General features: G+C 37.4%; 3 protein-coding genes, 1 long non-coding RNA gene and 1 pseudogene across 7 annotated transcripts; 3 read left to right on the forward strand and 2 right to left on the reverse strand.

The window, feature by feature from the left end:
* The first annotated feature begins 1,846 nt into the window (after positions 1-1,846).
* Positions 1,847-3,721, forward strand: LOC104601720 (putative UDP-glucosyl transferase 73B6). The gene has a single exon (XM_010265153.3). The coding sequence runs from the start codon at positions 2,034-2,036 to the stop codon at positions 3,522-3,524; it is 1,491 nt and encodes a 496-aa protein (XP_010263455.1). The 5' UTR covers positions 1,847-2,033; the 3' UTR covers positions 3,525-3,721.
* Positions 3,722-7,628: 3,907 nt separating this feature from the next.
* Positions 7,629-14,820, reverse strand: LOC104601719 (SUMO-conjugating enzyme SCE1-like). Its single transcript, XM_010265152.3, has 5 exons — positions 14,540-14,820; positions 14,330-14,413; positions 8,226-8,378; positions 8,019-8,132; positions 7,629-7,898 (listed from the first exon to the last, which is right to left on the reverse strand). Exons 1-5 carry the CDS (start codon positions 14,606-14,608, stop codon positions 7,836-7,838), a joined length of 483 nt encoding a protein of 160 aa, XP_010263454.1. The 5' UTR covers positions 14,609-14,820; the 3' UTR covers positions 7,629-7,835.
* Positions 14,821-21,488: 6,668 nt separating this feature from the next.
* Positions 21,489-25,299, forward strand: LOC148803744 (uncharacterized). Of its 4 annotated transcripts, none has more exons than XR_016082354.1 (5): positions 21,489-21,701; positions 22,249-22,451; positions 24,471-24,616; positions 24,694-24,798; positions 24,896-25,299. It is a non-coding gene; the product is annotated as an uncharacterized LOC148803744 (long non-coding RNA). The 4 variants fall into 4 exon arrangements; XR_016082357.1 differs by having other exon boundaries at positions 24,697-24,798; XR_016082358.1 differs by having other exon boundaries at positions 24,471-24,589.
* A 5,643-nt stretch (positions 25,300-30,942) lies between these two features.
* Positions 30,943-32,771, forward strand: LOC104601718 (epidermis-specific secreted glycoprotein EP1-like). Its single transcript, XM_010265151.3, has one exon. The coding sequence runs from the start codon at positions 31,223-31,225 to the stop codon at positions 32,564-32,566; it is 1,344 nt and encodes a 447-aa protein (XP_010263453.1). The 5' UTR covers positions 30,943-31,222; the 3' UTR covers positions 32,567-32,771.
* Positions 32,772-58,224: 25,453 nt separating this feature from the next.
* LOC148803745 (secreted RxLR effector protein 161 pseudogene) lies at positions 58,225-58,905 on the reverse strand (annotated as a pseudogene).
* Between the last annotated feature and the right edge of the window lie 13,184 nt (positions 58,906-72,089).

The raw sequence follows: 72,089 nt of genomic DNA on the forward strand, positions 1-72,089 counted from the left end.
ACATTTAGATTGAATAATCCAGAAAACCATAATTTATATTCTTTGTACATAATTTTGTGATGAATTTTGTAAAAATATATAATTATTAATACTATGAATATTATTAAATTAATTATAATTATTTTTTGTCTTTTTAATAAATATTTTAAACTTATTATGTAATTTTGTTAGAATATTTAAATAATTCTTCAAACTTTCTTTAGATAGATGTAGATAAAAAGTGGGGGAGAACGGGGGGAAAGAGAGAGAGATTTTAGGAAGATTTTTTGGGGAAAATAGAATTTATAATAACATGATAATTAAAGCTGTAGGGGATTTCTAATTTTAGATTTTTTTAGGAAAGTAGAATTTCTAATATTAGATTATATAGATGTCGGGGATTTTAGATGGAATTGCATGATAATTAAAGCTAAAGGCAGTTTGTCAGGTTATACAAACTTGTTGTTATTGGTTACGTGGTTACGTAACAAGTTGTACACGTCTTTCTAAATCTAAATTATAAGGAGTGGTTTTTGTTTGGTCATCTAGAAAGAGACATTGTTTCTAGAAGAAACATAGCTGAAGGTAACCTGATTAAATAGTATGAGAGCTCCAGGCTTCCAGAAAGACATGAATTTCCATGGTCACATGGCATGACAGTCCGATTGAAATTTTAAAAACAAGTCGACCCAGTACTCGTAGAGTAAACAAGTTTGATGATGATTGACGCCGCCTCTCAGCCTCTAAAATAGCATCTTTAGATATAACCATGCACACATCTTTCCATCAAGTTTGATTGATTCATCCATATATCCTTCACGACAATTTTGGTTTGCCATGTCAAGAAAATAGCATCTTTAGATCTAACCACATAAACAAGGCATCAGAATTTGGCTTGATTTGGAGGGGAACATTTGAGGTGAGTTGAATATATATTTACAGATAATACTCAGTATATATAAATATAGATATAGATCATTCATGAATTAAAGGCCATCAATTAAGCACTTGCTTTTGTGTAGCTTGAAATTAATAGATTTCAGAGAAAGGTATAGAACTTGCATAAATTGAAATGAGAAGGGTCACACCAGCTTTATAGACTTATAAAAATAAAACTTAGGCTGCATTTAGCATTTTTTATTTTAAGAATTTATCTCCGTGTCAAAAACTTAAGCTATGTTTGGTTTGAAGGAAAAGGTAAGAAAAAGATTTAGAAACCTATACAAAGTTTATAATGATTTCTTTACTTTTCCTTTTCTTTCCCTACTTTTTCTTCAAACCAACTATAGATTTAATGCTTATATAGGTGTATTTTTAACTAAGAAACAGAAAAATCCTGAAATGCCGAATGCAGCCTTAAATTCCAACTTTGTCATAACCTCTCATCTCTCATCTTCATCTTCTCACAACATATTCGCATCTTAGCCAGACATCACTCTTTTTATCTCATTACAATATCCCTTAATAGCATAATTGGATTTAATTCTCAAATGGAAATTAATTGGAACCGAAAATGACACAAGGCGGTGAAGCGACATTTAACTTTCCTCTCGTACACGGACTGCTAGTGTTAAATCAAGACAAGTAGTCCAATATTGGACTAGATAATGTCAAATAATTGTGGGATCCACATAATTAATGACAGTGTCAAATTGCAATCAACGTAAATTTTGAGTTCAGACATGTACTGGGCAATGGAAAGATTCCTTCACCGTTTGAAGGGTTCAACTTCTGGTTAGAAAACTGCAGTATCAACAGGGCAAGGACATAATATACGACAAGGGAATCACAGCAAATCCTGACTGAAAGTCTGAAACGAAAAGATAAGCATCTCTGATGAGAACCATGACGTAAGAGATTATGTATGAAGCTACAACAGATGAGCCAACGCAACAAATTAGACCGCATTATCATTTGTATATATATGATTTATATGTAAAAACAATCGTTTTTCTAGAATCTACTCTAGTGTCTCCATTCTCAACCTCTGTAAAAGTTTTTGCTCCGACCGATCAGTTCCGGAGAAAAGTTGAGTGGATCCTCCAAAAACTTTCATGGGTCCAGAAGATCGTCAACTTCATGTCTTCCTCTTCCCTTTTATGGCTCATGGCCATATGATCCCTTTTATGGACATGGCTAGACAATTCGCGCTGCGTGGGGTGAAGGTCACCATCGTCACCACCCCCTTGAACGCCATCCTTCTTTCCAAGACCGTCGATCGTGATAGAGAGTTGGGTATTGAAATCGATATTCACTCAATCCCATTCCCTACCAAAGAGGCAGGGTTACCAGAAGGATGCGAAAATGTTAATTCCATAACCACGCCTGAACTGAGTTCCAACTTCTTCAAAGCTCTAAACATGCTTCAACAACCGTTCCAGAAGCTCCTTGAAGAACACCACCCCGATTGTATTGTTGCAGACATGTTCTTCCCTTGGACCACTGATTTCGCCGGCAAACTTGGAATTCCAAGGCTGGTCTTTCACGGTAGCTGCTTCTTCTCTTCCTGCGTCCCTGATAGCATCAGCCGTTATGCACCCCACAACAACGTTTCATCGGAAACAGAGACCTTTGTCGTGCCGGGTCTTCCAGACCCCATAGAGATGACCAAGTCACAGTTGCCTGATCACATGAAAATCCAGAACGACTTCACAAGGGCTATGGAGCAAATAAAGGAGGCCGAGGTAAAGAGCTACGGCGTCGTGATGAACAGCTTCTACGAGTTGGAGCCAGCTTACGCAGAACACTACAGGAAAGTCATGGGAAGGAGGGCATGGCATATAGGACCGCTTTCACTTTACAACAGGGAAAAAATAGGTAAGGCGGCTCAGAGTCGGAGGGGAAACACAGCCTCAATCGATGAAAATGAGTGCTTGACTTGGCTCGACTCAAAGGAGCCCGATTCGGTTCTCTACGTGTGTTTCGGGAGTGGGCCTAGCTTCAGTACTGATCAACTAGTGGAGATTGCAATGGGTCTCGAAGCTTCTGGCCATGCATTTATTTGGGTGGTGAGGAAGGATGAGACGTCTGCAGGGTCTGTGGCAGAAGTGGAGCCATGGTTGCCTCAAGGGTTCGAGGATAGGGTTGGAAGCAAGGGACTGATAATAAGGGGATGGGCACCTCAGGTTTTGATTCTTCAGCATCACGCCATCGGAGGGTTCGTCACTCACTGCGGCTGGAATTCCTTACTGGAAAGCGTGTGCGTGGGGGTGCCCCTGATAACTTGGCCCGTTACTGCGGAGCAGTTCTACAATGAGAAGCTTGTAACCCAGGTGCTGAGGATAGGAGTCCCGGTGGGTGTCCAGCATTGGAATTCATGGTTGGGAAAAAGAGAACATCTAGTGAAGAGGGAGGAGATAAAGAAAGCGGTGACTCGGTTGATGGACGGTGGAGATGAAGCAGCGCAGATGAAAGGTCGAGTAAAGGAGCTCAAAGAGATGGCGAAAAGGGCTATTGACCAGAATGGATCTTCTGATACCGATTTCACATCTCTGATTAACGAGTTAAAGCTGCATCGAGATATGGGTGACAAGTTTGATCTTTGATGTCCCTAGCTACTGCCTAATACACTGTCGATCGTGGTTTCTTCTTTTTCTTTTTCTTTTTCCTTTTCCTTTTTTTTTTTAAGGATACTTAGGATCGCATTTTCCTAGTTATCTCAAGTCTCAACGCAAAGAAACGCCTTGATACGAAAAACTTGTGTACTTCCTCCTCTGTAATCGATATCTCTTTCTTTGCTTTATCATAGCTTTTCATATTTGTCGCTTTTCTGGTGGTGGATTCAGCACCCACCACCAGCAGCAGCAGATGGGTTGACAGTGTCATTATATGGACAGCATGTTGCCTCGGAGAGGTCTTTTAAATTTCCGAATAGTGTTATTCAGGATCTCGATAAAAAAGCAAGGGATTTCTTACGCACAAATATCAAAGAAAAGAAACAGCTCCATCTCATTAATTGAAACCGGGTATGCCCTTTTAAGCATTGGGGTGGACTTGGCCTGAAGAATATAACAAATACCTTGGAGAAAAAACTTTTGGGAAACTAAGCTAAGATATTCTTGATTCCCATGATTCGATTAAGAGAGGTATAAGAATGATTATTGGCAAAAGCAATGACACAAAATTCTGGTTTGATAAGTAGTGAGATGAGGCTCCCCTTATCAATTTGGTTAATAAAACATAAATCAATAATTTAGACCTCCGTGCTAATGATGTCATCAATCACGATACCAGAATTTCGAAGGATGACTTGATTAAGAACCTGATGCCTTTTAAGTGCGTGGGAAAAAAATTAAAACTATTTTCATTCCTTTGGGTGATCATGAGGATAGGCTAGTATGGAGGCCTAACCCAAATGGAAGCTTTTCAATCAAATCGGCATATGATGAGGCTTGCTCGATGCATGGTAACCCTACTAGGGTGATAAAGGAAACCAATAAGGTTTGGAGTCTAAAAATTGTTCCCAAGATTAAAGTCTTTTCATACTTCTTGCTCGACAACAAACTTCCTTCTAGGGTAGTTCTTAGAAAAAGAGGTTTTGATATTGACGGCTGTTGTGGGTTTTGGTGGATGAAGAGGATTTTGTTCATATTTTCCTTAAGTGCCATTTTACTAGACAAATATGGCTCATCACGAGAGATACTATTCCGGATCCTTCGGAGAACAGCAATTTGGTGATTGAATGGTGGACTTCTTTGAATGGTAATGTTGAGTGTCCTAAGAGTCCATTTGTGAAAGAAAAAATTGTTGTTTTAATGCGTGGCATATTTGGAAGGACCGAAATAACAAGACTTTCAATAATAAAGCAATTCCCCCTCCCATAATCATTGAGAGAGCTAAAAACTCTTTTATGGAATCAATTTCAAGTTTTGATTGAGACTCAATGATTGGACCTAGTAAATAGATCATCCCTGTCAAGTGGGTAAATCTAAAAGAGGATGTTATCAAAATAAACTTTGATGCTTCTTGCATTAACAACTGATACACCACTGCTTGTGTGGTCAGAAACCACCTTAGCTAGATTTTGGATTTCAAAGCCTTTGGAATAGGAGTTATGACTATTAATCTAGCTGAAGCGTGGGCTGCCTGGGAAGCTCACAATCTCGTTCTCAATTTCAACGGAGACTCCATCATCATTGAGGGTGATTCAAAGTTGGTTATTGATAGTTTGAAGAACCAAATGGACCCTCCATGGAAACTAAGAAGGATCATTGAAGGCTGTAAGTCTTTGATCAAGAGGATGGATGGCGATATTGAATACGGGCACATCTATCGGAAAGGGAATCGGGTTGCTGATGGATGGTGTTAATTGTGCTCATTTCAACCTTTCTTCTCTTGCTTCTTTGCCCTTCTCCTTAAAGTGTATTTCTTGTGCTGACATTTGGGGATGTGCTACCCCCCCGCTGTGTGTAGCCCCTTATCATTTGCATTGATAATATGAGGGTAGCCAACCTGGACGGTTTTATAGGTGCCATTTCATGAATATTGCAATACAAGAGATATGTTGCAAAGAGCACCTACAAAAAGTGAATTGGAGAACACAAGAATGATTCTGATTTCTGGGACGTTTTATTTTCTAGGATTATTAGGTATTAAAATCATTCAAAAATCAAAAACACAAAAATATATCCTCTATTTAAATCACGCCGATTCTTAAACCAGAATGTTCCCCCAATTTCACTCTCCAATCTGGATTATGCTTTTGCATGAGAGGCCCACTGGAAAAATGTGAAAATCAATTTATTTTACTAATTCTTATAAGGCAGTTTCATAAGGACAGAGGTCAGTATATCTGCATCAGCATTAAACCATACAAAGGGTCAACCATGAACCAACCACTCGTAAGTCATAAGTCATAACACACCCACACCCACCAGGCCCCAAATTCAAGCTTTAAAATGACCTCATTTGCATAAATACTCTGCAACATCACCTTTTAATAAGAACTGAAAGAAAATTTACTTAAACTTCTATCCTTTTATATAATGGCTTGAAACACTTCCAGCTTTGTAGAAATAAGCCTTAAACATCCCCTAGCATAGATTCCCAGTAGAAAGTTTGAAACATTTGTCAATGTTAATAAGCTTGCATTTAATCAATTCGGCTGTGTTCGATTTGAAGCTTGGGTGAGGAAAGGTAGGGATAGGTGTAAATTGGGCCGTGCCATACGTGGCCCAACACAATAGATTGTGGGCCATGCCAAGCCTGGGGTTTCAAGTCCATGAGCCGAAAAAAATTCATAAAAAATAAAATTTTAAGATCTTTTTTATGTTAATATTTTTATTATTTTGTCATTTAAAAAAAAAAAAAACACGGGCTTAACCTGATCCGCAGCCCAGCCTAGCCCAAGTCTCATCCCACGGCATAGCACAGACCTGTTCAGGCTCAGACAATGAACCGTTTCGGGCCGATCCCCCGAAATATCCCAAGAGAGAAGCACAGCCCAATTTACACCTCTAGGTAGAAAACCTTAGAGCCAAAGAAAAGAAAAAGGTAACAGATATCCAAGCAAGTCTGAAGTCTGGAAAACAAACATAAGTGAAGAAAGATGTCCAAACTCCAAAGTCTATTTCGAAAAGCAGATTAAGTTTCAAACTTTCATCCAATCTCAAAAAGTATAGTAAAAATCACCTAAAATAGCATCACCGTCTAGTTCAGCTTGGACGGATTCTACTCACCTGGATCCCACATATGTCGGGAAGAATATCTGTATAGAGAGATGCTTTTAAGTTCCAAATGAGTTCGATATCATGCGATTGGGGAATAAGATTTTCCCGTTTTGAACAGTTAAGTTTTATTATAAATTGATAAAAGCAAAATCATTCAGGTTAGCAAAGACGCCCTTGATTATAGCACCTTGCAATTTCGACTAGTTGATGGTTTCGGTTCCTAGAAGTTAGAAGACTTGAACATTAACACATTGTTTAAACTTGGGACGCATCTCCATCATACTTCTGCCATCATGAGAGGAAACCAAATTTGCCTAGATGTATAAATCTAACCTAAACTGCATGGGCAGGAAGGACTGATCTGCTCTAAATTGCAGGTTAAAGCCAACCTAATTCCAAGGCAAATCTTCAAACGAGCGTTCTTTTGAGTTTTGACGACACCCCATAACTTCAGGGTCTGTTTGGTTTGTAATCGGAATTGGAATCAAAATCCTCAAAAACCGGAATTGGAATGGTCCATTCCCATAATCTTTTGGTTCAGACAGAAATAAGAATAAGAATTAAAATCAGCAGAAATAGAATTTCATTCCCAAGGGAGGGGCAAGGAATAGCCATTCCCTCAAATGGGGGAATGCCATTCCAGAAGAAATAGGAATGGAATTCCGGTTCCGCCCAACCAAACAGTTGGAATCAGAATAACCCATTCCGATTCCGATTCCAGACCCCTATTCCCGTGAACCAAACGGGGCCTCAAAATTCCGTGGCTTTTAAAATTTTAAAAGGGTAAAAAAATCAAATATAGGGCTATTTAAGTTCACAATCAATTTACTTTCAACTAATCATTGCCTTTTATTTATGGGAATCTTATAACATTAGTCTGTCCATCAGAACACAAACCATAATAACACTACTACACAGCCAGACCACATATACATCCATCAGGTGAAAGGAGAGTTCACAAACCATAATAACCATTGCAAGGACATGAGAACTCTACTAAAATTAATAGCAATGAAGCATCCTTTTTCCCTTTTTCTTTGTTAAGTTCATCTATTGTCAATAAAGTTTGTCCACTACCATAAGCGTTTCACATACCCCAAAAAAGCGTATATTATGCAATCTTTAAATACATAAGAGAGACCAACAAATGTACCAATTATCTTTAACCAGCATAGTTCAGCAGCAACATTAGACAAGAGGCGGATATTGCTTCGCCTGCTGTCGGACCCTTCTCTTATACTCAGCTGGTTCCTGCAAAAATTAGTATCACATTGTCACTTGCCAATTAGAAACAGGAGCAGCACACTTGTGCTGCTTCCGGTGAAAATTGACACAACTGGTAAGAACCCTCGTTTATTGGTGGCAACATACCTGAATGAACAGTTGATATCCATCTGTTTGTGCAGGATCTGCGGGGTTTGGCTGGTCCAGCAAATCCTGTATGCCCACAAGAATTTGCTTCACTGTGATAGCTGGTCTCCACCCCTACACATAATACAAAGATGTTCAAAGTAGCCAACCGACTGGTACTATATAATCAGCAATCATAATTAATATTGTATGGTTTTGGTTACTTACACTGTCTTCATTGAGAATTGATAGGCACACAGTTCCCGAAGGGTAGACATTGGGGTGAAAGAAACCTTGAGGGAACTTGCACTTTGGTGGTTTACTAGGGTAGTCTTCACTGAAATGGAGTGTAATCGGGAAGTAGCCACCCTCCCAGTCAGTCTGCACAGGTGAAGTTGTTGATGGCCCTCAGAAGTCAGAACCAAATCAAAATTATAGTTACAGGAATTAATGAAAAGAAATGAAAAGGTATTTTCTTTTTTTATATGTAAAAAGAAAAGGAAGATGTTTCCAGTAATTTCACAAGTAGGAAATTGAAGAGATATCAAGTGACAAATATATCCACTAAATATCTCAAGCATGTTCTACTGCTTTAGTGTATACGCTTCATATGAAAGAATAATTAAAGGAAATGTTCCAGATCAATGGAGAAAAGAAATAGAACTGGAGCAACAATATTACTAGTGGAAACAAGTAGGTAAATTGCTGACATTTGTATATAAGAGACTAAGAGAGCAGACTCTATTAAACCCAAATATTTGTTCAGGAGACAAGCAGCAAAATCATTACATTAGTGGAAGTAAACTAATAGAAGAATAAGGTCCATCATCCTCATAGAATAGGTTAATGTTTCTGTTATTCTATTCTCGTTGGACAAAGGAGAATAGAACTATTTATATTGTGCTCCCAGATCTACAACATCTATAACAAAATTTGTAACTTCTACAATTTCGTGTAATCTATCACGCTCATCCATGTACCCCATCTGACTGACAAGCTAGACCTAGCATCAACATAATGCAGGTCTCCCTCCTAAAAGAAATATCTAAAAAACAATTATAAACCATGAGCAGCAGAGAAGGTTAAATTAGTAGACCATGAACCCAAGGTAGGTTTATCTTGGGGACAGAATCCACAAGAAATTGGTCAAACCAAGAAGTCAAAACAACTAATGTTGGCTGAGTTGAACCAAGAAATAGACCAGTCTTGCCTTAGAACTTGGGAAAAATATTGAAGTTGTCAACAGCCCCACCCAAACTGTGTCGGTTATGAAAACTGTGGTACCAAGTAGATCCTACAGATTCACATAACTTTCACAAATCTATGTTTTGGAAACTACACTTGGAGAATGCATGTCCCCCCCCCCAGGGCTCTCTCTGTTCTCTAATACATATAATAAGTATCTTTACCATGTTCTCATACCTTCCTCCCACCAAAAGAAGAGAATGCATCCCTTCACAAAACTGCACCCGATGCTGGCATGGAAAAGGGGAGAAAGAAACCATAGAAAAAATTATCCTTTTCTTTTTGAGGGAAAAAAATCAAGACCAACTGCTGAACAAAAAACAAAATAAATCAAGACGAACTTTTGTAGCATTCTTTTACCAAAAAAAAATGGCAATTCGATTGGAAGTTGGAACAAGTTTAATTAGCCTAAAGAGTCAAAATAGTTAAAAAGAAACTCTTTTAAAGGTAAGATATGTATAATTGCAATGCCAAAAAGGGGAACAATCCCAGAAATTACAATGGAAGCCCCCATAAGAAGAGGGGGCTCCCAGACAACACAGCATAATCAAAAAGCCAGACAGGGTTAAAAAGAATCTTATTACAAGCTTTTACATTTAAAAAAAAAAAAAAAGGAATCTTATCCCTACTATCTTTCATAAGGGGTGGACAGGGTAGTTCAACTTCCATCTGGTCATGGTTAATTGGAATAAGGTGTGCATACCAAGGAAAAAGCCAAAATGGTGGTCTATGGCTGAACCCATTGAAGACAGTTGATACTGCCACTTGGCAAATGGTTTTGAATGTTCAATGAGGATACAGGGAGTCCATAGAGGTGAGTCATAATTGCTAGGTATGGCAACTAGGAATCTTGAATTGGTACCTGGAATTGGATAGCTTATCTTTTGAATGCATGGTTTGGAAAGGAATTGAAAAGTCATACCAACAATATGTTGAAGTGAACAAGTATAGAATTAGGGATGGCTCGAGGATGAGCTTTTGGAAAGATCCTTGGTGTAATGATCGTCCACTCATGGAAAAGTTCACATTTGTTTATGGCTGCCAGAGACACAGAGGAATCAGTGGCTGACTTCTATGGGTTACAAAATAATGAAGCCATTTGGACTCTACAGATTAGAAGGGATTTGAATGATGAGAAGTTGAACCCATGACTGAACAGCTGCAGAAAAGTGAGACCATGTCAGTCATGGGATGAAAAGTGAATCCATTCTCACACCAAGATAGAAGAATGCAGTCATGGGATAAATTAGGGTTGACTCAGTATGGTCTTTCTTTAAAAAGATGAACTCCCCTACAAACAGGTACATTTCCTAATGCAAGGATAAAATCTCCAGTCCCAAAGGTGGTTTTCATAACATGGATAGCAGCAGCAGAGAAATGTGTAATGGTTCCTAGCCTCATATGGAGAGGTCTGACATTGGACAGAAGCAACTGAGTACCATGTGCAGATGGTACATGTTGAAGGCCCTTTGTAAACAGTTGATTTTTTATGAATAACAGAAATTTTATTAATAAAAACATAGAAGTACAAACAGAGAATTTATGTTCATCTCATTACAAAACCCATAGCTCATTACAACCCTTTGAAATCTTTAAAGAATTCCCTACCCAAAATTTACAAAATGGCCCGAAAAAAGATGTTCTCTATTAACCTTTCAAGTAGTATGACCAATTTAAATTAGAGTGCTAATCTGTTACAATTTACGAATTTATACTCAATGTTTTTGATGAATGTTAAACATTATTCACCATCCATAACTGATCTTAATCTCCTCTCTCCTGGAAATTCACGCCACTAAAGCTTCACTACAAGGATTAAAATATCAATACACCTGATACTCTAAGTTGCATATCGGTGTGCATTGACATAACCAATTCTCACTATTCTTTTTTTTCCTATTACGTTTTTATTTAACAATCATTAGAGGGTTCCAACCAAGTATTTTAAAGTTTAAATGTTTAAAAATGCCTTTGTATTGGTGTATCCATGCGTATCTGGATGCACCAAGATGGACGTATCGTATCAATATTTTAATCCTTGCTTCACCATTAAAGCTCTAGGTTATCTCTTCCTTTTCCTTTTTCCTAAACTTGTCTGTAAAATAAGGACTTCCCCCAACTGCTCTAATAACTGTCCATTTCTGCCAATTTTTGAGGAAAACTACTAGACTTCTAATTTGGCAACACCAGCAACGCACACAAAGCCAACACAGCGAAACATCTTACTAAGTTGCTGACATATGGATCACTTTTCAGTTTCCTAAATCCTAATACTGTGGTACTGAAACCTTCTTCCTTTGATTAGACCCAAAGATTTACAACTAACCTTTTGAAATGTATTTGCATCACTTTGTCTTTCACATTGGCTCATCCTAAACAGTACAAACATGAAACACAGCCCTTATTATCTAATGAAATTATTACAGACTAATAAATATTACACACACATACATGATTTTGACAGTCAGAATGGTCTTATCTAATCCTTATTTGTCATTGTAAACATAATGGTGTTAACCCTATACCAGAAAATGATTATGAAAGTCTCCTTCCTTGAAAATATCCAGCAACCTATGTGAACCCCACTTCTCCATTCCACTTAGTGTCATATCCATTGTTAAATTATAGGCCTTCAAAATCATTTCTCACTACTCCAACTCATTTCATTTTGTCATGTGCCTATTTCTTCTAGACCCTTCAGCTCACTTCTTCTCACTAGTGCTGTAGATGGTCTCCTCTAATGTGACTAAACCATCTTAATAAACCTTCCCTCATTTTATTATCTACTTGGGCCACTCCTTAGTTCCTATAAATATGTTTATTCCTGATCATATCCTTTCTAGTTTTCCCATTCATCCATCTCAACATTCACATTTCTGCTACACTATTTTCTAGACATGTTTTTTGACTGCCACAATCTAAGCACCATATACCTCAAATGAGGTACTGAGAAATAATTGGCTTCCCCATATATATTGTTAGTCAGCAATTGATCTCCCAAGTGTACAATCACATACTATTCCAACTTCCAACCATTATTTTAGTGAGACTCAAGAGTCTTCCAAAGTTGGCATAACAAAAGAGAGAGGATAGACAACTAATGTTAAACAAATTGGATGCACACACTTGATGGGTCAATTCTTGATTCTCATAGATCACTCTGAACATCGATTTCTTTCAAAGAAAAATCATATACGTCACTTGTCTTACATCTGATCTTATTCTTTTTAATTGATGATAAACAAAAGGAAAGCATTAAAATAATGAAAATGATATCCTACCCCACTAATGAGGGGATTGGAAGAGCATGAAGATGGAAGGCCTCACCTGAGGCACCTACATACAGATTAACCAATGGAGCAACCAAACAGAAGGAAACAGGGGGAAATCAAAAGAAACAAGTATCCCTTGGGCAGGGTCCCAACAAAACAATCCTCCAACTCCTCCCTCAGCAGCTCACCTGCAGAAGATAGTGGCCCAATGTTTGCATCCAACCAAAGAGAAGTTCACCATAGATAACAGATAATATGTACCCTTTCTAATGAGATGACAATGAGTCCCAAGGTGCATTTGCTGCCTGTCAAAGCCATTCTAATAATAAGTTGAGAACCACCTTCCAGTTCAAGGTGATCTACATCTAATGGAAACACCAGCCTAAGACTCTGAACCAATGGCTCGGTTTCAGCTCAAAAGTACCCCATGCCAAGGGCTCCTAAAAGTGCCTTCAAACCCCAAAAGTCAATAATTAGCAGCATGTTACTCAAATTACAACAGTGAAATAGCTCTAAATTTTGCCACTAATTACAAGCCAATATGGAACCTTAGAAATCAGTACAAACATACCACAAGTGCAAGTTATCTAAATATAACTTACAATGTAGACTCTCCAGTCTCCACACAATGCCCTTCCTATAACTAACCACTACTTCCCCTTCAGTTTCTATACTCTTCCAAAATAACAAAATAAGCTTCTTTGTTGTCTTTTAACCCTACCAGTGTGAGCTTGTCTTACACCACCGGTCCAAATCCCAGATAAAGGAGGAGGATTGTATCAGGTTGGTAGCTGGGATAAAACTTCTGCCAAACTCTTATGGTCATGGATACTGAATTGTGTTTGGAATGGTAAAGTGAAACAGGATTCATGTAGCCAACTGCATATAGTTGGGATAAGGCTTAAATGATGATAATGATGATGATCTCCTTTGCTATTTTTATTGCTGAAATCGGGTCAGTTTTCTAATATAACAAAATTATAAAATATATTATTTGAAGATCAATTTAAACATCATATGGAATGTAGACAAGGCAATGGACATGATAAAAAAGGCATTTTTCTGCATCTAGAGAAGAATATAAAAATAATGCTTCTGAAAGTAGCTTCTAATGCCAGGTTCACAGGAATTCATCTCCTTACCGAGGAGATAGTGATTCCTTGCACTACCCAACCACAAAGAGACACAGAAAACAATTCCATGTCAGAGAAAAACTATTACTCACTACATTGAAGTCAGTACTGACAAATTTGTACTCCAACAAGATTGGGTGACCACAGTTGATTTCCTAGGATCAAGGAGTAAAGGTAGTCAACATGCACACAAACACATATGCACATAGTACTACCAACAATATGCATAGAAACATGGGCGTCTACAATTTACATAAGTGCAGACATATGTAAAGTTTAGTTACCATGACATTATAGACGACAATAATAAAAACAGAAGGCCCCAACTATACTGTTAACATTTAGTTTATAGAACCCCCAATACGAGTAGAATATTTAATAAAACATTGTATAGTGTTCGATTTAAACCCTAAACATCCAATGATCCAAAATTAGGTTATGGTCCATCACCACTACCAAAGAGAGAGGGAGAGTCACGCGCAAAAAGTAAACTCCGATAATGATCACAGTCAACTGATCATTGTGAGGTACTAAAACATATTGATTAACATTAGAAACAACACAACAATAATTGGAAAACAAGTAAAAAATGACTAAAAAATGAAACCACATAATCGAAGATAAAGAGAGAGGAAAACAAGAATTCCAGATGAAAGGTTCACAGAGGAAGAAGACGACTTACCCCAGGCTTACCAGGGATTGTACAGTTCCACACCATCAAATTAACAGAACCATCTGGCAGAGTCTCTGGCTTAGCAACGAAACCCTAGAAAGAAATTCATAAACAAAAAAAAAAGAAAAAAAGTTAAATAAAATCAACAAGGCAAATGAAGCAGAGAGGGAAAGCAAAATAAAAAAGAACCAAAGTCCTCGACGAGAGAGATGTACGGACATGAGGATGATTCTTACGCCAGGCTTTTCGCTCCTCGGCGAGACGTCCACGAGCAATACCTCCCGACATGTTGTTGTCTTCTTGTCACTCTCGCAGTCTCTCTTTGCACTTCTCTGTGTTCTCTTTGTTTTTTTCGTGATAGGAGGGATGAAATGGGAAAACCTCTGCGTCTCCTGAGACCAAACCACTCGTCTTGTGATTCTGCCACTAGCCGGTAGCCCAGCCACCACCCTCTTTACCTCTTTATTATTTCCTCCGTGGGGAAATTACAAGATACCACCAGTCATGACTCATGAGCGTGGAAACATATACAACTATATTCCATGTTTTCATATATTTTTTTAAAACGAAAAACAATAATTTTACAATTTCCTCTGATTAAAAGTCAACTGCATCTTGAGCGTGAGAATCACGCAACTATCTGGTCCCACACCAGATGAACGGTTAGTGTTCCTTGTACGGCTTTACGGTTTCTGGAATCAAAGCACAAACGAATCCCGTGCCGCCCGAAGTACGAGATACAAGAGCGAATCTTTTCCTTTTCGCGAATTCGTGTGGATTCCACCCAAATTAACGCCCACAAGGATTCAATCTCACTTAACGCATCTCACACTGACCTCATGTCCCCATCCTATTATTATGTATTGGGAACATCTCCCATGAATAATAAAACACGGTGGGATGAAGCTGTGCGGTTCTTGTGAGGTGCGTTGTGTAAGTAATAGATCCCGTCTCGCGTATACTATCCAGTCTTGGTTGGTGGCATTTTTTTCAACAACCTCTAGCTTAAAGGCGTAAAGTTTCTTCTTTTCTACTTTTGATTTCAAATTTTCTTTTTTTTTTAATAATAAAAGCATTTAAAAAGCAAAAATATAAAAAAAAAAAAAAATGGATTCCTTATTAATACAATGGGTATGACATTATTTGATATAGAAAGTTTTATCTTGGACCCTACATTGCTTTCCTTTTCTTTTCGGCTCAGCATAAAGTAGTTTCCCTTCTCATATTTCCCAAAAGAAATGGGGCGCGGCATGACATGGGCTTAGCACTTTATTGGATTACTAAACTTTGTTCAAATGCTTTTTTTTCTTCATTGATGAATAATTTCCCCCACAAGGCCCCAAGATAAGTTATCTTCCTAAGCTCGTAATGTGAAAAAAAAAATGGAGGCAATTGCAGACGGACAGAATAAATATCACAGAGAGGATTTTATGTTAATGGGTTGGAGTGAGCATCATTATTGAGAAATTATATGGGAGAATTTGCCATGAGCCGAGCTGTTTTGGTAATTGTGTAATGGGTTTAAGTGCAACTCAGCTAAGGATTTATTTATTTATTTATTGGGTAAATTGCTAAAACCTTTCTCAAGTTTCTGATCATTGCTGAAACCTCCCCTGAAGTTTGGCAATTGCATCACCTCCCTTTAATGTTTTAACGCAGTTACAAGTAGATGGTCAGAATCCTCCAACAACGGGCATAAAATGTCCAAAATACCTATGCAGTTATTATTATCAAAATGCTTAATTTCCAAATTTTTTCCTCATATCAATCGCTACACCAAACCTTTGTAATCTCTTCTCCAAAAATGATTTATTTTTCAAATTTGCTCTTCATATCAAATTATCAATCACTCAAAGGTAAGGCTATAACTTTAAAATCTCTCTTTTTTTGTTGTTCATAATACTTGTATTGTTTTTTTTTTCTTTAAAAACCATGCTCAATAGTAACTGCATTGGTATCTTGGACATTTTTGTGCCTCGTTAGAGGATTATAACATAGAGGATTTACTTGCAACTATGTCATAAAAGCTCAGGTGAGGTGATTGCAATTACCAAACTTTGGGGGAGGTTTATGATAGCAAAAGACATAATACGAAACTCAAAAGAGGTTTGACACCCCGTGAATTTTGATTGGTAGCACCTGTTTGGTCATCTCTTTTATTATGCCAGTTGATGGCTATGAGTTTTTATGATATCATATCTTTTTGCTATTATAGTCAAACCCATTTATTTCACACAATGGGGGCAGCCGACAACCCATCCCCAGGGTCCATAAGGCCATAACCTATCAGGCTACCAATTGAGCCACTATTAGTTGGTAGCGAATGAGATTGAGGTATTGGAATTCACATAGGGGTGCAAGTCAGGTGGGTTGGGACGGGTTTATCGTTAACCCGAGCCTAACCCTAGAATTTGGGTTTAAGGCTCAAGCCTAAGGTCAAACCCGATCTTCTCAACCCAAGCCTAGACGCACTGTAATTTGATGCACTTGGGTTGGGCTTGGGCCTAGACTATGAGACAAAGATTATTTCTGATTTGATCTTATCTATCGAGGGTCCATTTCAGCGTCACAAACATTTTTGTTTTCACATCAAAAGTACTTTTCCAATATTTATGTTAGGTTCTCGAGTTGGTCAATGAACCCACTCTAAAATTATATATATACATATATATATATATATATATATTATCTATAATATCTATAAAAGTGCAAATAGAGGCATCTTGGCTTCTCGAATTTTTATTGGATAGCTTTATCCCTATATCTTCAGGTTTTTGGAGGGCATACATGTAACTATAATTTAATAAAATGTTGCACATTAATTGGCATGATTAAAGAATGAATATAATTGGCTTTTGATTTTGTCTAAAAAATAGCCAATTAATAAATATAGTTGGCGTTACTTTTTTCTTTATAATTGATATAATTAATTGAGGCTGGTCGCTTTAGCATATGAAGCTAGGAAGAAACACTTAATCAGTTTTTACACCCTAAACTCTAATACAGCTACTAACCCTCCTAGAGAGAGAACCTCCTCCCTACTCAGGAAAACATGGCAATGCTTCATCTCTACACTTCTCCAACACTGGCACAAAGTACCGACCCACCAACCGCTTTGCCTTCAGCTTCAAGCCACATTGTCTCGAACGTGTTGTCGCTGCAATTGGCAACTACAAATGATTAGGTGCAAAGCAGCGGATGTCTGTACCTATTACCTTTTGTAATTTGGACACTTGGAGTGAATAATAGAATGAAGCTTGTTATTTTAGTTCTACAACCTCTATTAAAGGTGTTTATGAGTTTTGAGAGAGAAATAGATTGATTGAAGATTATTAGTTTTGTTCTTACAAAAAAAATTCCCCCTTACAACTCACATGGAACAGACTATATCCATATAGGATTTTAAAATCAAAGAGAGAGGACAAAACTTAATAAAATCATTGCAAGGTTGACCTTCTGACACTGTTTACCCCTTCATCTTAAGACCCGAAACTGGAATCGAATCCAATTATCCGATCGAAGGCATTTTGATCCTAAACCTCATTCTATGTCAAATCAGAAATCCTAAAACATAGATATGTATATCCCATAAATCCAAATCCAACGGCACCAAGATCACCCCGTTTACCCTTTCATCCTAAGACACGAAGCCAAAATCAATTTTGGTCGTCCAATTGAAATCATTTTGATCCTGAACCTCAGTTTATGTCAAATCAGAAATTTGACACCATAAATACATAGAGCCTAAAAATCCAAATCCAACGACACCCATATCACTGAAATCCGACACCATTTACCTCTTCATCTTAAGACCTGAAGCCAGATTTGATTCCAATCGTTCGATCAGAGTCATTTTCACCCTAAACCTCATTTCACGTCAAATCAGAAATCCAAAATCATAGGTACAGATCCCAAAAATCCAAATCCAGCTACACTAAGATCACCCGAATCTGACATTATTCACCCCTTCATCCTAAGACTCGAAGCAAGAACCGATTTCAATCATCTGATTGAAGTCATTTTGATCTTAAACTTCATTTCACATCAAATCATAAATCCAAGACCATATGCACATGGACCCCAAAAATCCAAATCCAATGACACCAAAATCATCCGAATCCAACACCGTCTACTCCTTCATCTTAAGACCCGAAGTCGGAACCGATTTCAATCATTCGGTTGGAGTTATTTTGATACTGAACCTCATTTCGCATCAAATCATAAATCTAAAACTATAGGTAGGGAGAGCCCAAAAATCTAAATCCAGCACTAATTACCCCTTCATCTTAAGACCCAAAGCTGAAACTGATTCTAATCGTCCGATCAGTATCATTTTGATCCTAAACCTCATTTTATGTCAAATTAGAAATCTGACACCATAGTTACATAAAGCCCAAATCCAAATAACATATATATACATCTATATACATATATATATATATATTATTTGGATAAGTGTGAATAGGTGTCTTTGATTTTTGAAATTTTTATTGGACCACAAATGCCCCTCTCTAAACTTAGAATTGGAAAACAATACAAGTCAAAATTTTTATTTTACATCTTCATTTAATGCTTTTATACTATTATTAAAAGTGTGAATAATGGTGTGGAGCTTTTGTATTAGAATACCCTTATTTTTTATTTTAATTCCTGTGTGATTGTGAGGGCACAAAATGTAATTCAAACTAAATTTCTTCTCATTAAATTCCATCTCATTAAGTTGTATTATTAACTCCTATTCCTTTATTGAATCCTATATTTAAGATATTATTTTCACAAAATAAAAAAATATAAATTTTGTCAATTAGATTTACATGCAATGCTTTTAACGATATAAATACATGTTTTTTTTTAATTTATCCCAAAATGGAACTATTTTTCCATCATGGTGGTGAGTAAGCAATTCAGCCATCTAAGTCAAGTGGGCTAATCCATGAAAAAAATAGAAACTTAATAGAAAACATTTGGACACATATCTAATATTTATATTAATCATATTAAAAGTTAGACATGATAAACAATAATTGTTTTTAACTTTTTATTGATGATATAAATAAAATTCAAAAATCAAAATTAACTAACTGGTGAAATTATTTTCTTATTTGATGGTAGATCAATTCAACACTTCAGATCAAATGTATTAACTTGTGAAGTTATAATTAAATAATAAAATTTTATTTTAAAAAGATAAAACACAAAAGTATACAAAAAATATATACATTATATAGAAAACATCTAGGTATATCTCTATATTAATAAACTATAATAAGTGTGACAAATAAGAATAATTTTATACACAAAAATTTTAAAAATTATAAAAATTTTAAAAGCATATTATACACTATCATCATTATAAAATTTGTCATGTGCAAAGCACGTGAACAAATACTAGTACTTATAGAAGTGTGAATGAGGAGGTATTGGCTTCTGAAAATTTTCTTTACTGAAATACCCCTCTTTTTGAATTTAGTTCATCTCCATTAAAAGGGCGGTTAATGTAATTAAAAGAATACCATTAAGTACATTCAATTACCTCTCGTTAAGTCTCACATTTAAGTCATTAAATAAATCACATTCTCTCTCATTGAATCCAACATTTATACTTTTGTTTATCATCATTAAATTCCACTAATAAATCCATACACAATAATTATTAATAGAACGAAATTTTATATTTTTAAAATAAACATAGAAATGAAAACATATTTTTCATCTAGGTGATGGGTAAATAGTTCAACCATTTGGGTCAAATGGATAATTTTATGATGTCATAAATAAATAATACAAATTTAGAAATATAAAAAATACTTTTGTTTATCATCATTAAATTCCACTAATAAATCCATACACAATACTTATTAATAGAATGAAATTTTATATTTTTAAAATAAACCTAGAAATAAAATCATATTTTCCATCTAAGTCATGGGTAAGTACTTCAACCATATAATACAAATTTAAAAATATAATAAATACAAAAGTATAGAAAAAAATAAAATTTTGAAAAAAATTGACACATTTCTATTATTATATATTTGTCATATTAAAAAATAACTATATAAAATAGGCATAATTTTATTAATGATGGACATCAAATATACAACTTAACACCGATGGAAAATTAAACCGTCTTCCTATCTAGGGGTGGGTTAGTGGTTCAACCTTTCATGTCAAATAGGTTAGCCCATGATGTATATTTTAAAATAATTTTTTTAAATATAATAGTACAAAAAATATGAAACAATTTTAGGCACATATATAATATTATATATTAATAATGTAAACAAAAATAAGTATGATAAATAATAATTATTTTATCAATGATATAAAGGGAGAATGACCAATCAGCCCAGATCAGAATTTTATAGGCCCATAGTACAGGGGGAATGCATCTTGACCGTGAATTGATGCCAAATTCACGGGCAGGATGTAGTTTATAGGGGGGCTGGAATTCAGAATTCTGCATCAGGTGTATCCGTACTTCTCCGATGATATAAATGAAATGCAAAATTTAAAACCAGTTTGAAAATGAAACCATTTCCATATCTAGATGGTAGGTAGGCCAATGATCTAACATTTTGTGTCAAATGGGTCAATCTATGATGTCATAACTAAGTAACAAATATTAAATACATACATACATACATACATACATACATACATACATACATACATACATACATACATACATACACAATTTTCTTGCCTTTTTTCCTTTCTCAACGGGGTCTCACCAAATTAGTGTGACCCCGATTACTGATTTTTGGGAACCCCGTCCTTGGTGTTTGCTTTCCTTTCCCATGTTTTCATTTAAAATAAACACACGAAAAAAAGAATATTCTTCAAATATGCTTCCTTTCCCATCCGTTTCTCAGAACCAAACACACCATAGGAGATGGATATTACGAAACATTTTTCATCTTTTAATAGAAAAAAATTCAAATTGAATATGGAAATTGAGAATAAATAAGATAAAATTCCACAAAAGGGGATTCGGTTTCTAAAACCAATGCCTTCTTTTGTGGGAAGTGGAGGAGAGAATATAGGGGAATTATGAGTGGGACTCTAGTAAAGAGGAGTGGTGCCACATGGCCACATGGGGAGAGGTTGAGAAGAGGAAAGGAGGAAGAGTTAATGAGGAAGGTGGTTGAGAGTGGGAGGAGCTAGGGGTGTTGAGATGGCAAATTGAGAGTGGTGGGAAGGGGGAGAGGAGAGAGTCAAGGAGAACGCAGGGTTAGGGTAAGCTAACAAGGAGAGGCATGGTGTCATGGACCATTTTGCCCCTTCCCACCACTATATCCGCCTGCTGTTATAACTCAAGCCTAGAAGTTTTTGTTCATCGTCTTCCTCCTCCCGACACTCAGATACAGAACTTGGCAGGGTAAGTCTTCTTCTCATCTTCTCATATTCTCTCTTTCTCTCTCTCTCTCTCCCTTCCTCTATATCCGCCTGCTGTTATAACTCAAGCCAACAGCCAACAACGATGCTCTGTCACTACTGTCGTTGCAATGCTGCAAATCCAAACTTAGCCACCACCAATCTCTCTCTCTCCCTCCCTCTCTCTTTATCTCTCTCCCTGCATCATCCGAACCAGTCCCCTCATTGCCCTACTCTATCTCTCGTCTTCCCTGCAATTCGAATCAATAGCGACGCTAGAAACCAACCCCCATTAGTTCTTCTCTCTGGCTCATTTTCCATTGGTCCCTTGTGATTTTTTTTTTTAATTTCCCACCTTTTCCTTTATCCTGTAATAACACAGTCGCCCATTCATTATTAACACCTCCTTGTTCTCCAGCTTCCTCAGTTATGCTTGTCGCTACAACCCAAATGAGCAACAACTATCGAATTTTTTTATCTCCCTAGTAACTCGATCATTTACCATCAAGAATTGATTCTAATGTGTTCTTGTCACTGTTGGTGTTGTTTAGAGGAGGGACACAAGATTCAGGAATTTGGTGGAGTCAAGGCGCTAGTTCAAGATTCTAGTGGCAGTTTTGCTATAGAGGAGAAGAAGAAGAAGAAGAAGGGGAGAGAAAAGAAGGGGCAACCACCGAACAGATTCAATGGTTACCATGCTTGATAGTGATGATGGGGAAGAAGAAGAAATAGGATGAGAGAAAAATCAGAATTGGTGAGGGTAATTTGGTCCATAAAAGTTAACTTTTTCCCCGCTCAGTGTTTTTGTAATTTGTTTGTAAACATATTTGATTTTGTCGATTGAACCAACTTTATTATTTTTTGTAAAAAGCCCTTATTATTATTGTTGTTGTTATTATTAAATTTTGTATTTCATTTTTAGCATAAATAAAAATATTTTTTAACATTTATTTTTATTTAATATAACGAATATACAACATTCAAAATGTTCCCAAATGTTTTCCACAAAATTCTATACTTTTTCATTTTTTGTGTTCTATCTTTTTGTTTAAATATTTAGTATTCAATTATGACATCATGAGTTTCTTTGAAAAGTTGGATCTTTGACCCACCATTTACATAATAAAATAGCTTTGCTTTCTAATCAGTTTTAAATTATATATTTCATCTATATTATATAAATAATTACTTATCACACTTGATTTTTGTTTGACACAATTAATATATAATTTTTTATATATTCTTTTGATTACTTGTATTTTTTTTTTTATTTTTAAAATATTTATTATTTAACAAATATATCACCGATTAATCTATTTGACCTAAAGTACTAACCCACCACTCAAAAAGAAAAATAGTTTGATTTCTAGTTTAACATTAACTTTTGTATTGCATTTCCATCATTGATAAAATTATATCTTATGTATAATGCTAATTTTTGTGCAATATAATGAATGCATGATATTAGAGATGTACCCAATATTTTATTTTTTATATAACATTAGATATGTGCCCAAAATATTCTCTATTTTTTATTTTAGTGATTCTTTGTATTTTCTATTTTAAAAATTTTATTATTTGACTATGACATCATTTTATTTCTCTGTTGATTTTAAATTTGACATTCCATTTTCATCGTTAATAAAAATCCTTCTTACATTTCATGCTTATTTTTTTGTTTAGTATAATGAATATACAATGTTAAAGATATGACCAATTTTTTTTTGTATTATATATTTTATTTACTTATTATTTATATATATTTTTATACTATTAAAATTAATATTTTATATTTAACTAGTAGAATTTAATGGTAAGAAAAATATATCTTAAATATAGGATTTAATGAGAGAATATACCTTAGATATGAGATTTAATGAGAGAGAATAGGAAAATAGTTTTATTTCCAATTGGTTTTAAATTTTACAATCCATTTCCATCATTAATAAAAACATTTATTATTTTTCATACTTATTATTGTTTAATATGTTGAATATATGATGTTAAAAATGTTTCCAATTTTTTTAATTTCAATAACTTTTTACATTTTATTTATTATTAAATTTTATTATTTAATTATGACAACATGGATTGGCCTATTTGACCCAAATGGTTTAATTTCTTACCACTTAGACTAAAATACTATATTTTCTATGTAGATTTTAAAGTATAAGTTTTTATGTTATTGAAATTATTAGTTTAATATGTATGAATTTAATTAATAGAACTTAATGATGAGAAGAAACAAAAATACCTTAAATATATGATTAAGTGAAGGTGAATGCAAGTTAATACCTTAAATGTTGGATTTAATAAGAGGGAATTGAATGAATTAAATATCTTAAAACTACCTCTTTTCAATTCATTTAATATCAGTAATAAATTACCCTAATTGCCCTCATTTTTCATCAATAAATTTAAATATTGAGGGGTAAATTTTGTCCTCAAAAAATTCCAGAAATGTTCTTGAGACTATTCGTTCTTTTTAAAGTAGTATAAATATAAATATGAAGAAACTTAACTTGCATCAAGGAACAATTGTTATGTACTAAAAATGAACTTCCTAGCTTGTAAAATTTGAAATAAAATAAACTCTTACAACCTGGAAAATGCGACCACTAGTCTCTACAGAAGCATGACCACCTATTTTTTAAAAGGTTTTCTCCAAGATTCTCTGGAGAAATTGACAAAAATTAGAGTTCAAGCCTCTTTATGCTTGATTTTTCACACGAAAAATGTCATGTCTGCTTATTTACTTGGTATACAACTACAGGAAGAGAGGGACTCTGGTTGCTAGCTGAAGTAGAAAGCCTTGCTGCTACTTCTGATGGACAAAAACAGAATACACAAAATGACATTCATGCCCATAAACTAAAAGCACTCGAGACCCAGGTGATAATTCAAGCTCCTGAAAAACTGGTGAGTATGTTATCATGATCTTGTTCAAAATTTTGAAACAGCTGACAATTTATATACTTGACATTTTGGATCTCAAGAAGAAAGAAGAAAGTCAAGTTGAGGTTTTAAAGCAAAAACAAAGGAGTGATTAAGCAGCTACAAAGCAATTGCAAGATGAAATACAATTTATCAAGGCACAGAAGGTTGACTCTAATTTTAACCTCCAGTCATCCTGTCCTCTTGTATTATAGCTTATCATGTGATTGTGTTGTTTGCTAATTGGTTATGAAATTATTGTAGGTTCAACCACAAGAGAAGATAAAACAAGAGGTTGAACAATTTTGACATCAATCTACGGGCAGGATTCAGTCTACTCCTAGAAATCTTAGCTCCACCCTGGTGGACTGAACTATACAGCAAAAGATACTTGGTCCCTCATGTTTGCTCTTAGAGAAGCTAATGCTCTAGAGGCCCTCTTTAACCGCTCGTTCAGGTAGATCCCTAGATCAACTAATGCCTTAGCTGAGTTTCTGTTTCCATTCAAACTTGTTCTATTTTCTGTTCCCTGCAGGGGTTTTGCTTAACATTAATAAAATCAGTTTATGATCATTATTGATAAAAAAATATTATTTTCTCTAAATTTAACATTTTCACTGGACTTCTACTACAAGTTTCTGTGACAAGTGCCTTACTCTCAACAATTGTGAAATCACAATAGAACTTTTTAGTGTAATAGTTCCACTTCTAAACCTAACCACATGAGGAATTTGGTATCCATGACATTTCATGTAAAGAATTGTGTTTACACGAGAGAATGTGCTGATAACAAAACATCATCTATCAAAATTAAATTTCGTTTCCAAGGGAGTTTCTTTTCAAGATATAGAACATCTTTGGTCATCTTATCCTATTCAACATGTTTTTAGCCATACCAATACCTTGCATGCAAAGATTTTTGGACTGCCATATTTCTTTGGTTTCACCAAAGAAAAGTGTAACAGGGCAAATAGAGAACCCACTAAGTGACAGTTGGTAAGAGGGCAAGTGGGCCCGATTGTACAAGTAGAAACATAACGACCTAACAAATCTTAATGAATTCTAGGTAAGTTGGCACAGGAGGAGGCCGAACGTCCAACTTGGGTGATAGGAAAGCAAACTGGTCCTAACCTATAGCCTTAGTTAAGAGATCAACCAATTGAAGCTTGGATGGGATGTGAGCTGTAGTGATGGCGCATGACTGAAGATGAGTACGAATAGTTAAGTGGCAATCTATCCTTATGTACTTTGTTTGCTCATGAAACATTAGCTTAGTAGCAATATGAAGAGCAGCCTGGTTATCACAACAGAGCTGCATGGGGCTGAGGATGTTGAAGCCCAAGGTCAGCAAATAAATGTTTGGGTCATAGCAATGGTGAAACAGTTGATTGTTTCTTGGACTTCCACGACAAAGGTGAATTTCCCAAGGTAACAATGTATCCAATAGTAGAACGGCATGTAGATGGACAATTAACCCAATTTGAATCATAGTAGGCCTGAAGCACAAGAACAGATGATGAAGGGAAAATTACTCCAGGTCAGGAGAAGACTTGAGATACCGGAGAATGTTCATAGAAGTATCTAAGTGACGCTGCCGTGGATCACTTAGGAATTGAATAAGGATGTGAACTGAGTACATGATGTCCGATATGTGATAGTCAAATATATGAGGTGTCCAACTAATCTCTTATACTGGTCAGGCTGAGTGATTGGTGGTTTATTATCAGGTCCAAAGTATTGTTCCATAGGAAAAGAATTTGGGCGACAACCAAGCATGCCGACCTCCTTAAGAATGTTGAGAGTATAATTTCGTTGGCTTAGAAAAATGCCTAAAGTAGACTGAGAAATCTCAATGCCCAAAAAATATCGAAGAGGTCCCAAATCTTTGATGGAAAAACAATTGCTAAGACAACATCTAATAGAATCAATGTCACTAGAATCATTTCCGGCAATGATCAAGTCATCTACATAGGCGAAAACAATAAGAATACTAGAAGACCTTATAAGAGTGAAATGAGCATCATTTGTAGAAGATTGAGAGAATCCAAATTGCTTAAAGTCATGGGCCAAAGTTCCAAACCAATTACATAAAGCTTATTTGAGCCCATATATAGATTTGTTGAGTTTACAAACATGCTTGTCACCATCAGAAAGGAGGCCTAGAGAAGGCCACACATAGACTTCTTCATGAAGAGCACCATGGAGAAAAAACATTGTTTACATCCATCTGATGTAAATATCAATGTTGTGTTGCAACTAAAACCAAGAGGCATTGAATAATAACAAGTTTGGCTACCGGTGCATATGTCTCAGTGTAGTCCACGCCCTTAGTTTGTGTGTAACCCTTAGCTACAAGATGCGGTTATGACACTCTATACTAGCATTTGGATTGGTCTTAATCTTATAGACCCACTTACATCCAATTGGAGTTTTACCGGGGAAGATCTGTCGAAGTCCATGTCTTAGTGGACTCAAGGGAAGCTAATTTTGTTGCCTTGTCCTCACGCCAACAGGAGGGTTGTTGGGTTTGTTGGTAGGTAGTGGGTTTAGAAGGAGCTATATGGTCAATTTGACTTAATGCTAGGTTGGGGTGAGAGAGGTAGTTACAGATAGGATGTTGTGTTTAATAAATCAAATTTGGCCCACTATTTTAACCGATCTTTATGGTAGAACACACACAAGGCCTTTTAGTTTTGGTGGTGATCAATGCACCATAGCAGGCCTGGGCTTAAGGACAGTTGTATCAGTATTAGGGGTGCAACTTGGGCCGTTGAGCAGGCAAAGCCCAAAAATTTACATGGGTTGGGGCTTGGATTTTTGATCCTTGGGCTGAGCTCGGGCCCAAGAAGTCATGTCTTTTAATTTTTTGGGTTGGGCCTGGGCCTAGCCCTTAGGTAGCTTGAACTCGGCTTGAACCCAACCAAACTTTATACGTTCATACATACATATGTATATATATGTAATTTTGCATATATATTTACCTATATACATACATATTTACATATATATATATATATATATATATATATATATATATATGTATGTATACATATTTGCACAAATGCATACTTACATGTATAATTTTAGAGCAGATTCATTAATCAACCCGAGTGCATAAAAAATTACAATGTAAGTTGGGCTCGGGTTAAGAAGATTGGGCTTGACCTCGGGCTCGGTCCGTGCTTTGGCCTTAAGCCCAAATTTTAGGGTTGAGTCTAGGTTGACCATAAACCCAGCCCAACCCACCTGACTTGCACCCCTAATCAGTATTATGGGCAACCTCTTGCAATAGAGATGGGCCTGTAACATGAGTCTATTTATTCTGATTGTATCATGGACAAAAATTGTTGAACCATTATCTGAAATCTGAGTATTAGTCTAAGCCTGAAGTGGGCCCATAGTGGAACTATAGAAGATGACCGATCATCTGTTGGTGTTGTGTCATGTAATGTGGCTGATTCAAAGGGGATGAATGGTCATCTCTAAGTAGAAGAGGCACCATAACTGTAGAAGTATTCTCAAAACCGATGAGAGGAAGTTGATCCTAAAAAAGCACATCATCACGAGATACAAATATCTGAGCCATGTTCAAATTGTAAACACAGTAATCCTTCTGGCCTTGTAGATAACCAACAAAAATGCAACATTCAGAACGGGAGTTGAATTTTACCCCTGAACATTAGTCACAAGTAGTACTGACATTTGAAACTCATGATGATCTACTCTAAAGGTGGAGGACTACCTTTTATGGTATTCTTCAAGGGAGGTTTATCTGATTACTATCAATGGTAAAGTGGAAAACCATGAAGAAAAGTATTTTTGGGGTATGCAACAACATTTAATATCTCACTACCTTTCTCATGAGATCAACTTCACCGAAAAACCTGGAGAGATCTGATTCCTATCAAATTTAAGAGAAAATGTTATTTTTAATTAGAAGAAAATTTTGGGTTTACTTGGAAATTTGTCACACTTAAAACCTACTGCCTACTCAAAGATAAATGGCCATGTTTACTTGATTAAGAGAATGTATCTGATTTCTCTGATCTTTAATGGATAGATAGATGCATACTTTGGGATACTGGGAAAATTTAGTGAAAGTTAAGTTCACCTCCCGCTCAGAAGGTGAGAGATTATCTTCTTGAAATATCTTAGTGGACTTTGGACACTTTTATTTCTCTCAAAATTCTCAACTTTCTATGTAGTTATGGAAAAAAAGGGCAAGATGGTTTAAAACATGGGGATTTTTAGGGTTATAAATTCATTCTTTTATATTTTGAAAATATTGGTTGTGCATTATTCTCCAGATGATTTCCTGACTCTCTATCTCAAGCTTGCCTAGGCACTATTGTGTGCTTGAAAATCTTGTTGGTTCCTAAGGCCATGTTTGGTTCAATTCTCATTTTTTCTCATTCTTATCTAAGATAAAATTTTAAAATGGACAAGAATGGGTAAAAATAGGCAGAATGAGAAAATAATACTATGAATCAAACACTTTTTTTCCTAATAAATGAATTCTTTTCAGATTGACAAGTGTCTTATGTTTATCATTTTCATTCTTCAAAAAAAGAAAAAAAAGTTGTGCCAGTATTCTTAAACTGCCAGGTTAGGTCTCCAACAGTCAATGTTTACCAGTTGGCATAGATGTTTTGTAAAAGTGCTTCATAAAAGTAGTTTCATAAATGTGCTTTTATAAAATGTAATTTCATAAAAGTGTTTTTATAAAAGTAATTTCGTAAAAATGCTTTTATAAAAACACTTAGTAAAAATGCTTTCGTAAAAATACTTCTATAACAATGCTTTTATAAAAATACTTTCATAAAAACGTTTTTATAAAAATAATTTCATAAAAATACTTTTATAAAAACACTTTAATAAAAGTGCTTTCATAAAAATACTTATCTACCAATGAAAGAGTATGGACCAGTAAGCACACATTGACTTGCATTGATGTGAACCCATTTGCAAGAGATAAGGTCAGTCAGATACAGCCAGCCATTTTCATTTAAGTGGGACCACCTTCTCTACCAACCCATAATGTTGACTGGTCTCTTCCTATCTATTCTTTTGCTTCCCATGTTACCATCAAACAATTTCTTGCCCAAATCAGCTTGCTTCTAAACCATATGTCTATATATATATATATCTATACTACATTAATTACCATCTCTTTAATCATCACTTAAACCACCCATTACATCCAGCTTGAAGTCTTGAATCCCCATTCGATCCCCAATTAACTGAATGTGCCCACCTCCGACTACTTGATCAATTTGAATCAATAGAGTTGGCCAGTTGGGTATTAAGAATCAATTAATCACATACATAGCCAAAGTCATGTAATTAACAGAACCAAACAAGTGATGAATGGGACCACCTTCTCTACCAACCCATAATGTTGACTGGTCTCTTCCTATCTATTCTTTTGCTTCCCATGTTACCATCAAACAATTTCTTGCCCAAATCAGCTTGCTTCTAAACCACATGTCTATATATATATATATATATCTATACTACATTAATTACTATCTCTTTAATCATCACTTAAACCACCCATTACATCCAGCTTGAAGTCTTGAATCCCCATTCGATCCCCAATTAACTGAATGTGCCCACCTCCGACTACTTGATCAATTTGAATCAATAGAGTTGGCCAGTTGGGTATTAAGAATCAATTAATCACATACATAGCCAAAGTCATGTAATTAACAGAACCAAACAAGTGATGAATCAGCTCAGCCATCCATCTTTTTCAAATTACAATAAACCCGAAAACGCGATAACGTTGCTTCTTTATTTGTCGAGTACTGACTGTACGTAGGACCCAAGTTTTAATGTAGATATTTTGGGAGACATTTATTTATAATCAACAATGGGGGGTTTAGGCGCAAGGTGCCAACCGGCTGGTTGGTGCAGCTTGTAGCCGAGAGATAAAAGATGGGGAATTAGGCTTCACCAACCGAGAACGGATAAATCATAAATGTTCTGTCGGAGACAGATTCGTCTCCTTCCTTAGCCATTGATTGCACAACTTATCTTTATTGCTGACTGCAGAGCTTATTTAGCAAGAATTAATAGAGATTAGAGCTTACTTAGCATCTCATTGTTTAGCCAAATCAGAATGGATTATTAGTTCAACTTGATGGCTGGCTAGCTGTATTACAATTTACATGTTTACATGCCGTGTCCTGTCTCCTGTGGGGTCTATCATAATTCATAACGCCCCACGCCCACGCCCACGCCCACGCCCACGCCAGCCTGTAGAGTTCACATTAAAGCGCTCGCAACTTGTTGGTTCCTTCATTTTCTTTGGGTATTTCTATTCCTTCTTGACGCCTTGAGAAGCCAGACAGGCTTATCAGTCAATTACAGCTTTTCTTAATGCCCATTTTCTTTCCTTCTCTTTCAAATTTGTTGTGCCTACCGGATCCGGTCCCCTCATAACTCATAAGCGCAGCCGACGGCGGCCCGTCACAAGAGGCTTGTATAGTTTGAGTCTTTATTGGCCTATATATGTATATTCCTTGGTCCTCCTCTAACAACAGTAGTGCAAATTGAGCAACAAAGAAAAGCAAGGATAAACGAGCGAGAATGCTGTTTTCATCAGCGTCAGTTTCAGTCCCACCTCTCTCCATCCTCTTCCTCCTCATCTTTCCCTTCTTATTACTTCAAGTTCAAGCCACTGTTCCCCCATCAAAGACCTTCAAGTATGTCAACCAAGGCGAATTTGGTGAGTACGTAGTAGAATATGACGCAAGCTATCGTGTATTAGATGTCTTCACGTTTCCTTTTCAACTTTGCTTCTACAACACCACCCCTGATGCTTTCACCCTTGCTCTCCGAATGGGTACTCGTCATTCTGAGTCCATCATGCGTTGGGTCTGGGAAGCCAATCGTGGCAACCCTGTACGCGAAAACGCTACTCTTACATTTGGCCGCGACGGCAATCTCGTCCTGGCCGATGCCGATGGCCGGGTGGCCTGGCAGACTGCCACCGCTAACAAAGGTATTGTTGGCTTCAAGCTACTCCCAAGTGGCAACATAGTCCTACACGATAAGCAAGGTAGGTTTGTATGGCAAAGCTTCGACCACCCAACTGATACACTTCTGGTAGGCCAGGAGCTACGACCTGGTGGACCCACCAAGATTGTTAGCCGTGTGTCTAGTGTTGATGGATCCCAAGGACCATACAGCTTTGTGCTGGAGCAGAACAGAGTTGCTCTGTATCTCAAGAGTAACAACTCCCCAAAGCCGTTGCTTTACTACTACTCTGAGTTGGGGAGCGGGCAACCGGGGCAAGAGCCCCTGGCCTATGTAAAGTTCAACAGTGAACCTACAACAGAGGAAGCTTATGCTTTTCATTTGAAATTTGATTATGCCATGATCAACTCCTCCTCAGTGTCGAGTCGTATCTGGGCCAGACCAAAATACAATGCCACCTACTCAATGCTTCGAGTGGAATCGGATGGTAATCTTAAGATCTACACCTACAGTGACAAGGTCGACTGGGGTGCTTGGGAAGTAACATTCACCCTCTTTGACAGAGATGGGAGCATGAGCGAGTGTAAGCTGCCTACCAGATGTGGATCACTCGGAGTCTGTGACGATGATCAATGTGTAGCTTGTCCTACGCCTCTTGGCTTGACATGGTGGAGCAAAAGTTGTGCACCCCCCGCTCTTCCTCCCTGCAAATCCAGAGCCAATGTAAATAATTATTACAAAATTGTGGGTGTTGAGCATTTCCTGAACGAGTACACCGAGGGAGATGGTCCAATGAAGCTGGCTGAGTGTAGGGACAAGTGTAACAAGGACTGTGGGTGCTTAGGTTTCTTCTACAGGGAAGAATCCTCCAAATGCTTGCTGGCTCCTGAACTTGGCACTCTCACTAAAGTGTCCAATACATCTCATGTAGCTTTCATTAAGTTCTCTAAGTAGATATCTTAGTGACATGATTAATTAGTTCCTCTCATGCAGATCGATGTAGTCTTGCTTTAAATTTGAACTGAGAAGTTTGTATGTCCGTAGTAAATAGAGTGCAGTTCTGGTCAATTCAGGCTGCTGGTGGAAGAGCTGCCTATTAAATAAGTGTATTTGCGAAGCTATTAATAAAGTAGAAGCAGATATTTTGAAACTTTCATAAGCTCTGCTAGCTCTCTTGTTGCTCAACCTGTTCACAGATAAGATTATTGATAATTTTCTCCCTGTAAAAGTTCTATTTCAGCAAACTTCTGATGATGCTATCAGCCTATCATGTGAAAAGTGAAAACTATTTAGAAATGGGAAATTCAAAAAAGAAGTCCAATTACCTTGTCAATATATATATGCTCAGACCATATTAGCCTCAGCATCTTATAACTTCCCCACCGCAATCTATTGACCATTTGTTATCCATATGGGTTTCTCACTTTAGGCTCAGTTTGGAAGGAGTATAAATACAAATAAGTAGAGTGCAAAATCTTGTATTTTGTATTATTTTATATATATTTACACTGTACATATTTGCATTTGTACTCCTTCCAAATTGAGCATTAATTTCTCTTTCTAGAAGCCATACATGGCAAGTTATCAAATTTGGGAAGATACAAATGTTTGAAAATAACCCGATGGGGAGAAATGCTTGAAACCAAATCTGTCCAATCAAAATTCAAACGTAAATTTGGTACCATGAAGTCAAAATGCCATACATGACAGACTGACTCTAAACGGGAGCACCAAAAATGTCATCCCAAACGCCCCCAAAACAAACCAAAAGAACGTTAAATTCTCCAGGGCAGTAACGTGATCATATTTGGAGCTTCATCGTTTATGTATCCTATTGGTGGTTGGGTAAATGGGTACCTCATCACTCATTAGATCCGGACATAGTAAACCCAGTATCAACCCAATTATTAATTTGTTATTGGGCCTCAAAATAGAGCTGGGACCGTCCAAGAATTACACAATAGGGTTGGATTCGGTCTGTCAGGTGAACTCAGCCCACTGACAGCCCTTTGGAGCAAGATCGTCCCCCACCCGGGCCAAGATCCGAAATCCCATCTCATCCCATGACTTTGCTTCAAATTCCTCATGACCTAAATCCCAAAGCTCCTTCCTCACCTACATCTATTTTTCGATTAAAGAGAGACATTGCTTTCATACATCTCGGGCCAAGGCCCACGGGCTGAGGCTCTCACCCTTTCAAAAGCGTCTTCTATCTTCTTTTCATACTTGAGCTCATTACTGCTGTGTTTTTGATAAGAAGGCAAGAACCATGAATTGTCAAAAAACCTTTGGCGAGGTATCTCTTCCACATACCAACTTGGTGGTCTCGGGTCGGACTTTTATTAAAATTTTAAATTGGCCCAGCCCGAATGCCCAAGCCCAAACCAGTATAAAATGCTAACTTGGGCGATACCCAAATGGGAGGGCGTTAAACTCCCTCTAGTAGATGGGTGCTATTTTGTATTTTCAAATAGAAAAAATTGATACCCAATTCTAGCCCTAATATCTGGGTTTTGGGAGTGGTGAATTAAATACAGATATAAACCTCCTGCATTATATATATATTGATAAGTGGTAAAAAAGGAAGGAAAGAAGCAAAACCCGAAATAAAGACAAAAAAACCTCAAGCAACAGCTCTCATAAAAAATAACCCATCCCAGCAAACCAATCAGTAGCGCAGTTCCCTTCTCTGTAGGTGAAGTTAATGGCAATATATATGGATATGGACTTGAAATCTTTAAGCATTTCCATGGAGGCTCAACTTTATCTTGGAGGGCTTCCATGACTACTAATTTGTGGGCTTGAGGGACTTGGAGAGCAAGTTTGTGGGCTTGTAGAGCTGCCCACATTTGTGCCACTGTACTCAATTTGGCCCATCTTTGCCATCAAGATTTTGCCTGTAAAATCTCTCATGATGCAGCCATAGGCATGGCACACCTCCTTCATTGAGGCATCAAAATTTATCTTAATTCCATCTAAGGGAGGAGCGGAGTCCATCTCTTATCCACCACATAATAGATCCTGAGCTCATTCATTGTACTTGTGGCTTTCTCTTCAGCTGCAACAGTAAAGTATTCTTCCATGCTCTCCCTCACCTTTTTCACTATTTCTTGGGAAGAATGGTTTTTATTCTTGAACACTTTTTCTTTCCTATTTTTTTCCAAATGTACGTACCAGAACGTATATATTATTTTTTTCCCAAAACAATTGGGCTTGATGATCCATCTTCTCCTCCGTCATATCCTTAATTCCACCAACTTTTTAGGTTCCATCATGGATCCAACAACTTTCGAACTACTAAGCCCTCACTTAGGGCCCAAACTTGTTGGGCACTTGGGCTATCTGGCATTTTACTATAATATGATACATGGCTTTTAAAAATGACCCGGACACCGAATCATTCAGGGGTCCGGTTACCGGGTTGAATGGTCAGACCTTTCGAATTGAGCAGTCGGCCCGTTCTGACAAAAAAATAAAAATAAATAAAAAAAAACAGTCAAAACTGTTGAAACGGTTAATCGCCTGTGTCAGTGGTTTACTGACCAAAATTAACAGTTTTGGACAAATTTCCGGTTTTGAGGAAAACCGAAACCGGTCACCTGACCGATTCCCAGTTTTTCCGGTTTGACCATCCGATCGATCCTCAGTTTCAGGTTGGCCATAGAAGGAACAGCAGGGGAGATTTGGATCCTTCTTTTCATTAGATTTAATTTCTTGGGGATTTTATGTAGTATAACCAGCCATACAAAGTCCTTGTTTTTTCTTTCTGACATTTAAAACTTCTAGTTCTAATTAAATCTTGATTCGTTCGGTACTTGTAAGAAGTCATTAGTGCTAGGGTGCCCTTTGTCGACTGTGTCTTATCCTCCTTTTCGATCATGGGGATATAGATGGCTCTTATTTTATTTACACATTTTGAAGGATTAGTGCACTAAATTTATTTTGATCCCACGTTTTTTTTTGTCCCAATTACTTTAAAGAATGTTAATTATGATTATGGAGCTAAGATCATCATCGAGCACATCTCCACCGTGCATTGGGAACATCTCTTGATGATAGTATCAGTCCCGATGATGTTATTATCGGGAGATGTTCCCAATACAAGATGAGACACTGTGGGGCGTTTCCTTGTGGGGTGCAGATGTGAATTCATGGGGTAGGTTATTCATGATCATGAATTTTATTGCCAGCTGTCAATATGACACAACCTTCTCTTTTATATGGACTCAGGACTAGTAATTTAAGACAAATACACACCCACAAAGTTACCATAAAACTAAGGCAAAATTCCTTATTTGTGGGTCTAGTGCTACTTTGGTCCCCCAAAGTTTAAAATGCGACAATTCAGTATTCAAACTTTTAAAATGTAACAATCTGGTACCTGCTGTTAATTAACTGTTAACTAGCCGTTAAGTGGCATTTGAAAAAGAAACAAATGCCCTTCAAGTGTTAATTAATTTTCTTTATCAACCATCTAAATGTTGACAAAAAACTAACAGTCCCAAATCTTTGCCTTTTCCATTCAAGAAATTTGGGGTCGCGTTTGAGTGGACATTCTAGTGACCCTAACTTTCTTGAATAGAAGAGGCAAGGATTTGAGACTGTTAATTTTTTGTCAATGTTTGGATGGTTGATAAAGAAAATTAAATGACACTCGAAGGGCATTTGTGTCTTTTTCAAATGCCACTTAACGGTTGTTTAACAACTAGTTAATAGTTAACAGTCAGTACTAGATTGTCATGTTTTGAAAGTTCGAATACTGAATTATTGCATTTTTAAAGTTTGGAGAACAAAGTGGCACTACGCCCAAAGTAGATGCAAGCAAGATACATACAAACACAGAGGAGACAATCTTGTACTTTAATATAGAAATAGAAGAGAAAAATTTTATTGATAAGACAAAAGAAAAAGAAACATAAAAAAACAAAAAAAAAGGAAAAGAATATAAAAATTAAGAATCATATTTTTGTTCTTTTATTTTTCTAACCTATAATATAAACTTATAAAGTGGTTAATTGTAATTAGTTATAATTAAATTTTCACAAAATGGATCATGTATCAAAATATCATATTTAGTAAAAGCCGTCTCAAAATAAAGATTCTCAAAATAAAACCAATTGGTTAAGAGGGTTTTTGACAAATCTTTCTGCACGATCTTTTAGGTTTTTCAAAGTTTGGAAGACGAAAAATTTGGTCTTTTCCTACTTGATAATAAAAAATGGGAAATCGGAAAGACCTACATCCAAGAAAATTCACAGTTTCATGTTTTAAATCTTTTGTTTGACAGCTCGATAGACCACGATAGACCGGAATACTCATCTAATGGTCTTGAACTCTTGATCTTTAAAACCAAATAAAAAGATCAATACATCTTTAACCATTTGAGTTGTCGAAAATCTTCTTTAAAAAAAAAATTACCAAAAAAAGCATCTAAGATTTGGGTGAAATACTCAACAATATAATTCAATAACCCTGGCATAAGCCGACCTTTTTTCCCTTCAACTTTTGTGTATCTTATCAATTGAATTAGTTGGCCATGACCCAAGAGTTAAGAATTGAGACAACTATCCATGGAACTGTAGGTCGAAATATATGCCACCTGGCAAACAATGGCAACCAATCACATGAGGGAATGGTCTCTTTCTGTTACATGTGCTTAATGGGTCTCTTAATATTATTATTATTTTCATGTGATATTATATCAACATACACTCGTGGCCTGGCATCATTAATTAGCCTTAAGCCTTATATAGATGTATATTCTTCTGTCTACACTCTCACCAACACAAAGAATTGTTGGAAAATAATAAAGAAGGCTGGATGGAATTTATCGATAATCGCTTTCTAAACCGAGAATTTGTGGAACTGTTGTGTTGTAGAACTATGAATCTGAGAAATTGCAGAGAGAAGGATGGCTGAGTCGTGCCACTTGGTCACTCTCCTTAAAATCGCATTTTTCCCTTACGATGTAGTCAAGTGACCTGCTAACCTGCCAACCAACTTAACTCACTAGTTCTTTAGTGTTTTTTTTTGGAACATTTCGGCCTTGTTCCCCTCTTGGAATCATGAGTGTTTTAGAGAGTCAGACCTTAGATCTCTTTTAGAGGTGGGCCACATTTCACACTCACTTAGGTCAATTATTTAGCGTACACTACACACACTATTCTTAATTGATTAAGAGCCTTACGCTCAATCTCCTCAAACTGTAGTGAGCACTAGTCCTTTTCAGACCTCACAAAATTTAGAGCAATTGTACCTTCACTGAGGTATTATCTTACTAGGTTATGCCTTAGGCGGATATGCCTCATTTTACTATTGTAAGTTTTGTTCTTGTCTCTGTATTAGTCCAAACAATCATTCATTGAGGTATTTTTTTTGCCAATCCAATACAATAATTCATGTTTTGAGCATTCATGTCTTAAACTAATGCTTCAATGTTCTCCCTCAAGCTAGGGATGCAAACAGATTGGATCGGATTCAAACTAGGGTATATTTGAATCCGATCCGATATGCTGTAGATCTGATCAAATCTCATAAATACAAATTGATTTGAATTCGAATCTGATTAGGATGTCAGATATCCTAATATGATCTGACCTGATTTAATTTTTAAAAAATTAATAAATTGTTAAAATGAAAAGAAAGTATAACAATTTAAATAAAGAAAAACAAAAAATACAAGTATTTTTTCAACTATTTTCATCATATATATACATGTTTTTTTATAAATAAATAAATGAATAAATAAATAAATAACATATATATATTGGATCAGATCCTTTCAGATAGGAGTGATCTGATATGATAAATCCAAAGTAGGGATACTCAAATCCGACAATATAAGATCAGACTGCGGATTGGATCAGATCTGATCATGATCTGATCCATTTGCACCCCTACCCCAAGCTACATACACACAAACACATGCACCTCAGGATGTGTTAATGTGCACATGCTTTAGGATTTATAGACCCTACATGGTTAGGCATTTAACAAAGTGGAATTGCCATGTAACTAACCCATATTATTGGTGATGAGGGCGGATTTGGCCCTCCAATGACATTATGACACCTGGCACCTCATGACAAGTAGACAGCTCGCCACAGGTAGCTCACCATCATGTAGCCTGGCACCTTATAGACAGCCTGGCACTCACAGGTAGCTCACCACTAGGCAACTCGCCACCATGCAGCACTTACAGGCAGCTCGCCACCATGCAGCCTGGCACCTTACGGGCAACTCATTTCCTAGTCAGACTGACCACCGCATGACAACCCCGAGGAGCTCACCACCGTACCCCACATTTTACAGGATTGTGACTTGTAACAGCTATATTAGCTCACCCACTCCCCGATTTAAGCGGAAATGGGCAACCTCACCAGTTGGTGGCATTATCCCCACCTAACACATAAACAGGTCCCATCACAGCGGGAATCCAGGAACTGCTCCACCAAACCCGCGAGGACTCTAGTATATAAAGACCTCACCCCCCAGGGGCAAAGGGGGGAGGAAAAAAGAAGAAGAAATGGGAGAAAAATGAAGGGTGATCTCTGCTCTCTAGCTCTCTCATTCTTAGCTCACGGCTGTGTGCTAACTTAGCCATCAGAGTGTCCCTACCAGGTAAGCCACCCCGGGTTCTCTGATTCAGTTCTTGCAGGCAACCAGTTCTTGCCATCTACAAAGATGAGCAGATCACCCCCTGCAGGTAATAGCAAGGTTGCACTACACTAGGGAGCTCCACTTCAGCCCCTAAGTCATCGATCACTTGGGAGCAGACAGGATGACGAGGTACTTAGCCAAAAAATGATACGTGACCAGAAATGGTTACATCAATTGGCATCGTCTGTGGGAATCACTACAAAAAGCTAAGTTCTCATCCTACAAAAAGCTAAGTCCTCTTCTCCCAGAAAATAAAACCTCACCAGTCCTCTTCGCGAGGTCCCCTCTACAAAGATGAGCTCTTCGTGGCTTCTGCAGAAGTTGGCGGCCAACAGACTACATGGGTGCCCCTGCTGGTCGAGCCTTCCAAGGCTCCCGTGTGAGCTGGCGACCTAAAGTCAGTAGTGCTGCCCCTGTTCGTCGAGCTCCTAGCAGCTTCTTGTAGGAGTGGGTGACCGGCACCATGAGGATGATACAGTGCAATCATAGCTCTAAGGCACCCACCCGAAGAGGTGAGTGGGTCTTAAGTAGTGTTGTTTCCCTCAGGCTTTGGGAGTGACTCGTAGTCCACTCCTAGATTCTACCCATGCCGAAGAGGTGACTAGGACTTCTGAAGTGGCGAGCTGCCTATGAAGTGTCGAGTTGACCAGGTGCCGAGCTGCCCGTGAGGTGCCGAGCTACCTATGAGGTGCCGAGCTGCCTGTAAGGTGCCGGGTTGACCAGGTTGCCGAGCTGCCTATAAGGTGCCGGGCTGACCAGGCCGCGTGCAGGTCATCGGGTGGGTGCCTTAGAGCTATGATTGCACTGCATCAGCCTCGTGGTGCCGGTCACCCACTCCTACAAGAAGCTGCTAGGAGCTCGACCAAAGGGGGCAGCACTACTGACTTTAGGTCGTCAGCTCGCACAGGAGCCTTGGAAGGCTCGACTAGCAAGGGTGCCCATGTAGTCTGTTGGCCGCCAATTTCCGCAGAAGCCACGAAGAGCTCATCTTTGTAGAGGGGACCTCGCGAAGAGGACCGATGAGGTTCTATTTTCTCTGGGAGAAGAGGACTTAGCGTTTTGTAGGATGAGAACTTAGCTTTTTGTAGCAATTCCCACAAACGATGCCAATTGATGTAACCGTTTTTGGTCACGTATCATTTTTTGGCTAAGTACCTCGTCATCCCGTCTGCTCCCAAGTGGCCGATGACTCAGGGGCTGAAGTGGAGCTCCCTAGTGTAGTGCAACCCAGCTACTACCTACAGGGGGTGATCTGCTCATCTTTGTAGACGGTGAGAACTGGTTGCCTGCAAGAACTGAATTAGAGAACCCGGGGTGGCTTACCCGGCGAGGACACTCCAATGGCTAAGTTAGCACACTGTCGTGAGCTGAGAATGAGAGAGCTAGAGAGCAAAGATCACCCTTCATTTTTCCCCCATTTCTTCTTCTTTTTTCCTCCCCCCTTCGCCCCTGGGGGGTGAGGTCTTTATATACTGGAGTCCTCGTGGGTTTGGTGGAGCAATTCTTGGATTCTCGCTGTGATGGGACTTGTTTTTGTGTTAGGTGGGGATAATGCCACCAACTTGTGAGTTTGCCTATTTCCGCCTAAATCGGGGAGTGGGTGAGCTAATATAGCCATTACAAGTCACAATCTCGTAAAATGCGGGGTACGGTGGTGAGCTCCTCGGGATTGTCATGTGGTGGTCGGTCTGACTAGGAAACGAGTTGCCCGTAAGGTGCCAGGCTGCATGGTGGCGAGCTGCCTGTGAGTGCCAGGCTATATCTAAGGTGCCAGGCTACATGATGGCAAGCTGTCTGTGGCGAGCTGTCTACTTGTCATGAGGTGCTAGGTGTCATAATGTCATTGGAGGGCCAAATCCGCCCTCATCAATTGGGTTATGGTTTAGTTTAGTTGAGTTGAATATAAATGTTTTAGACTCATTACGCTGGGAAGACTGGGTAGGGACTTAACCTTTGGCATTTTTTGTATAGGCCTAACTTTTAATAACCTAAATTCTTGTTTGGTGCTTTTTCCTCAAAAAATTGGAGAATGCTCTTTTCTTTTCCTTATTATTTCTAAAATTTTGTAAGTTAGAGAAATGTCTGGCATTAACCTGCAGCTTGATCGGAACTTTTCACTTTAAAGGTTCAGAACAAAGAAATAGAACTAGTTCAACATAACTATGCAACTAAGAAGTTGAGTCTTAGGCCCTGTTCGCTTTTCGGTAAGTTATTTACCTAGGTAAATACACTTACACAGGTAAGTTTTTCCAGAAAAGACTTGGGTAAGTGCATTTACCCATGTTCTTTTATTTCCCATGTAAATAAGGCAATGGTCATTTTACCCATAAAAATCAATTATTAAAAGGGGCATTTTTGTCCCATTCAAGTGTTGGCAACTTTCCCCCAAGGTGGGAAAGTTATTTATCCACCTAGGAGACGGGGTAAGTGACACCCAGGAAAATAAACTTTCCCTGGTCCCTACGTAAATCTAAAAAAAGAACATGGGTTTATTGGTCAATGGGAATCAAAATCCCATTGACTAACTTTCCACCCTCTCAATATCCAAAAAAAGAACACCCCTTTAGTTATTAGTTCTCGTAGTTATAAATATTTTGTGGATGTTACAATTGATAAATAGAAGCAATGGAAACTAATCATGAGAAACTTCTGTTTATAGGTTCTTCAGAGAAAGAAGAGACTACAATGGCTAGCAAGAGGCTAAAAGAGTTGCTGGAAACTAAGAAGTTGAATCTTAAACATGTTTAAATCTTAGGCTATGGGAAACCTGGTACTTAAATCTGCCATGCACATTAACATTGATTTGGATGTGTCATGGGGGCCGTTGCATTCACCACAGTCAGAAAATAAGGCTTGTAGTTGTATGTAATGCACATAGAAATTGCTCAAATTATTCTATAGTTAATTTGTTTAGATAAATAAAAGTTGCACATTTTCACTAATATCAACAAAAGAACAAAAGACAAAATGCACCTCTATTCCTTTTGGTGAGTTAGAAAAAAGAAATAAGGAAAAGTCATATGCATCCACCAACTGTAGATACATACTGGTAACTAAGACCCTCAGGGTACAAAAGGTGTCAAACCAACACTACACGAACGCCTACGATGAATCTAGAAGCCATTGCATGTTTGCGAAGAGTTCATTACAGATCCACAATTGTGATGAACTCATACTCGGGATAGGTTGCGATGAACTTCGGCTAGTGCGAATCTGCGGTGAAGCCAAGACACGTACGGGTTTGCAATGAACCTCGGGCACACACAGATTTCTGATGAACTTGAACACGTGTAAAGTTGCAATGAACTTGACACTATTACAGAACCGTGGAATCACGGTATATTGGGAATAAATGCTGGTTACACATGTGTATTTAAATTACGCATGCGGATTCAATAAAAGTACACCCACCAAACGATGACATCACCCACGCTACGTCAGTATAACAGGGTCACATACGGAGAGAATCTGGAAGGGATAGGATTCTCTAATAATGATACATTAATAGTCAAACTAAAGGAAATATCTCATTTCCTAAAAGAAAATATTCCCTTTCTAATAGGAAAGAACTTTTTCCTTAACTTCCTCTCTATAGAAGGGAGAGAGCAATTCTTCCCCAGGGAGACAAAAGAATACAACATTGACCTAAGGTTTCTGAGTGAGAGACAACTCCCTTCTCTCATCTCTTCTCTTCTCTTCCCCATGTCTCTCTCTTTCCCGTCATCATCTTCGAACCTTCGGAGACTGACCAACTTCCGCCTTACCATGGTGATTACATTAGAATCTCATATTAAGTCTCCAATCTCTGAATAAACGCACATCTTTCACCGATCACCCTTTTTGCAATCAAGCTTTGGTTATGCTTCCAATCTCTAAGGGCATATGATGTTTTCTAATGTTATGCTTCCGATCTCTAGGGGCATATGGTGTTTCTAATGTTCATATCGTGCTTCATCATGGTCTATTCCTTACGCCGCCCCAGAACTTGAAAAGACTCCCTTTCTTATGGATGCCTTCTCTTTGTGCTGCTCTCGGATTCGAATTTTAAAATCTCCAAGTATCAGATTCTTGATATGTAATGTTTCTTATTCGCGTTGGAGAACGGCGTTCGGCTATGAAAAGATTGATCAATGATCGACTAGTGGGTATCAAGACAAGATTTTCCCGGCAGCCATGGTCTTACCAGGGACATACCTTGGAGAAGAGTTCCAAAGGTGCCGATCCCTCCACTCAAACTTATTGTGTATCGCAGCAAGAATCTGGGTACCTACAGTAGAAATCAGTATGGAGTTCTCTGGCTCATATGTACATGAAATGTGGGTTTGTGGAAGAAGGGGAAAGAGTAATAAAGGAAATGCCTGTTCATAATGTTGTTGCTTGCAATACCCTCATAGCTGGCAGGGCACAAAATGGGTGTTCCGAAGAAGCTGTGGATCACTATAATCTTACGAAGATTGTAGGATTCAGGCCAGACAAAATTACCTTTGTCAATGTTATCAGTTCCTGTTAAGAATTGGCAACCCTTGGACAAGGGTAGCAGATTCATGCTAAAGCTATTATGTTTGGAGCTGCTTCGACAGTATCCGTGGTCAGTTCATTGATTAGCATGTACTCAAGGTGTGGGTGTTTGGAAGACTCTATAAGGGCCTTCTTGGAATGTGAAGATGCAGATGTCGTCTTGCGGAGCAGTTCATTATTTGTAATTGAAATTACTGAAAGAATGGTAGGATCCATCTGATGGACGCCATAAAGGTTGCAGAATGGGTGGGGCGAATTTCAAAAATTTCCTACCTTCTCCCAACTGGGAATCATATTCCCTGAATTTAGAATACAATATTCAAGGATCTACTTGAACCCTAATCAAACCAGATCTGTACCAAAAGATAAATGGGAGGATTATACCTGATCCAGAGAAGCAGTATCTCCCAAAGTTGGTGTTCACGCCCAAAGAATGCTCCAAGATCTGTCCCTGCTGAAGATGACACAGCTGTGGATGGAACAGAACCAGCAGGGTGCGTCCTACACACTGGATCCTTCACAAGAATCCCCTGGATGTACTAAACACTGAATTCTTTCAGTCTTTCTTGCAAGACTGATGTCAAGAACTGGTTTCTTGACTTTCTTTTCTGCAAAGATCAAATCTTGCAATAATGCAGATGGCAGCGGCAGGAGGAGATTTCCAGAAACGAAAAGGTTGAACTGTTTTCTTTTCTGGAGAGTATGAGATCTAATCTCAAATCGCAGGAACCCTTCTTGCTTACCAAAACCCCTTGGATCGAAATCTGATTTCTCTCCCTCTTGGTACATTCGAAATCTCCTCCTATTTTCTTGATTAAGAAATCTCCTAATTAGGAGTTATCCCAATCCAAATCAGTATTTGGATAGGGGATAATCTTAATCCCTTTCCCAGATAGAGTTAGCTTACTCCTGTTCTTATCAGGAGGTTACCAGATTCAAATCTGATTTGAATTTGGTCTCTAAGAGTGGATAAGGCTAAGAGCCCAATCCTTTTTGCTAACTTCAATCTCAAATTCGCCCCATGGATGGGTGATCATATCAGCCCACCTCGAAATGGGCTTTTGGCCCATTAAGTATTCAGTGTTTAATTAGTTTCCAATCTGCTGCCCAGTTGGAATTCTTTGTATGGCGTGGGACCCAAGCATTGATCTACACACCAGCCACATGGGTTCGGCCCAGCCTTTAATACAAGGCCCAGCCGAATTCACTGAAAATCTCAATGAACCCCTTGAGTCCATCGTATGAACCCTATGGGCCCAACACTTACATTAAGTGGTCCCTGGGCCAAGCCATCTTATAAAAACCCAGGGACTGTGGGCAGGTGCAAGATTAGCCCATCGAGTATTATCCTAAATGGTCTTACACTTAACCTCTCAGCCCTTAATGATCAAGCACTGCCCGACAAGAGATGACCTCTCCCTCGGTTGCAAGGAACAGTGCTGCACTCTCCTCTCACATGGATCCCGGGAATTAAAACCATTTGCAAACATTTTGAAACCGTACATATATATGTAAATATATTAATTTTGCAAAAACAAAATTCCAACGATTGAAATCAACTGCCGGCAGTTTGGTTTCCATCAGAGAGAGTGCATTCCCGATCATTACCCTTTGTCCGACAAAGTGGCTGATTCTGTCACTATGACCACCCACTCAGATGAATTCTCAAACTGCCCCAACATACCCAGGTTTTGATCCCCACTAAGGATCTCACTGATTGGCATATCAAAGGCAGGCTGATCCAGCACCTAGTGAAGTGTCATAATCGCGTCTAGGGGTCAGGTGTAACTTTCCAGTTTTGCCCATCTATCTCCAAGGTCCAGGGCAAGACTGGAAATCTGGTCCGGTTCAAGGATTCAAGTAATCCCATGCTGTATGTGCCTCGGGTCTTACCTTGATGGCTGAGACAGGCCATCCCAACACTTGGTGGCACACCAGTATCAGCCTTGGCAGGATAAATCTCCCCAGACTTATCCAACGGCTGTGAACATTTAAAACTAACATGAGTCTCTACAAATGTCCAGTTTTAGGGTTTTACACAGAATTAAACCAAACAACATGAATCAAACATGCACTTTATTTATTTCCACTAAATAACAAAAGTACATCAAAATGATTGAAGCTAAGGGCATACAAGACTGTCTAACAGCTCCCACTTGCACTTAGGTCCAATCTGGTACAAGCCGGAGTCCCATACTTTCCACGTGTTTCTCAAACACCTTCTGTGTCAGTGGCTTAGTCAATGGGTCTGCCACATTATCCGCTGATGCTACCTTCTGAATTAGGACGTCCCCTCTACCAACGATCTCCCGCAGTACATGGTACTTCCTCTCGATGTGCTTTGACTTCGAGTGGGCCCGAGGCTCTTTAGCCTGGGCAATCGCTCCATTGTTGTCACACAACAACGGGATGGGTGATGTGCTGGATGGAATCGCTCCCAATTCGTGTATGAACTTCTTCATCCACACGGCTTCCTTGGCAGCTTCACTTGCGGCAATGTACTCGGCCTCGGTTGTGGAGTCTGCAGTGGACCCCTGTTTGCTGCTTTTCCAGCAAACAGCACACGATCCTATCGTGAAAACATACCCAGATGTAGACTTTCTATCATCTGGATCCGACTGGAAATCGGCATCGGTATACCCTAGAACTTGCAGTGAACTACCATCGAATACCAGACAAAACTCTTTCGTCCTTCGAAGGTATTTGAGTATGTTCTTCACAGCAGTCCAATGCTCCTGTCCTGGGTTTGCCTGGAATCTGCTTACCACACTCACCGCCTGAGCTATGTCCGGGCGAGTGCACAACATGGCATACATGATGCTCCCTACAGCTGAGGCATAGGGAACGTCTCTCATGCTCTCAATCTCCTCAGAAGTCTTGGGAGACATCTTCTTGGAGAGAGTGACTCCGTGCCTGAAAGGAACGTTTCCTTTCTTGGAGTTTTCCATGCTGTATCTTTTGACAATTTTGTCAATGTAAGCAGCCTGGGATAATCCAATTATCCGCTTCGATCTATCTCTATAGAGTCGAAGACCCAGTATGTATGAAGCTTCTCCAAGATCTTTCATGGAGAACTGCTGTGATAGCCATACCTTGACCGAAGTCAACATTCCTACATCATTCCCAATGAGTAGGATATCGTCCACATACAAGACCAAAAAGGTGATCTTATCCCCACTGGATTTCCTGTAAACACAGGGCTCATCCGGATTCTGCTCAAAGTCAAACGTTTTGACTGTAGAATCAAAACGGATGTTCCAACTCCTAGAAGCCTGCTTAAGTCCATATATGGATCTATTAAGTTTACATACCATGTGTTCCTGACCAGCAGCAATGAAGCCTTGCGGCTGCTGCATGTAGATATCTTCACTAAGATCTCCATTCAGGAACGCTGTTTTGACATCCATTTGCCAAATCTCGTAATCATGATACGCTGCTACAGCTAGCAGGATCCTAATGGATTTAAGCATGGCCACCGGTGAAAAGGTTTCCTCATAGTCGATGCCTTCTTTCTGAGTATACCCTTTCGCCACCAAACGAGCTTTAAAGGTCTCAATCCTGCCATCGGGGCCCTTCTTCCTCTTGTAGATCCATTTGCAACCAATTGCTTTTACCCCGGAGGGCGGATCCACTAGAGTCCAGACTCCATTGGTCTCCATTGAGTCTATCTCGGCTCTCATGGCCTCCACCCACTTCTGGGAGTCTATGTCTAACATAGCTTCTGCGTAAGTCACGGGATCCTCTTCACTAGTCAAGGCTTCCACCAGGTAACTATCCTGGTTATAACCATATCGGATTGGTGGTCTGGATACCCGGGTGGACCTTCTAGGTTGGTCATTACCTGGAACTTGTGGGACATTTCCCACTGCTCCTGAGCTCTCCTCATCAAGAACTATTTCCTGACGATGGGTGTCCAGGATGTAATCGGATTCTAAGAATCGAGCGTTTCGACTGCAGAACACTTTCTGCTCACTTGGGTCATAGAATAGATAACCCACCGAATCCTTTGGGTAGACTATAAACAGGCAACGGCTGGTTTTAGATTCCAACTTGTCCGCACTTGTTCTTTTAACGCGTGCAGGACAACCCCAAATCTTCAAGTGTCTCACACTTGGCTTCCTTCCGGTCCAAAGCTCATATGGAGGCACGTGGGATTTACTGTATCACGAGTCCTTTTCTTGGGATTTTCGACCGACGTAGTTTCGGTTAAGTTAGTTTCCAAAGAAGGATGCAGAACATAGAGACCGTTCTCTAGTTCCCCGCATGCGATGAATTTATTATTCCGTTTAACAGTAATCATATTACTAAAGTAAACAGTATATCCATCAGCACACAATTTTGAAACAGAAATTAAATTCCTTCTCAAGTTCTGTACATAAAGACAATCTTTAAGTACAAGGACTCCTTCTTTAAAAACTAATTCTACGGTTCCTATTGCCGCAGCTGCAACACTTGCAGTTGTTCCCAAGAACAGTGTCACTTCACCTTCACTCAACCTTCTGCTAACTTTGAACCCCTGCAGTGAGTTACACGCATGAGTTGAAGCCCCGGAGTTAACACACCAGGACACAGAAGTAACTAACATATTAGTTTCTATGACACAAGTTTCGATATTACCTTTCTTAGATTCCAGGTAGGTAGGACAGTTCCTCTTCCAGTGGCCGGTTTGCTTGCAGAAGTGACAGACATCAGATGCCTTGTTCTTCTTCTGCTTCTTGGGTTTGGTAGTCTTCTTCTGGGGCTTCTTTGCCTTTCTCTTTCTCTTGCCCGATTTGTTAGCTTCAGCAAGCATAACCACAAGCTCATCCTTCTTGAGTAAATCCTCGGCCCTCTACAACATATTGCTGAGTTCCTGGACGCTGACATTCAGCTTATTCATATTGTAGTTCATAGTGAACGCATTGAAGGAAGAGGGCAAAGAATTTAGGATGGCATCCACTTGCGTGCCAAGATCTAGCTCGGATCCAAGAGCTTCAAGTTCATTGATGTATCCCATCATCCGAAGACAATGGTCATGAACTTTCTGCCCTTTGGTCATCTGCGCGGTCATGAACAATTTCAGGACCTTCTGTCGAGTAGAACGGTTCTGCTCCTCATACATTGTCCTTAGACTGTCCAATATGTCCTTGGCAAGTTCGATCTGATCGAACTGCCTCTGTATTGAGTTGTCTAATGAGGCAATGACAAAGCAGCGGGCTAGGGAGTTCTTATCCTCCCAATCTTGGTAGTCCCTCCTACGGGCCTCAGAAGCCCTATCACCCGGACGTTCCGGGGCAGGATTTTTCACTACCTTGTCTAACTTTTCAGAAGTTAGGACCAGCATAAGATTTCTGTACCAGTCGGCATAGTTTGGGCCCTTAAGCTTGTTATCGTCTAGAAGCTTTGCAAATTGACCGTTTGCCATTTTCTGATAAAACAGCAAAATCATTAGTCCACAACCTTAGTTTGATTCATGTTTACCTACATAGATATGGCTTTTAATCTATGTTCCATTCCCATTTGTTCATCTCTGAGATTTCCCTCCTATCTCAGTGACGGAGACGACGAAATGTCTCTGGAAATGTGGGAAATCACATGGGGTGCGTGAAGCTAACTGTTTCAGCTGCATAACCCCACCACCTTTCTATGACGGATCATATCCACTCATCAAATGAGTTTCCCTTTGGCCTCTGTCAGACAAGGTTCAGAGCCGTTTTCAGGTAAACCCTTCTGTCCAGTGAGTGCACACCCATCATATTCAGGTTACGCCAAGGTACCGTGAGAGAGTTCCCATTTTCTGGTGAAGCCCCTCCCACATCGGTCTATGACGCCCCTATCATCTTATGAAACACTCTAACAGATCCAACAACAAATGGATAACCCAATTTTATGGTGCGTTTCCTCATTACTGATGGACCCATCATTGTGCTAATGACGGAAGGCCTTTAGAGAGTCCATCATATGGATCTCCCTATCACTTGCATTCATATTTGCTGGAGGGAACAAAATTACGCCCTAGTTCTAATTTAGGTCAAACCAAAGTGGCTCCCACTGACTTTCATAAAGTCAGATTTCTGGTGGGCCTTAATCGGCTAGGGGTTCCGTACGCATCCCTTTTCAGGGTTGTGGGGCCCACCAGGCAAAGAGGGGGTCATCCAATGACCTTCAGGGACATCATGGCAATGATGTGCATTCAGCCATGGTGTGCGCAAGAGCCACTAACGAGTCATCACGGGCCAAGTACTTATGGCCCATGGTCGCAGCACATCAAACATCCAAACATCACATGTAAAGGAGGAATTGATCCAATCAATTAATTGCTGTAAAGCCCATTCAACGGCCCATTTAAAAACCAAGTCATTAACGATCGATGTCCACTAGGTGTATGGGCTGAATCGCAGATAGCAGTTCGGCCCATACAGCTTATCTCACAATAATGGGCTTTTGCAGTTTTAACCCTTTAAAACTGGGCTTTACAGGTGGGCCGAATTAATCCCTGTAATTGAACATCAGATTTGGAACAAAAGTGTGAGACAATTGGACTGAAAACAGCCCCCTTCGAAACCCAGATTCGGTCCAAACAGTTTTGGTCCAATCTAGTCCGAAATGGTCCAAAACTGATTTTCAATTCAAGAATTAATTATTGAATGATCTGAAATTAATAGTTTTGATTTCTAGCAAACACAAAACAATTATGGACTGTTCGCACCACCTGCAAAACAGAGGTTAATCACAAGGGTTGCAGTTTCATAAACTGCAAATCGCAGAAAACGATTTCTCCATCTGCAAATCTCCAGCGCCGCCATCTCCTTCCATCTTCTTTAATCAAGAAAAATAATAGAAATCCTATTTCTATTAATTACATTCTTGATCAAATCCTATACATTCAGTCTAAAAATAAAAAAAATTATTTACAGACCGAATTGAATGAAATAAATAAATAGAAAAGAAAAAGGGTGCACAGACCATCTGCGCTAAAACTGCACTGCGATCTCCAGGTTTGAACAGTCCATTAAATCAAAATAAATAAAGAACAATTCCAAATAAATTTTGAATTTAATAGAAATTAATTTCAGATCAATCGCCCTTAACAAGAAACAGTTTCTTGAAAAAAAAAAGAAAACAATCTGCGCAAATCTTGAAAGAACACCTTCTATCCATCTGCGCAGGGTCAGATCTGATTTTCTTTTGGTTCAAGATTCGAACCTGTGGCTCTGATACCACTGAAAGAATGGTAGGATCCATCTGATGGACGCCATAAAGGTTGCGGAATGGGTGGGGCGAATTTCAAAAATTTCCTACCTTCTCCCAACTGGGAATCATATTCCCTGAATTTAGAATACAATATTCAAGGATCTACTTGAACCCTAATCAAACCAGATCTGTACCAAAAGATAAATGGGAGGATTATACTTGATCCAGAGAAGCAGTATCTCCCAAAGTTGGTGTTCACGCCCAAAGAATGCTCCAAGATCTGTCCCTGCTGAAGATGACACAGCTGTGGATGGAACAGAACCAGCAGGGTGCGTCCTACACACTGGATCCTTCACAAGAATCCCCTGGATGTACTAAACACTGAATTCTTTCAGTCTTTCTTGCAAGACTGATGTCAAGAACTGGTTTCTTGACTTTCTTTTCTGCAAAGATCAAATCTTGCAATAATGCAGATGGCGGCGGCAGAAGGAGATTTCCAGAAACGAAAAGGCTGAACTGTTTTCTTTTCTGGAGAGTATGAGATCTAATCTCAAATCGCAGGAACCCTTCTTGCTTACCAAAACCCCTTGGATCGAAATCTGATTTCTCTCCCTCTTGGTACATTCGAAATCTCCTCCTTTTTTCTTGATTAAGAAATCTCCTAATTAGGAGTTATCCCAATCCAAATCAGTATTTGGATAGGGGATAATCTTAATCCCTTTCCCAGATAGAGTTAGCTTACTCCTGTTCTTATCAGGAGGTTACCAGATTCAAATCTGATTTGAATTTGGTCTCTAAGAGTGGATAAGGCTAAGAAACCAATCCTTTTTGCTAACTTCAATATCAAATTCGCCCCATGGATGGGTGATCATATCAGCCCACCTCGAAATGGGCTTTTGGCCCATTAAGTATTCAGTGTTTAATTAGTTTCCAATCTGCTGCCCAGTTGGAATTCTTTGTATGGCGTGGGACCCAAGCATTGATCTACACACCAGCCACATGGGTTCGGCCTAGCCTTTAATACAAGGCCCAGCCGAATTCACTGAAAATCTCAATGAACCCCTTGAGTCCATCGTATGAACCCTATGGGCCCAACACTTACATTAAGTGGTCCCTGGGCCAAGCCATCTTATAAAAACCCAGGGACTGTGGGCAGGTGCAAGATTAGCCCATCGAGTATTATCCTAAATGGTCTTACACTTAACCTCTCAGCCCTTAATGATCAAGCACTGCCCGACAAGAGATGACCTCTCCCTTGGCTGCAAGGAACAGTGCTGCACTCTCCTCTCACATGGATCCCGGGAATTAAAACCATTTGCAAACATTTTGAAACCGTACATATATATGTAAATATATTAATTTTGCAAAAACAAAATTCCAACGATTGAAATCAACTGCCGGCAGTTTGGTTTCCATCAGAGAGAGTGCATTCCCGATCATTACCCTTTGTCCGACAAAGTGGCTGATTCTGTCACTATGACCACCCACTCAGATGAATTCTCAAACTGCCCCAACATACCCAGGTTTTGATCCCCACTAAGGATCTCACTGATTGGCATATCAAAGGCAGGCTGATCCAGCACCTAGTGAAGTGTCATAATCGAGTTTAGGGGTCAGGTGTAACTTTCCAGTTTTGCCCATCTATCTCCAAGGTCCAGGGCAAGACTGGAAATCTGGTCCGGTTCAAGGATTCAAGTAATCCCATGCTGTATGTGCCTCGGGTCTTACCCTGATGGCTGAGACAGGCCATCCCAACACTTGGTGGCACACCAGTATCAGCCTTGGCAGGATAAATCTCCCCAGACTTATCCAACGGCTGTGAACATTTAAAACTAACATGAGTCTCTACAAATGTCCAGTTTTAGGGTTTTACACAGAATTAAACCAAACAACATGAATCAAACATGCACTTTATTTATTTCCACTAAATAACAAAAGTACATCAAAATGATTGAAGCTAAGGGCATACAAAACTGTCTAACAATTACCTTGTAAATTCTTTTACAACAAACAATATTTTTTTAAATATTCAAGTCTGATTATGTATTTGTGATTCAAATATTTTGAATAGAGAATATTTTTTTAAATTTTATTTGTAATTGATGTTTATTTATTTTCGTATTTTATTTCTATTTAAATGAATACAGAGAAGAGAACAAGAAATTTGAAGAAAATTAGAAAAAAAGGTTATTTGAAGTTCCTGATTGCCGCTAAAAAGACTTCTAGCGGCAGCTTAAAATTTATACTAGCAGCCATGAAAACTGCCGCTAGAACATTTTAGCAACAGTTGTTTTAGCGGCAGTTTGTCGATTGCCGATAAAGCTCTAGTGGCAGTTTTAGGGACTTTTAGTAGTAGTTTTAGCTGCCACTAAAAGTCCTTTTCCCTGTAGTGGCAGAAAGTTTTCAGAAGTTAGGGGCTTGGTGAAGACATCAACAAGTTGATCTTCAGTCTTGATAAACTTCAATTCAGTCTCTCCTTTATCAGTTGACTCTTAGATGAAGTGGTCTCAACTCAATATGCTTTGTTCTTCCATGAAAAATTGAAATTTTGGTCATTGCAATAACTGAAGTATTGCCACAATAGATTGTAGTTGGGCCATCTTGCACAAATTGAAGGTCTTTCAAAAGTCTTCTAAGCCAAATTGCTTCACAAGATGCACTAGTGGCTGAAATGTGTTCTACTTCAGTTGAAGAAAGTGCCACATTATTTTGCTTCTAGGATGACCAAGAGATCATTTTACTTCCCAAAGAGAAAACATATCTAGTTGTACTTCTTTGGTCATCTATGGAACCAGCCCAATCATTGTCTGAAAATCCAACCAGCTTGCAGTCATTTTCACTTTTATATTTCAACCCAAAGTTCTTGGTTTCTTTCACATATCTGAGTATTCTCTTTGCTGCCCCCTAAATGAACTTTACTTGGCTTGTTCATGTATCTTGAAACAATTCTCATAGCAAGAACAATATTTGGCCTTGTGTCGGTGAGATAAACCAAGGAACCAACAAGGTTTCTGTAGATTGATGCATCTACCAATTCTGCTTTACATGTTGAAATATGAAACCTTTTTAAAAAATCATCAACATAATTCTCCTGGGACATAAAAATTTTACATTTTCTTTGCTTCACTTGAATCCTAAGAAAGTATCTCATTAACTCCAAATCAGTCATCTCATATTTTTTGGTCATTGCTAATTTGAATTCATTCAACAATTATGGGTTGTCACTTGTATAAATCAAATCATCAACATAAAGACAAACATGAATAAAATCATGCATACATTCCTTCTTGACATAGAGTGATGGATCATTTGGACTTCTTTCAAATCTATTCTTACGGAAATATTTATCAATCTTGTTATTCCATGCCCGAGGTGCTTGCTTTAAGCTATACAAAGCTTTTCAAAGCTTGTAAACCTTGTCCTTTCCTTCTATCACATGTCCTTGTAGTTGTTCAACATAAACTTCTTCTAAATCTCCATTTAGGAAGGCTAATTTCACATCAAATTGAAACACTTGCAGTTTTAGTTGAGTAGCAAGTGTAAGCACAGTTCTAATTGTTTTCGTTCTTGCAACTGGTGCAAAAGACTCATAAAAATCCACCCCCATCTATTTGGCATAGCTTTTAGCCACTAGCCTTGCTTTATGATTTAGATTGAGCCATCATCATTGAACTTTGTTTTATAAACACATTTCAGTCCAATTACTTCTTTTTCTTTGGGTTTATTAATCAATTCTCATGTCTTATTCTTCTTTATCATTTCAATTTCTTCATTCATAGCTTTCACCGAAACTTCTTTTGAAGCATTTTCAAACTTTTGTGGTTCTAATGCAAAAAATGCAACATTACAAGAGTCAAAGATTTCTTGAAGTGAATATACCTTTCTTGGTGGAGTATCCGAATCTACTTCACTTGGGCTTACTTGCCATGGATCTTGGTTTCTTGAACTTGAAGGATCCATTCTTGGACAGTAACTTGTTGAGCTTTATCTTCTTGAGTTTGTTGGCGTTGCATTTGATGTAATTGTATCATGTTCATGGTCATTGGGCATCACTTCTTTTTCATCTTCTATAACATATTTCTTTGTTTGTGGGGAATTTTCTCCAAAGTTCCATGCCCCCTCTTCATCAAATATTACATCTCTTGAAATTACCAACTCACTTGTAGTTGGATTCAACAATTTATAACCTTTGGATTCATCACTATAACCAAAGAAAATACATTTCTCACTTTGGCCATCAAACTTTTCTCTCTTCTTTGAGGAAATGTGAGCATAAGCAATGCACCCAAACATTTTAAATGAGCTGATAACATGCTTTTTTTTTTGTGCCATGCTTCAAAAGGTGTTTTATTTTTTACGACTTTGGTGGAAGAGCAATTTAATATGTGGACAACAGTATGAACTACTTCAACCCAGAAATTTTTGGGAAGATTTTTTACCTTGCATCATGCTTCGTGCCATTTCTACAATGGTTCTATTTCTTCTTTCAGCTACCCCATTTTGTTATGGGGTATGCCTTACTATCAACTCTCTTTTGATGCCTTGTTCTTTACAAAATTTCCCAAATTCTTTCCATATAAACTCTTTTCCTCTATCAATCCTCAAAACTTTTAGGGTCCGTTTGGTTCGTGATCGGAATGGGAATCCCTGGGAATCAGAACCGAATGGTCTATTCTGCCTACCTGTTTGGTTCATATAGGAATCGGAATCGGATCCTATTGATGTTGCTTGGTTCATGAAGAGGCCGCAATCAGAATCAACTATGATTTCTAATTTTGCCCCTAATAAAAATAAAAAAGTAGAAAATGTATGAAAAATCCAAAAAAGAAGAAATTATAATAATTTTGTAAGAAAAATGCAGAAATTACAACAACTTTGTAGAAAATTCAAAAAATGCATGAAAATACTAGAAATTTTGTAGGAAATTCTTGAAAAATGCATGAAAATACTTGAAATTTTACAGAAATTACAAAAGTTGCAGGAAAATGCAAAAATTACAACAATTTGCAGAAAATTATAGAAACTACAGATATTTTGTAGTAAATTGCAGAGAAATGCATGAAAATACCTGAAATTTTGCAGAAATTGCAAGAAAATCAGAAAAATGCAGAAATTACAATAATTTTGTAGAAAAATTCAGAAAATGCATGAAAATATCATGAATTATGCAGTAAATTGTATACAATTGTAAAAAATGCTTGAAAATACGTGAAGTTTTGTAGACATTGCAAGAAAATCAGAAAAATGTAGAGATTACAATAATTTTGCAGAAAAATGCATGAAAGTATCAGGAATTTTGTAGTAAATTGTAGAAAATGCAGAAAAATGCTTGGAAATACCTGAAATTTTGCAGAAATTGCAGAAAATTGCAAAAAATAAAAAAATGCAGAAATTACAATAGCTTTGCAGAAAATTTTAGAAAAATGCATGAAAATATCAGGAATTTTGTAGTAAATTGCAAAAAAAAATGCAGAAATTACCTAAAAATTATTGAAATTACAAAAAATATCATTTACTTTGCATGAAAATGTAGAAATTACAATAATTTTGAGAAAATTATAGAAAATGCAGAAATTTTGCAAAAATTGCAAGAAACCAGAAAATTGCAGAAATTACAACAAATTTTCAGAAAAATGCATGAAAATACTAGTACCTTGTTACCTTTGCCTACCTATCAAACCACTCTCTTAACTTTTTAATCCTCTTCTGAGACCTAAGTACAAGGAAAAAATAGAGTTGGACAATAAGACAAGATGAACAATGGGCAGGCTATAAGAACAAATGTTAGTTAGACTTACCTTTTAGACCATCAAAGGGACGAAAACTATGTTAATAAGACAAAACTTAAAATCTACCTGGGTTTTGGGCATATATTGAATCCTCTGTTTTCTAACTAGTAATTGAAAAATATCGTCATCATCATCACCCATGCCTTATCCCAACTATATGGGGAGTAGCTGAAACATATAACTCTGCCAAATAAACTGAAACACATACCAGTATTTATGGACAACTGTTGGTTGTAATACTGACATGCTTGTTAACTACTATGATTATGGAAATAGTAACCAAGGAAACAATAAAGGCCACACACAAAAAAGTCAAGGCATCCCATCATATTTAAATGGATAAAAAATGGCACCTGGTTATAGATGACCAAGTGTTGTAAATTTTACAAAAATAAGGACAGTATGAGATGTTTATAGTCTGTATTGGTGAACCTCCCATGATTGTTCTAAATCTTCAATTAAGCAATGTTCATTTCACTATAGTCCAAAGAAAACAACTGAGATCACACAGAATATGCACTAAGGTCTCATTAAGCATTAAAATATGAATTTTTCAAATCTAAAATAACAAGATCCAAGTTGTTTTTCTCTCCCATTAAAGTTCATTGCAAGAGTATCAAGTTCACATATTCCTTGTAGAAATAAACATAAGTGATACATGATGACATCCAACTCCAAGGAATACAAGTAAGAGCAACCACATCAATCGGGTGCTAATTAATGATTATTTTTATTCATTAATTAATGATTCCTATAAATTACACAATCAATGGAAAAGATCATTGCGTCTAAACTAATAGGAATAGCAGGGTCACAGTTAGGGTTCACTCGATAGCTATCCAAAATGAAAAATGATAGACAAAAAGTAAATATCTATACAAGGTTTTACAATAAAATTATGTGGTGGAAGGTTGGAGTGACCTAAAGGCTTTAAATAATAGATAAGAAGCTCCACCATTCTTTTTTTCCCATTCATGTTTTACATGATAAATGGTTTGGTTTGCTGACTCATTAGCTTCCTGTCTTGTATAAAAGTTGTCACTTTCACAAAGTAGTGAAATTAACTTGATTAGTTTTATTATCTTTAATTCAATAAGTTCATCCATAACACAAAAAACAAATAGAAGAGAGTAGTAAACTGTTTATTACTTAGTGAGAAACATATAATAGATTAGGAGGTAATAAACTCAAAACAACTCACCAATTAACTTGAGATTACAGACTCTTATTTATAATTAAATAGCTGAACTGACTTGTTAACATTTCTCAACTAGCTAAGACTTATGACTCCTAATTTTACTCAACTGACTTGCTAACATTTCTCAACTAACTAAGATAACTTATGACTCCTAATTTTACTCCACTGACAAAGACCAAATCAACTACTAACAGCAAGAAAAAAAAAAAAAAAACAGATAAAATTATTGAAACATAACAGAACCTTGACTAATTCAAATGCAAGGAGGGGATGCACTAACTTGTAACACTCCCCCTTAGTGCATTCCCTCGTTCAACAAGACCAAATTTTCTTCGAAATTCTTCAAACTTAGCTCTAGATAGAGCCTTTGTAAATCCATCTGCAACCTGCTCAGTTGTGCATATGGCAAGCAACTCAATTTCTTGATTCAGCACCTTGTCTCGAATAAAATGATAGTGAACAACAATATGCTTCGTATGAGCATAAAACACCGGGTTTTCAGCAAGTCTGATGGCACTTTCATTATCACAAAAAATGGGAATTGGAAACTTTGAAGCTTCATTAACATCTTGAAGAAGTCTTGTAAGCCAGATACACTCCTGAGAAGCTAAAGTGGCTGCAACATATTCAGCCTCTGTGCTTGATAACGCCACTGTAGTTTGCTTCTTACTGCACCATGATATAACTGCTAAACCAATATTAAAACAGTAGCCTGTGGTGGAGCGTCTATCATTTACATTCCCAGCCCAATCAGCATCAACATAACCTTGTAGAGAAAAAATCCCTTTGTGTTGATAAAGTAAGCCATAATTCAAGGTTCCTTTCACATACCTCAATATGCGTTTTGCAGCAGCCATATGACCAACACAAGGTCGCTCCATGAACTGAGAAATTATGCCCACTGAAAAAGTAATATCTGGGTGAGTAATTGTCAAATACAGTAAACTCCCCACCATTCTACGATATTCTATTACATCATGTAAAAACTCTCATTCATCCTTCTGTAACTTGAGACCCGGATCCATGGGAGTAGTTGTAGAGTTTGATTTCTCCATACCAAACCATTTTAGAATCTTTGCAGCATATCCTTTTTGTGAAAGGAAGTAACCATCTGATCGTTCTAATTCTAAACCCCAAAAACAATGAGCTTCATCCAAGCTTTTTATTTCAAAACAAATAGATAAATCTTCTTGAAGGCGCATGATTTCAGCTGTATCACCTTCTGTAACTATCATATCGTCCACATAAAGAAGAATCATAATGGACAGAGATGCCTTCACTTTAACAAAGAGACTAGGATCTGAATTTGAAGGATAAAAACCACATAATTTAAAATACTCAGCAATCTTTCCATACCAGGCTCGAGGCGCTTGCTTGTGGCCATAAAGTGCCTTTTTAAGTCAACATACATGTTCGAGAAACTTCTCTAACACGAACCCCTGTGGTTGCTCCATGTAAATATCACGATCTAGTTCACCATAAGGGAAGGCGTTCTTCACATCAAATTGCCAAAGAGTCCAACCTTTGCTTGCAGCCAAGGAAATAATAGTGTGAACCGTAACCATTTTTGCAACAGGACTGAAAGTGTCATCGTAATCCAAACCATACTGTTGAGAAAAGCCACGAGCAACTAAGCGAGCTTTGTGTCTTGCAATGCTTCCATCTGCTGCCTTCTTTAACTTGTAAACCCATTTACATGTAATGACATCAACATCATTTGGTTTGGGAACCAAATCCCAAGTAGAATTCTTCATCAATGTTGCAACTTCATCCCTCATTGCATTTTCCCACTCAAGCTTTCCTTGAGCATCAAGATAAGATGTGGGTTCATTTTCAAGTGTGTCTTCCATCATGAAATACGCAAGGGCAGTACCTTGATTTAGCTGGACTTCATAATCATTTAAATGAGTGGGCAGCCTTCATTGCCTTGATGTTCTTCTTGGTGTAACTTTACCTTGTGGTGGATCATTTTGAGAGATGGACTCCAGACTCCCCCTTTCACTAGAACCAACTTCAGTAGGAGGTGATTCAAGATTAGAGTCAGTGAGAGGCACAAATTCAGAATTTTCTCCCTGAGCAGAGCTTTGATAAAAAATTGAGACTTCATAAAAAATGACATCACGAGAAGTAACAATCTTCTTAGAGACAGGATCCATATACCTCCATCCCTTCCTGTGAGCATCATAGCCAACAAATAGACACTTTCTTGCTTTGGGGTCAACCTTAGCTTGACTATGTTTAGGTACATGAACATAGCAAAGAGAGCCAAAAATTCTAAAACAACTCACATCAGGCTTGGTATTGAACAACTCAAAAGGAGATTTTGATGTACCTGACCATGGAGGCAACCGATTGATCACATGACAAGCACATTGCATAGCTTCTGCCCATAGTTCTCGAGGGAGATTTTTATCATACAACCAAGATAAGGTGACTGTCGTGAGATGTGCCAACTTCCGCTCAGCAACCCCATTCTGTTGTGGGGTATTTGGACATGTAAATTGACGTTTGATGCCATGCTCTTCAGAAAATCTTAAAAACTCATGAGATAAAAATTCTCCCCCATTATCCATTCGCAGACACTTTATGACTGAACTGAACTCTTTTTCCACCATCATCTTAAATTGCGTGAAGTGGGTGAGAACTTCACTCTTGTTTTCCAAAAAATATACCCAACTGTACCGAGAGAAATCATCCACAACAACCATCATATAGCGAAGGCCACTATAACTTGGAGTGCTTGTTGGTCCCATGAGATCAGAATGAATAAGCTGAAACATTGAAGACGCACAATTCATGGATTTCTGGAATGGAAGACGGTGGGATTTGCCATATTGACAACCAGCACATACTCCGCCTGAACGTTCTAAATTGAAGAGAGGAACACCCTTGAGCAATCTATTTGTTGATATTTGCTGCAACAATTGATAACCAACATGCCCAAGTCGAGCATGCCAAAGAGAGACACTGGTATTTTGACTTGTCCTGTTAACATAAGCTTCACTAGCGGACAACACATACAAAGAATTTTTCTTTCTCCCAATGAACAGAACATCAGCATCAATACACCTTAAATTCTTAAGGATACATACCTTATCTGGACCGAACAGAACAAACTCTCCGGAGTCAGTGATTTGAGAGACTAAAGCAAGATTCTTCTTCAAGCCTGGTACTTGATACACATCTTCAAGAGTAAGACCTTCACCACTCGAATTTTCATCTTTAACATTGAATTGTCCTTCCTTCATTACCGAGTGTAGTGAATTGTCAGCAGTCACAATCACTCGATTTCTTAGATGGGGACAAACATTAGAGAGTAATGTAGCGTCTCCGGTGGCATGATGTGTGCAACCCAAATCAACAATCCACTCTTTCTCATAATCAATGCAGCTACTTGCACTTGGGTCATTCTGATACATAGCCGAAGCAATATTATCAGGTTGATCAATTACCTCAATAGACAAACATTTGTCCAAGTTCGGTTCATCTTCTTCTTTCGCTTCATGTGCTATATTGGCATCTGATTCTGCAAGCTTAACACAACAATTTGGCTTAATATGGCTAGGTTTGCCGCACTTTTTACACACTATCTTCATGCGACAATTTGCCTTTATGTGTCCCACCTTTCTGCACCGATAACATGTTAATTTGGAAGTGCTCGACTGCTCCCCCTCAGCTTTTTGCTACTTACTACCGCTTGGTGAGTGTTTGTGAGCATTCCTTGTCTTCGACTTGTCTTTGACAAAAAGTGCATCTTCAACATTTGGAAACTTGCAAGACATCTGTTTAACCAAAGCTTCTTGGTTAGATAACAGATTCTCCAACTCAACAATAGACGGTTGGTTCGTCCACCCTTGAATAGATGAGATGAATGGCATGAATTCTTTTCTCAGGCCACGGATCAAATAGCGTCGTAGCCTTGCATCACTTATCGGTTCTTCACTGTCAAATTCTGAAATTTCTGCACACACACATTCTTGACTTTGAGAAAGTAATCAGAAATGGACATATTACCTTGAGTTAAAGAAGCAAGTTCATTTTCAAGGTATTGTAGTCGCATTGTGTTTTTCTGGGTGAACAATCTTTCAAGAGTATCCCAAATTTTCTTCGGCGAATCTAGCTTGCATACATGATCAATATATTCCTTGTTGATTGAAGTTCTGAGAGCAAACAAAGCCTTTCCACTCTTTATCTTCCATTTTTGTCTTGCATCGACAAGCTGTGGAGTATCATCAGGAAGTGTATCATCGCTTGTAACAAGATCCCACGGATCCTGTCCTTGAAGATAAGCCTCCATGCACAATCGCCAATATTGATAATTGGTACCAACAAGCTTCTCAATGGTCATTTGAGAAGCACCACTACCTCTGTTCATTTTGAAAGCGGAGAAAAAAAAATGCTGCACACAGTCCAACAAATTCACTAAGTAATTTCAAGAACACGTAGTGAGCAGCCAAGCTCTGATACCATAACACAAAAAACAAATAGAACAGAGTAGTAAACTGTTTATTACTCAGTGAGAAACATATAACAGATTAGGAGGTAATAAACTCAAAACAACTCACCAATTAACTTGAGATTACAGACTCTTATTTATAATTAAATAGCTGAACTGGCTTGCTAACATTTCTCAACTAACTAAGAATTATGACTCCTAATTTTACTCAACTGACTTACTAACATTTCTCAACTAACTGAGATAACTTATGACTCCTAATTTTACTCAACTGAAAAAGACCAAATCAACTACTAACAACAAGAAAAAAAATAGATAAAATTATTGAAACATAACAGAACCTTGACTGATTCAAATGCAAGGAGGGGATGCACTAACTTGTAACAATCCACCCAACCCAAGATATCTATGGCCTTCTTGTACTATTCTTTTATATTGTTCAAAAGAACTAAAGAAAATCATAGTAACATAACTTTGCTTATATTTACCTATGTATGCTATGACCTCTATGAAATATCAAGGAAAGTAATCCTTGTAATTGAAATAATCTGTCTAGGTATGTTCTTCTCCATTCTCCACTCTGGCTTATCAATGTCCTTTCAAACAAATATATTGAGGAAATCATGTCCATCCAATCGAAGGGACTTCTTTAATTATTTAGTGCTACAAATGCATTGGATTCAAATTGGATGTACCCAGATTCAAATTTGATCCATTAATATTCAGATTTGAATTGGATCATATTCATCAGATTCATAAAGGATTTGGATATTGTGTATTATTAATAAGTTTCATTTAGAAATAATCAAAATATTATTTTTATTAAAAGAACAACTTAAAAATTAATTTCTATGAGATGATTTGCGCACAAGTTTCTAGCTACAACATTAGAAGACGATCAGCGTAGATAGCCTTTGTTTTCGGAAGCAAAGACGTTGCTAGTTGATTTGCGTCTAGCGAAAAAGTTGGGTAAAAAAGAGGACAATTGTTGCTTCAGATTATGAGATTTTAGTTAAGTGTTTCAGTGACAAATCTATCTGTGTACCTAACGGGATCTGATTGATTATCCAATCTGGTTTGAGTATCTATTGAACTGATTTTTAAGTTGTAAAATAGAGCTTGGTTTGAAGAGCAAAAGCTGGATTGAATGATTTGAAGACCTCGTTAATGGCAACAGTGAAGAAATAGATCAATCCTGAATCAGAGCTGGGGCGGATTTGCAAAAAATAAAAATCATATTATAGTCAGTTAAAAGAAAAAAGAAGAATGAGAGGAAGAGGAAGTAGGGAAGAAGAAGAAGATCCTGCATCAGAGAAGATTCCAGATCAAAGCATGGGTGGTTGATTTGGAAGGAGGAGGAGGAGGAGGAGGAGAAGAACCGAAGAAGAATGGGTCGGCGGTGATCTTACCTCGTGGAAGGGTAGTTCAACGATGATGATGACGAGTATCGTGGGAGGGTAGAAACGATGGGGGTATTTTTGTCAAAAAAATAATCTAAAAGCATAAACTGGAATGGGAATGGCATTCCTTGGGGTGGGGTTGGGAATGGGCATTCCCCCATATGGGCATTCCTTGGGGTGGGGTTGGGAATGGCATATGGGGGAATCCCATTCTGCCTAGAATGGGAATGAACCAAACATTCAGAATGGGAATGAACCATTCCGATTCCGATTCTAGACTTCTATTCCCCTGAACCAAACATACCCTTAATTTCTAATCATTTTGTTTCTCAACTAAAGCTTTGAATTGAATAAAAGTAGGCAATGCTTGTGATTTTGCATCTAAGAAGTATACACACATCACTCTAGTAAAATCATCAACAAAGAGAAGGAAGTACCTCTTGTTGTTGAAGAAAGATATCCTCATGAGATCACAAATATCAGCATGAACCAGTTCTAATGGTGCCTTTGAATGCCATGATCTCTTTAAAAATGGTAGCCTATGATTCTTCCCATAAACACAACATTCACATACTTTATGTTCTCTATCAATTTGAGGAAGTCCAATCATCATACTCTTGTTATTTAACAAAGAGAGACTTCTGAAATTCAAGTGTCCATATCTCAAGTACCATAACATGGACCCATCCAACTTCTCACTCTTCAGCCCATAATTCACATCATTGGACATGGTTAATGGAAATACTTTGTTTGCAATCATTTTTACTTTAGCAATGATTTGACCTTTCTTTTTATCAGTTATTACGCATTCATCATTGTCAAAGTGTACCTCATAACATTTTTGTATAAGTTGTCCAATACTAAGCAAATTTTGAATCAAACATGGAACGTAAAGAACATCTAAGATGAGTTTAGAATTACCTTGCTTAGTTTGGACTGCAATAACAATATTTCCTTCAATACTTTGAAGTTTGCCATTTCCAAGCTTCACTTGAGAATTAACATGTTCATTCAGCTCAAGAAAATATTCTTGGTTTCCCATCATGTGGTTAATACAACCACTATCCAAATACCAAACTTCTTTTGGATCTTGTTGGGTATTCATACAAGAGTAAAATAAATGCTTTTTCCATATCATCATTTTCAATACAGTGAACTTATTCTTTCTCCTTAAGTCTGCAGTCTTTTGGGGCATGAACATGATTTTTGCATTTTTTGCATCTGAAATAACAATCTTGGGGCAAATGGTTGTCTTTCTTGTAAATAAAACAACCATTGTTTTGCTTTTCACCTCTTCCTCTTCCTTACGATGTACCTCTTCCTTGTCCTCTTCCATTATTTTGGTATCATCTTCCTTTGCCTTGATATGACCATTCTCTTGGAATTTCTTTTTCACCATCATTCTTTTTCTTTTTCGCAGTAGTGACTTTGGATTGAAAAGCTTACTCCAATGAAGAAGATGATTTTTCTTTTTTTTTTTTATTCTATCCTCATGAGTTTCAAGTGAGCCCATTAACTCATACATGGATAGTTTAGTCAAATCTTTGGCTTCTTCAATGGAAGCCACCACATGATCAAATTTAATTGGCAAACTCCGCAAAACCTTTTTTACAATTCTTTTATCTGAGGTAACATCTCCATATGTCCTAATTTGACTTATAATATCAACAACTCTAGAAAAGAATTCTTGAACAAATTCACTTTCTTTCATCATAATATTATCAGAATCTCTCTTGAGAATATCACATACTTCTTTTGAGCTTTTGGTAGCCATGATTCTTGGAAAGATTGTTTTACTTATTACTTTGAATATGGTATAAGGCTCTAGCATTATCCTTCCTATTTTCCTTGTACTCTATGTTTTCAGTCCATGTTGCAAGTTGCTTACGACTTCCTGGTTCTTCGTATCCTTCTTCTACCAACTCACAAATCTCTATGGAGATGAAAAATGTTTTCATTTATATGCTCTAATAATTATAGTTTTCTCCATAAAAAATAAGAAGTTGAAATTTTTGAAAAGGATCTAAGACAGAGCTGTTGTAACTTGATGCCATGAAAGTTTTAGTTTTAGATTTGAATGGTTGAATAGATCTTTGTTTTGATACCAAAAGTTTGTTGGAGGAACGGAAGTGTGGTGGTAAAAATCAAAGAAATAACCAAAAAATCTATAGAAGAAAAAATAAGATATAGAATGAATAAAAGAAGAGAAGAAGATGAAAAGCCAATATACAATTATGAGTTGTACTACAAAATGTTTCAGATTACAAAATATATAAAGGAGTTTTACTTTTATCTAAACCTTTCAGCTTCCAACTCCCAAGGTAACCCACTTAATACAAAAGATAAAGTATAAGAAAAATACAAAATTACCACTCTTACTTTTCAAGAGATACACTGGTGGTTACAATATTCTAGGACCCAAAATTAATCAATGAATTATCTCTAATAGGGCTGTTCACGGGTCGGGTTGGGTCGGTTTACTGGGGTTTTCCCAACCGACCCGACCTGATCGGGTTACCTGAGGTGGAAACCAAAATCGACCCACTGATAGGCAAAACCGACCTGGTCGGTTTGGGTCGGTTTTGATTTTGCTCCTGTACAATAATGACAGAGAAGCCTAGAACTATAAGGAAATTTATTTGACCATCATTTCAGCCATCTGAATTCAATTCAGAGTCCATGATAAATCTTCATGTAAATCTGAATTAGTTGTTGTTCAAGAGTAGAAGATAAATCTGAATTCAATTCAGGTAAAGAATAAAATCAATAAATTCTTCATGTAAAAACAAGTGTCAAGTAAGACAAAAGTTATCAATAAAATAGAAAGTCAAACTGTTTTCAAGAAACTTTCTAAATTCTAATCTAAGTAAAAAATGACACTTAATTCTAATTGTAATTGCCTAATTAGTTGCCTATTTGGTGTAAAAGACTATAGAAACTAGGATAGATACAATTTAGTTAAGTAAGAACCAGAACTCTAGAAGAATAATTAACTAAGAACTAGGTAGAAGACTAATTAGTTCGGTTCGGTTCGGATCGATTTCGGTTTTCACACAAGAAAACCGAAACTGACCCAATATATCGGTTTATTAATTTGCCTAACCCGAAATCGACCGGTGCTGATGAAAACCCGGCCGACTCAGATTGAATTGGTCCGAATTGATTGATTTGGTCGGGTTGGGCCTTCTTATGAACAGCTCTAATCTCCGATGAAGGCGTGGCTACTTCTAGCCCCTGCATTTGAATGGCCTCATCTTGAATTAGATGAAGTGACGGAAGGCCGTGATTTCACGGTTGTAGCCCATAGACGATTTCGAGAGAGAGAGAGATAGATGCTGAAAGGCTGACGAATAGGCACGCACGCACCACCAACCCGGCAGCCCCATTATCAACCCACGCCACATGCACATACAAACAAACTTCCTATTTGTCTTTCTTCTGATTCTTTAAAAAGCTTTCTTGCCAATTATCAAGACAACTCTTCAGCTTTCCAGAATTTCCCACTTTTATATTCTTTTTTTTTTTTCTCAACACCTCTTTCGGTTTTGTGGAGAGACAGATGGTGATCCATTTGGTGGCAGCGGTGAAGCTGCCTCTCCTTGGCTACTTCAAGTTGTCTCCGCTATTTTGGCCTTTCAATCTCTATCTTCCACTAGCTCGGCATCTGCCTGGGATATGTACCACCATCTCAACCGCATCATCTCTGTTGGCGTTGAGGCTGCGCCAAATTATCGGCCGGGGTCTACACCATCATCCCAACGGACAGACCAGAATGGAGAGAGCCTTCCGCCTTTTTGTTCAAGAGATCTTCCCTCCCCAGGCCCCCCAACGGCCCGACACTGTCGATGAGACCACCTTCCATGAGCTTCTCTCTATATCTCTCTGACCGCCGTCTGATGACCGAATCTCAGTTAAATCAGTAGCGACTAGACAGTCAATGGTTCCTACTGCCTACAATAATCTTTTTGTCCCACTTTTCCCTTTTGGTAGAAGCCATTGTTATGTGTCTAATATCTCAGGATCATGTCATGCCCTGTTGAAACAGGTTCTGCATTGACTGAATCGGGGTTAAATTAAGAAATAAAAATTCATTCAACCATTCAGGTTTGTTTCTCACAGTGGTAGTACAGGTATTTTTTTTCGGTATCCCGGTATTTTATTATTTACTGTGAAGAGTAGACTGGTTAGAACTCCTAACGTCACAACCGGATTTGACCCAAAAGAGTCTGGATCTCCTGCCCACAAGAATTCTGCCCACGCCTATCCCTAATACATTACCCCTAATTCTTCATGTGTAACTACAATAATCGTGGGTAAAAGATCCGGACTCGATCCTAAATCTCAACCAAAGAAGTTGGTAACTAACCACTATCAGTTGATCAGGGGATTAGGTTACACCCCATGTTCATTCACCTTACCATGAGTGCCTGAAGTTACACAGATCTGATCCCACACGTCAAAGGGAGTCCACATCTGGTCTCAACGGCGGGAACATTTTGTTATGGACAAGTGAAAGGAATATGAAATATTCTCAATGCACAACTGTAATAGTTGTTGGGACTAGATCTAAGTTCCTTCATAGGGGCATAACATCTTTGGCGCACAAGATCAACCCCTCAGAACTGCAAGCTCACGATAAGGTTATGGATGCAATTTGGGTGGGTTTAAGTCGGGATTTTGTCAAAATTAATGAATCCAGCATAGCAAAACAATGTAAAATGCTAACTTGAGCCATCCTCATCCTGCTTTGTCCATATTCCTCACTCAACCTCTTTTAACATGTAATATATAAAGGAAATTATGCTTTTTTTTTGGTTCATTTATACCAAAATACTTCTTGTAGTTTTATGGATTTATTAAAACATATCATATTGTTTATATTTTACTAAAACACACTCTATAATTTGTAACCAATTTACTTAATTGTCCTTCTAATAAATATCTTTCACATTTCTGTTTGGTTTGAAATGGTAGCATAACCTTATAAACTAAGGCTATGTTTGGCTTGAAGGAAAAAGTAAGGAAAGCAAGGGAAAGGTAGGAAAACCTATCCCTACCTTTCCCTACTTTTTCCTTCAAACTAAATACAGCCTAAGTGGAAAATGCTTAAGGGTATGAGAACATGCTTTTTTATTTAGAAATTAATACCCCTAAATTTTCATATCAAACTTCTAGAAAGAAACAAAGTTTGATTTTCAGATCTATCAAACAATGTTTTGTTTCAACAAAATGAAAAGAGAACAATGGTATGTAAGCTTTTCCTCAGCAATGGACCAATGGTGTGCTTTCCTTCTTTGAACAAACAACAAATTTGATCAAATAAAGTTATTGTTCGCATTTTATTAGGGACAATAGTGACATTTACATTTTTGTTTTTTGTAGATTAAATTTATATGAAGGGATGTTAAGACCAAAACTGTCATTTTCCTTTTCAATCTAATGGAAGATCAATTAAATAAATTGGTTATAGGAGGTGTTTTAATGAAACAATTATAGGATAGGTTTTAATGATCCATGAAATCATAAGGGGTGTTTTAGTAAATGGTCCTTTCTTTTTGTGCGAATGCAGTAGAGGTGTAAAATGAGGGGATAACTTGGGGGGTCGACCCAGCCCTGCCCACGGTCCAAGCCCACCTGTGTTGTGCCGTGTCGGGCCTGGACCGTGCTGGAATGGGCCACAGGCCAGGCCTTGGGCATGGGCTGAACCGGGCTAGCCACAGGTCGGGCCTTGGGCATGGGTCGAACCGGGCCAAACTGGTTTTTTACCTTTTTTTCTTTGAAAAATTTTATTTTTTTGCTAAGTAAAAGTGTAAAACTAAAATATTTAACTTTCCTTTGGGCTTTGGGAACTATTTGAAAAAATAAGAAATGAGAAATCTAACAAATAAATGAAAAAAATATCTAACCAAATAAGAATGGAAAAAAAATTGGAAGAAAAATAGGAATTTTATTTCATTTAAATTTGAATGATACAAATTCCAAAGCATACAATGGTTGGATACTTGGATGAATGAAATATGAAAATTGGAAAATGGAATAAATTAAAAAAATATAAAAAATACAATATAGTTACAAATTGAAAATACAAAATTACATTATTAAAAAATAGTAAATAAATAAAATAAAATTAAAACAAAATTTGCAATAATTTGAAAAAATCCTATACAAATATTGTTCATGAATCATGACTTTCATCATCTGCTTCAGGTGAAATACAAATTCCAACACACTAGTACTTGCACTAAATCAAGACTGATGAGACTGTAGACACTAAAGGGGTTAGTAGATCGCGTATAGTGGCAAAGAGAACTAGATACTTTTTTGAATATTCACTCTACCAAGCTAAAGTATCAAAATTATTTGTTCCCTTACCTAAATTAAAAAAAATTGCTTGTAAATAAAAATTAAGTTAAGTAAATGAACTTGTAGTTTAGGTAGCAGATTTATGCCTTCTACTTATTAAATAAAAAAGTTCTTCTCTTCTACTATTGGACTCAAGTTTAGATTTAGAAATAGAATATGCAGTTGTACAATTTGTAGAATTATTTCCTATTACTTCAGATTTATATAATTTGTACATTTCAAATAATAAATATTAATTTCTTGTTTTTTATTTCCAATTTCAATAACCATATTTTCATAATATGTTTCAAATAAAATATCTAAACCATCTTTCCTAATCCTAAGATATAATATTGTAGATAAGTAATAAAGAGGTGAAATGTTCTCCCAATATTTTTTAAATTTATTTTCCATTATTTCAACAATACTTTTAAATTGTGGATTATTTCTATATTTTGCAAAACAATCACTAATCATCATTAATTGATAAGGTAAATTACAACTACTTGGACAATAAATACCCGATAATTCATTAGTTGCATCATAAAAATGTTTTAAAAAATCTCTTATACAAATTGTCATTTCCATGTCTTCTGGATATAATATAATTAGGCATTATTGCATTATAAAAATTAGTAAGAATTTGTTTATGAGAAATACAACTTTCTAACATAGCATAGGTAGAATTCCATCTATGTTTAACATCTAATATAAAATGTTTATATTTTAAAACATAATTTTGACATAAATATTTAATTTCTTGTTTTCTTGCTCCAAAACTTTTAATATATATAATGCAATTTCTAATTTTAGAAATATGAATAGAAATAATATTTATAGCATCTTAAATACATAAATTTAAGATGTGACATGCACATCTAATATGAAATAATTTACCATTTAAACATGGTTTTAATTAAGACATTAACATATTTATTGTAGAATCATTATTATTAGCATTATCAAAGCTAATAGAAAATAATTTATTCTCAATTACATAAGCATGTAAAGTATTTAAAATGCTTGCACAATAGCTAGGCCAATATGTGGTCATTCAAGCCTAGTAAACTTAAAATTCTTTTATTTAAAAATATTTTTTCATCAATAAAATGACCGGTAACACAAATATAACTTATATTAAATTTAAAAGTCCAAACATTAGAAGTAATTGCAACTTTAGAATTAAGATTTGATAACATATAAATTAAATTTTGTTTATATAAATAAAAAATTTTTAAAGCATTTGATCTAAAAGTATTCCTATAAACTTTTTTATATTGTGGATTTACAGAATTATGTAACCATTTTTTCCAGTTTAGTATCTTCAACTAACAAAAATGGTTGTTCCACATGTACAATGTATTTTGCTAACTCTTGCTTCATTTTTTCTTGAGAATATTTAAATATACCACCTCCCCTGTGCCCAACTTGTGTTTATGTTGTTTCTTTCCCTTCCTCTTCTTCTTCTTCTTCTTCTTCTTCTTCTTCTTCTTTCTCATGGTTGAGCAAATGTCTGCCCAAATGGTCAGTGCCACTCTTGCTACAATAGTTAAAGTCTTTCTTACATTTTTGGCAAACAACTCTTTTTCCCTCAACCTCTTCTACTTTAAATATTTTCCAAACTGGGCTAATCAACTTAGAGGCCTTCTTTTTCTTTGTGGAAGTTCCATCAATATCAATAACATCCATATCGATGCTAACACTATCATGATATAACTGAATATCGCCAATATTGAACATGTTAGGGAATTAGTTTCGGGAGGAGCTAGCCATTTTTTTAATTATAAAAAAATAAGAATTAATTTAATTGGATTTACCCAGATTGCCAGTTCAGAATCTCAACTTGATTTCAACAGTTGAAGCCTTTCAATTCCAAGAGTACAAGCCTCCCAAATTGCTAATTGACTTGTGATACTTGAGTTGGTTGAGTAAGCCTTTTTCT

The sequence above is a fragment of the Nelumbo nucifera genome, chromosome 1 (assembly GCF_055504915.1).
Source record: "Nelumbo nucifera cultivar China Antique chromosome 1, China Antique-T2T, whole genome shotgun sequence".
Taxonomy (NCBI): domain Eukaryota; kingdom Viridiplantae; phylum Streptophyta; class Magnoliopsida; order Proteales; family Nelumbonaceae; genus Nelumbo; species Nelumbo nucifera.

Coding starts and splice junctions, on each gene's coding strand:
- LOC104601718 (XM_010265151.3), top strand. CDS start 31,223: ATGCTGTTTTCATCAGCGTCAGTTTCAGTCCCACCTCTCTCCATCCTC.
- LOC104601720 (XM_010265153.3), top strand. CDS start 2,034: ATGGGTCCAGAAGATCGTCAACTTCATGTCTTCCTCTTCCCTTTTATG.
- LOC104601719 (XM_010265152.3), bottom strand. CDS start 14,608: ATGTCGGGAGGTATTGCTCGTGGACGTCTCGCCGAGGAGCGAAAAGCC. Junction 14,414..14,539: donor GGCGTAAGAATCATCCTCAT/GTCCGTACATCT, acceptor ATTTCTTTCTAG/GGTTTCGTTGCTAAGCCAGA. Junction 7,899..8,018: donor GATATCAACTGTTCATTCAG/GTATGTTGCCAC, acceptor TAATTTTTGCAG/GAACCAGCTGAGTATAAGAG.